This window comes from Vipera ursinii (genome assembly GCF_947247035.1).
Source record: "Vipera ursinii genome assembly, chromosome: 2".
NCBI classification, from domain to species: Eukaryota; Metazoa; Chordata; class Lepidosauria; order Squamata; family Viperidae; genus Vipera; species Vipera ursinii.
The window spans coordinates 201,846,239-201,918,327 of NC_139513.1; positions in this window are offsets into that span (position 1 = coordinate 201,846,239).

Sequence of the window (72,089 nt, forward strand, 5' to 3'; positions counted from 1 at the left end):
ATGGTTTGCACATTTTGCTGCCTCCCCCCACAGTCTATCTGTTAAGCCAGAATCTCTTAACATGGTTCTCATCATGGCTTGTAACGTTTGCCCACGTCTCTCAACAAATGCATTATGTTGAGGCCTATAAGGGGCTGAACGTTTATGCTCAATGCCAGCTGATTCTAGCATATCAACAAAGTGCTTATTTGTAAATTCAGTACCATTATCAGTAATTATGCACTGAACCTTTCTCTTTGTTTTTCTCTCCACAAACTTCAGCCAGTTTGCAAATTGTTGAAAAGTGTCTGCCTTTGACTTAAGCAGATAACAAAAACCATAACGAGAGTAGTGGTCCAATATACTTAAAATATAACATGACCCTCCTAAACTTGGCTTCATGGGTCCAATTAAATCAGCAAACACAACTTCCAAAGGTACAGTTGTTTTGAAGCTGTTTAACCTGTTTGCAGGAGTTGCCTTACTCTTTTCCTGATTACAGGCATTGCAATTCAAATACTTACTACATGGCTTCAGTTTAATTCCGTCTACTAACTCAACTGTTTTACGTAGTGAGTTAAAGTTTACATGCCCTAACCGCCTATGCAATAAATGTATGCATTCATCATGTGGCTTCTTGTTCTCACATATTGAGTTAGCTTTAACTGAACTAACCTGGTTACTTGTGAGAACGAATAAACCATTTTTCAAATTAGCAGTTACACAGGTTCCATTCCTCTCAATAGTGCATTGCTCCCCTCTGAATGTTACCACAAACCCAACCTTAACCAATTCCCTTACAGATAACAGGTTGAATCTTAGTTTAGGTATATATAACATAGGTAACTGTTCATCAATGCATGGACAATAGGAATTACCTTCACCAGAGGCCTTCATCCTCCAACAGTTTGCTAGTGAAACAAGCTGGTTGCTGTTTTTCATATTAATAAACCTCTTTTTCACTTTAGTAATGCATTGTGAAGCCCCACTATCAACAACCCACAATTCATTATTTCTGGATGTTGATTCACCAGAAACAGCCAAACCAATGCCCTTCTTAGCCTTCCCACTGCTATTCACATTCTGTTTTCTACCCTTCCTACAGAATTTGGCTATATGCCCTCTAGCTCCACAAGAATAACATTTCTTGATGTTGTAAGCAGTGGTGAATTGCTGCTCCTCTCGTGGCTGTGTCTCTCTCAGCTGGTCTCTGTCACGCCTCCTTCTGGGCTCTTCCAGCAGTCTCCCAGTAATGTTGGTCAATGTCAGTTCCTCTCTGGTCAGGACTTCCAAAGAAGAAACATACCCATCATAACTCTCATCCAAAGATGACAGAATAATGTAGACCTGATGCAACTCTGAACAAATCAGCTCCTTTTCATGAAGCTCTTGAAAAATTGCCTTCATGTAATTTAAATGGGTCAGCATATCTCCATTCTTCTGCAGACGAGCCCTAAACAGCTTACGTGTAAGGTGTATATGTGCACCCACACTGTCACGAACATAAAGCCTTCGCAAAACATCCCAACACCTTGCAGCAGACTCCTCATCACGAATATGGACAAGCTGCTGGTCATTCAGTGTTAGTCCAATAATGCAAAGAGCTTTCTCGTTGCTACGTTTAAAGTTGTCTAACTTCTTTGCATCCTCTTCGTCATCTGGATCCCAAGCAGTAGTATCTGGTGGGTTATTTACAACAGTCCATAGTCCTTCCTTGCGCAAAAGCAAGCAGCATTTCGTGGACCAGGAAACATAGTTTGTCCCATCCAACCGGGTTATCCAGGAGATGCCTGACAACAGTTCCTGTGCCATTTTACACCAAAAAACTAACACAAACTCAGCTAGAAAAACTGTGTGTACTAACTCTCAGTACAGGTCTGGGCCCATAACCAGTGTTAAGGAATTTGATGTGCAGAGGTCTCCTTGTGCTACCAAAGAGTTGCACTGACAAGGAAGGGTATTGAGAGCAGCAAGAGTCACACACAGAAATACACTGAGTTATAAAAACAAAAAGTAGTTTACTTTTGAGGTGGTGTAAGAACAAAAATGCACAGTCAAAAATAAACAGTCCAGGTCATAAAAAATAGCAACAGTCCAAGCTACAAAGTCTTCTTACCGGTCCAGAGGTCAAATACACAGTTCAGGTTACAACAGTAGTAAACCAACAGCAGAGCAAAAACAGTAATAGTAGAGATCAGTGAAATCAGAGAGAGAGAAGCTACGTTCCTAGCTTCCTCTTATGGCCATGAGAACACTTACACACCCATTGGCCAATTAACTTCTTAAAGACATAGCATTATGGTTAATATATTTTCAACCCAACATTGTAGGCTAACACCATATGCCTAACATTCTCCCCTTTGGGTAGAATAATATATAACTCTTACAATCTTATGCACATTCTTTCACAATTAGCATTGTGTTTCACAGCACTTTGTACCTTCGTAAAATGGTCTGCAATATTTACATCAGATGAACAATACTCTAGCTGTATTAATTTATCCTTGACACATTGTCTGACATTTAAATAACGAAGATCAGTATATTTAGATCTTGTTCTTACTGCAGCATTATTAGCCATCTTTATTGCAGCTTGATTGTCCTCATATACAATGAATGGATCATTTACATTTAAACCCATATCTAACAATAATTGTTTGTACACTAGCAGTTCTGTACATAACACTGATAGACATGAAAATTCAGCCTCCATTGTAGACAAGCTTATGTGTTTTTGTCTAATGGACTTCCATCCAATCAAAGAATCACCCAACATTATAGCCAACCCTGAGGTAGATATACGAGTGCTTGTATCAGAGGCAAAACTCGCATCTGCATATGCTGTGAGGATTAACTCACGATTTGGCTCTAAATATAACGAGTAGTGAATAGTTTGCTTCAAATACCTTAATACTCATTTAGCTGTTTGCCAGTGTCTAACAGTTGGATTATTGTTGTACCTAGCCAATTGGGTTACACAGTAAGAAATATCAGGTCTAGTCTAATTACTAAGATATATAAGACTTCCTATCAAAGTTTAGTACATAGCCTTATCAAATACAGGACTCTCAACATTAGTGTCCTTAAAATCCATAGCCATCGGAGTTTTTGCTGGTTTACACATTTCCATATTGTATCTCTTTAATAACTGAGATATTTTACTGGCTTGCGACACCTTAAAACCCCTATTTGTTTTCACAATATCTAACCCCAAATAGTGGCTTATTTTCCCAAGATTCCTAATTGTGAATTTATTTTCCAATCTTGAAATGATGGTTTGTGCTTCTAACTCAGTTTTTGTTATTATTGCAATATCATCTGTGAATAATAAAAGAAACGATAATGCTCCGTTGTGTTCTCTTCTAAACAAACAAGGATCAGCATTACTGGCTACAAAACCTATTGCACTTAACTCATTAACTATACATTTGTTCCACTCATAGCCTGATTGTTTCAATCCATAGAGGCTTTTCTTTAATTCCCAACAATCATGGTCTCTATCATTGGTCAATCCTGGTGGTATTCTTAAATAAATAGTATGTTGCAATGGAGCATGTAAATATGCAGTTTCAACATCTACATGGTTAACCATATATTGGTTTTTAGCTGCCCATACTAAAGCTGCTCTTAAAGTAGTTGCCCTCAGACTGGGTGCAAACACCTCGTCATAATCCTCAGTAGTTTGGGCAAAACCTTGTGCAACCAAACATGCCTTATGGGTTATAGTCCCATCTACACCCTTCTTTATTTTATATATCCATTTAGCTTGCTCACCAGGTGGCAGTTTTGCTTTCACATAAAGTTTAAGATCCTGCAAAGACTTCAACTCCCTGTTCATTGCAGCTTTCCATGATGCCTGTTCCTTTTCAGGATACATCCTGATCTCATCATAGTTAGATGGCTCTACACTAACTTGACATATACTAGCTTCATAGCGATCAGGTGGATGTCTGATGCCCATTGAACGCCAAGGAATTACAGGGCTTTGAATTTCTGACTCCTTTCCTTCCTCTGATTCATCTTTAATCTCCCCTATCTCCTCTTCATCTTTTATATTTAAAGGAGATGTATTATCATTACTAGTTATGTTATCAGAGGAGTCCTCAAACACTAGAGGATCAGTATTAACAGTTTCTTGCTCTAACCTATCCCAACCAACGTGCTCAAGGAATTTTGCACTCGCACTGTTATATACATTAGTTGTGCCTCGTTCCCAGAAACAATAGGATCTATGGTTAGCTTCATAACCTACGAAGTATAATTGCCTAGCCCTATGTTGGCCTTTACTCCTGAGTTGTGCAGGAATGTGGACCCAAGCTGGGGTGCCAAATGTGTGCAGGTAATCAAGGTTTGGTCTTCTACCATGCCATATAGTATATGGTATTTTACCAGTAGAAGTATTAACAACTATATTCAGAACATGGTTTGCACATTTTGCTGCCTCCCCCCACAGTCTATCTGTTAAGCCAGAATCTCTTAACATGGTTCTCATCATGGCTTGTAACGTTTGCCCACGTCTCTCAACAAATGCATTATGTTGAGGCCTATAAGGGGCTGAACGTTTATGCTCAATGCCAGCTGATTCTAGCATATCAACAAAGTGCTTATTTGTAAATTCAGTACCATTATCAGTAATTATGCACTGAACCTTTCTCTTTGTTTTTCTCTCCACAAACTTCAGCCAGTTTGCAAATTGTTGAAAAGTGTCTGCCTTTGACTTAAGCAGATAACAAAAACCATAACGAGAGTAGTGGTCCAATATACTTAAAATATAACATGACCCTCCTAAACTTGGCTTCATGGGTCCAATTAAATCAGCAAACACAACTTCCAAAGGTACAGTTGTTTTGAAGCTGTTTAACCTGTTTGCAGGAGTTGCCTTACTCTTTTCCTGATTACAGGCATTGCAATTCAAATACTTACTACATGGCTTCAGTTTAATTCCGTCTACTAACTCAACTGTTTTACGTAGTGAGTTAAAGTTTACATGCCCTAACCGCCTATGCAATAAATGTATGCATTCATCATGTGGCTTCTTGTTCTCACATATTGAGTTAGCTTTAACTGAACTAACCTGGTTACTTGTGAGAACGAATAAACCATTTTTCAAATTAGCAGTTACACAGGTTCCATTCCTCTCAATAGTGCATTGCTCCCCTCTGAATGTTACCACAAACCCAACCTTAACCAATTCCCTTACAGATAACAGGTTGAATCTTAGTTTAGGTATATATAACATAGGTAACTGTTCATCAATGCATGGACAATAGGAATTACCTTCACCAGAGGCCTTCATCCTCCAACAGTTTGCTAGTGAAACAAGCTGGTTGCTGTTTTTCATATTAATAAACCTCTTTTTCACTTTAGTAATGCATTGTGAAGCCCCACTATCAACAACCCACAATTCATTATTTCTGGATGTTGATTCACCAGAAACAGCCAAACCAATGCCCTTCTTAGCCTTCCCACTGCTATTCACATTCTGTTTTCTACCCTTCCTACAGAATTTGGCTATATGCCCTCTAGCTCCACAAGAATAACATTTCTTGATGTTGTAAGCAGTGGTGAATTGCTGCTCCTCTCGTGGCTGTGTCTCTCTCAGCTGGTCTCTGTCACGCCTCCTTCTGGGCTCTTCCAGCAGTCTCCCAGTAATGTTGGTCAATGTCAGTTCCTCTCTGGTCAGGACTTCCAAAGAAGAAACATACCCATCATAACTCTCATCCAAAGATGACAGAATAATGTAGACCTGATGCAACTCTGAACAAATCAGCTCCTTTTCATGAAGCTCTTGAAAAATTGCCTTCATGTAATTTAAATGGGTCAGCATATCTCCATTCTTCTGCAGACGAGCCCTAAACAGCTTACGTGTAAGGTGTATATGTGCACCCACACTGTCACGAACATAAAGCCTTCGCAAAACATCCCAACACCTTGCAGCAGACTCCTCATCACGAATATGGACAAGCTGCTGGTCATTCAGTGTTAGTCCAATAATGCAAAGAGCTTTCTCGTTGCTACGTTTAAAGTTGTCTAACTTCTTTGCATCCTCTTCGTCATCTGGATCCCAAGCAGTAGTATCTGGTGGGTTATTTACAACAGTCCATAGTCCTTCCTTGCGCAAAAGCAAGCAGCATTTCGTGGACCAGGAAACATAGTTTGTCCCATCCAACCGGGTTATCCAGGAGATGCCTGACAACAGTTCCTGTGCCATTTTACACCAAAAAACTAACACAAACTCAGCTAGAAAAACTGTGTGTACTAACTCTCAGTACAGGTCTGGGCCCATAACCAGTGTTAAGGAATTTGATGTGCAGAGGTCTCCTTGTGCTACCAAAGAGTTGCACTGACAAGGAAGGGTATTGAGAGCAGCAAGAGTCACACACAGAAATACACTGAGTTATAAAAACAAAAAGTAGTTTACTTTTGAGGTGGTGTAAGAACAAAAATGCACAGTCAAAAATAAACAGTCCAGGTCATAAACAATAGCAACAGTCCAAGCTACAAAGTCTTCTTACCGGTCCAGAGGTCAAATACACAGTTCAGGTTACAACAGTAGTAAACCAACAGCAGAGCAAAAACAGTAATAGTAGAGATCAGTGAAATCAGAGAGAGAGAGAAGCTACGTTCCTAGCTTCCTCTTATGGCCATGAGAACACTTACACACCCATTGGCCAATTAACTTCTTAAAGACATAGCATTATGGTTAATATATTTTCAACCCAACATTGTAGGCTAACACCATATGCCTAACAAAAACCATCTCCCATTCTTATCTTATGTCCAAGGTTTATTATATACTGTAATGGCCCTGTGTTTTCATTAGCTCATAATCTTTTGACCCTAAGGGGTGAATAGGGTTAAAATGTACTTTATGTTCTCTGTTGGTCTATGAGAAATTGCTAATCTTTTAGTAAGAGAAGTTCTTACTAAAGCATATGTTCTTTCAGTTTCCTCTTAGTAAGACGTGGTTAGACAAGTGCTAGGTTTTGCATGTCCCAATAATAATGTATTTCTTGCAAATATTTTTTTCTGTTAAAGTTATAAAACTGCATTGCTATATATTGATCAAGTTGACATATTGCTTTCAAGTTGCTTTCAAGAATTCTAAGATGTACACAGTTCATTTCAATAACTCAACATGGACTCATAAGTAAAAGAATTCCTAAGAACAGGCAAACTAGTCCTCTGCTAAATGCTAGAATTGGTGTCAGCCACGTTTCAAGGCAAAATAGCTTGCCACCAGTATGAAAGAGACCATGTGCATATAGACCTAGCATCTGGAAGCCTCTGGCAGAACAATGCAGTGGTAATATTTGATATATTTATATATTAAAAATTTCATATGTATTGAATATGATACTTTACATTGGACCCTTAGCAAAATCAAATGTTATCAGTAAATCCAGATTTCAAAGAAAGGTCATATTTTACATTAAAAATGAAAGCTTCAATTTCCAATATGAAATTTTAGGTTCAAAATCTGGCTGGCAAAAGAAAGGAGAATTTGCGTTCTTGCAAACATTCAGAGCTTTAGTGGAACTTTAGAGGATAATGCATACTAGCAATCTGCAAGAAAATACCTAAGCTCAGAGAGCACCAAGGACCTCTCATACTTTACAGTCCTTACAGTTTGAAATCCAGGTTTTGCGCATATGGATTTTTGACATATATTCTGTTTATTTTCTATTTCAGTGTTTTTAGCTTACCTCATACTTTAGATTTCCAATCCCTGCCTTCCTTGGGACAGATTTTTCCTTTTCATCCACATAACCTGCAAACATTTTCCTCTCCTGACTGTTTTAACCTTTTGAAAATTAGACTTCCACCTTTCTCACATCATTATCCTTGCTTATTTTCCCTCTTTCCTTTCTATCCTGAGGGGAAAGAATTATAACCCAACATCTTTTCCCTATAGCTATTCATAAAGCATAAAAGCAATGAGGGAAGACATAAATATATTCATGAATTAGTGCTATTAAAATTCTATCTGCATTAGGTGGAAATAAATTGTACTTACTCCCTGCAGCTGCAGGCCATCACAGGCAGCCATGGGTAGCTGACAGAAGGGCAGCAAAAAAGAGGTCATATCAAATGAAGCTGGTATGAGGGGAAAACACTAAAATTAGAATAATCAACATTCGGTAGGTTTGCCATAGTGAAGAAAAAAATCTTCTGTTCTTAATCTCTGGTCATATGCCAGTGCCGTGGATAAAAGCCTCTTTGAATTCAATGGAGATAACTCTCTCTCACACACACACACACAAAACACAAATATGCTCAAAATATAAATCCAGCCCGGCTCTTGACAGATTTTGTGGCTTTAGGCTAAAGGCTGATTGGCCTCTGACTAAAATTTGGACAAAACTATTTCAGTTTTACCAGAATCATTTTTGCTTTGAAGAAACTGTGAAAGGAAAGAAAACAAATAAAAACATGAGAAGCTGACATCCTGATAAGGATCTTGTTGTCTCAAAGGTTCTTGGCAAGTTGTTGGCTTGTGTGTATCTGTGTATGTTTTATTATTTCATTGTCAAGCAAACAGAAAAAAAAGTGAGCAATCAGCAAAGAAAAAGGGGGGGAATGCAAGTAAACAAAGAAAAAATGTAATTACAACTATGTCCCAAGTTCACCTGATTTTATAAATTTTTTGAAGAGAAAACTAAATTTTCAAAGTTCATTACTCATTCCCATTTTTTTTCAAAGTGAGAGATAAGATGACATTTTTTGATTAACCGAATATATAATTTTCTCAAAAATTTTAACTCCAGTCCTTTATATCTGCAATTATAGTATTTTCCTAACTCCTAAGGATTATTCTTTTTGCTGTTGTTGAATCCCTTCAAATTCCTAACCTTTCACCTCAGTGCATCCTAGGGTCTTGATGACAATAGCTTTGTTTTTGTTTTTGTTTGTTTGTTAGCTGCGAAGTCGTGTCCGACCCATCGCGACCCTATGGACAACGTTCCTCCAGGCCTTCCTGTCCTCTACCATCTTCTGGAGTCCATTTAAGCTCACGCCTACTGCTTCAGTAACTCCATCCAGCCACCTAATTCTCTGTCATCCCCTTCTTCTATTGCCCTCGATCTTTCCCAGCATTAGGCTCTTCTCCAGTGAGTCCTTCCTTCTCATTAGGTGGCCAAAGTATTTGAGTTTTAGCTTCAGGATCTGGCCTTCTAAAGAGAGAGTCAGGGTTGATCTCCTCTAGGACTGACTGGTTTGATTGCCTTGCAGTCCAAGGGACTTGCAGGAGTCTTCTCCAGCACCACAGTTCAAAGGCCTCAATTCTTTGGCGCTCAGCCTTTTTTATGGTCCAACTTTCACTGCCATACATTGCAACCGGGAAGACCATAGCCTTGACTATATGCACTTTTGTTGACAGGGTGATGTCTCTGCTTTTTAGTGTGCTGTCTAGATTTGCCATGGCTTTCCTCCCCAGGAGCAAGCGTCTTTTAATTTCTTGGCTACAGTCCCCATTTGCAGTGATCTTGGAGCCTAGGAAAATAAAATCTGTCACTACCTCCATTTTTTCCCCATCTATTTGCCAGGAATTGAGAGGGCCAGATGCCATGATCTTGGTTTTCTTAATGTTAAGTTTCAACCCAAGTTTTGCACTCTCCTTCTTCACCTGCAACAAGAGGCTCTTTAGTTCTTCTTCACTTTCTGTCATTAGAGTGGTATCATCTGCATATCTTAGGTTGTTGATATTTCTTAATTCCAACTTTTGATTCATCTAGCCCCAGCTTTCTCATGCTGTGCTCAGCCTATAAGTTAACTAGGCATGGCGACAGTATACAACCTTGCTGGACTCCTTTCCCAATTTTGAACCAATCAGTGGTTCTGTGTCCAGTTCTCACTGTAGACATTAGCTACATCTTATTAATAACCAATACTTAATGACTTCTAAGGCAAGTGTGACCTGAGAGACATTGTGGTGATCCAGGAAAGAGCAATGCTGGAAAGCTTCATTTGTGTGACTCCTGACGCTCCAACTAGCCTACTAAAATAGAATAGATTCAGTTTTATATTATATTTATAAAGCAAGCCTTTTTTGCATTTCCTCATACTTAATGTGAGATGCATGGGAATCTCTTCATTCTTCCCCAAGGAATGAATTCTATTACAGTTAGCCTTTGACTTATGATCATAGTGGAATCTGGAATTTCCACTGTAAATCATGATGATTATAAATTGAAGGACCCATGTGACTGGGCCAGAGTTTTACCACATTTTTGTGGCAGTTGTTAAGCAAATGAGGTGGTTATTAAGCAAACATGGTGATAGTTAAGCAAATGTGGTGGCAATTAAGTGAGTGTGGTGGTCGTTAAATGAATGTGACAGTCATTAAGTGAATACGTAAATTCTACAGGTACTTTTTGCTGGAAACCAGCCAAAAAGGCTGAGAACTGAAAAAAAGAAACATTGTAAATGACAGTGATGTGATTACAGAACACTTCAACCAGCTGAGCTGGTTATCAAATACTCAAAATGCAATCATGTGACTTTGGCTGTGTGTGTGCAGCCTGTGTAACTTTGGAACCAGGTCATTTATAGTTTTTGGGGGGAGGGTCCATCATAACTTCAAATGGCTGCTAAATGACTAGTCATTAAGTAAGGACTCCCTGTACTATGAAATAGGCTGGGGTAAGAAAGAGTAACAGTGAGCTCCACAGTCAAGTGTGGACCTGCACCTGGATCTCCTCAGCCCAAGTGGAACAGCCACATCTTAATTAACATAGTTTGAAACAAAAAGAAAAATAATCCACGCATGAGCATATGACATTATTTACTTTTGGAATCTCCCTCCCCCTGAAAGCATTCATTGTAGCTCACAATGATCTAAAGGTTTCCTTTCCCCTGTGTTTATAAATGCCAGCAGAACTTGGCACAAGTGAAAACATCATTAGTTATGCAAGGGATGTAATGTTGGTTTTTATGTGCGCTGTGGCACTGTGATTCTGGAACCCCTCCTGCCTCTCCTGCTTATTGTGCTGCTGAGAATTCATCCATGAGTGAAAATATAATGGGCTCCCCTTCTTTTTGACCTTTGCTTAGTAGCAACCACAACTCACTGCTTTTGGCTTCACTCTTGCTCTTAGGTCTCCTTACATGCATACTGCAAGTATACATCACTTTATGAGTGTGTGCAGATGACAGGAATAACCCCGTGCACTGCACTGCTCTGAGAATGTCAAAAGTCTCATGAACCAGTGGCAGATGATCATGGATCATCTAGTAAAATGGGGAGCATCCATCAACTTCTGCAAAGGTGCAGAAGACTGTCTCTTCTATCTCTGTATTGGGGAGGGTTGCCACCTAACCCTATTGTTTCTTAACCACCATTAGAACAGGGGTTTCCAAACTTGCCAACATTAAGACTTGTGGACTTTAGCTCCCCCAACCATGCTAGCTGAGGAATTCTTGGAGTTGAAGTTCACAAGTCTTAATGTTGCCAAGTTTGGAAACCCTTACACTAGAAAGCCAGTAGGGTGAAATTTGCCCACACAAAGAGAGAAAATGTTACTTGAGCAATCCCACCATAGAGGGATTTCCTGAGACTTTAGCTTTATGCCAATTAGAAGGAAGAGAGGGTTAAATGTTTAGGATTTATGGATTTATTAAGTTTATATCCCACCCTTCTCCCTAAGGACTCAGGGCGGCTCACAACAATAAAAATTAAGAGACATAAAATACAAAAATTAAAAAAAGAATTAAACAATGAATATAAGAAATACGGGACAATTTACACAATAAAAACCAAATTAAAAACAATGGTCAGTCCAGGCCTGCTTGTTGTAACAACCATGTCTTCAGGTCACAGCGGAAGGATCGAAGGTCAGGGGCCGTCTGCAGTTCTGGAGGCAGTTCATTCCAGAGGGTCGGCGCACCCACAGAGAAGGCTTTCCCCCTGGGGGTCGCCAGATGGCATTGCCTGGCCGATGGGACCCTGAGGAGGCCGACTCTGTAGGAGCGAACTGGGCGATGGGAGGTTTACATTTGCAGCAGGTGGTCTCGCAAGTACCCCGGGCCTAAGCCATGTAGGGCTTTAAAGATAATTACCAGTACCCTGAATTGCACCCGGAGGGCAACCAGAAGCCAATGCAGCTCGCGCAGGAGAGGTGTAACATGGGAGTATCGAGATACTCCCATAAGCACCCGTGCGGCCGCATTTTGTACCAGCTGAAGCCTCCGGGTGCACTTCAAGGGCAGCCCCATGTAGAAAGCATTGCAGTAATCCAGGCGAGAAGTGACAAGGGCGTGGGTGACTGTGCATAGGGCATCTCAGTCCAAAAAGGGGCGCAACTGGCGCACCAGGTGAACCCTTATTACCCCTTCATCTCAATTTAAGCAAAACAGCTGGCTAAGGGAGGTTAGTTTAGCCCGAAACCATCTCAGGACTGTTCAGGGCTAAAACAAACTCCATCTTAACTGCTGCCAATTAAATTATGTTTTTTTCCATTATACACTGAGCCTCCCCATGAACTAATTAAATATGAATCTCAGCATGGAACACATCAGATGAAAAACATTGCCCGGGACAAGAAATCCTATATATTGTATTTAATCTGTTCTTTCTGTTTTATACACGAAGGCCATGGATTGATTTTGTGTTCATTTAGCTATGAAATGGGCTGTGAATTTTCTTGCGATAAGGACATACTAAACCTGTGTGAGATAACACTGTGATATTTCCTATGATACTCTGCACTAGAGATGGTATGGTTTAGTCTGTAAATGAGTGTGGGTCACAGCATAAAATATTCTGACTCATGACTATTGGGATAACCTAAATGATCTCCTGCTACTTTCTGATTTTGTGGCTGAATGTCTAAAGTTCGAATGAGTGAGAAGAACATATTTGCAATCTCTTACTCATCGCAGGAATCCAAATTAAAACTTCTAAACAGATGGTTTCTAGCCTCTGATCGTATATGTTCAATGAAAGGGAACCATCACTTCTCTGAATGGTTGGTTCTTCTATCAAATTGCTCTTACTGTTTTCAAAGAAATATCTTTTGCCTGCAAGCAAGAACTGGATAAAGTAACAGAGAATGGAGAAGCTACAGGGCTCTGGGACTTTATAATTCAAACAGACCTACAGTATTCACATAACACCCCAGACTTAACAATTGTCGGTGAGAAAGACAAAAGAAGTCTGAATAGTGGACATTGCAATACCTGGAGAAAGCAGAATAGGAGAGAGAGAAAAACTGGAGAAAATCGAAAATTACAAAGACCTGCAAACACAAATAAAACAATTGTGGCAAAAGAAAGCAAAGACAGGCAGTGCCAATAGTAATAGGTGACTTGGGTGCAATCCCAAAGCATCTGGAGCACCATTTGAACCTCACTGATACTGAGGGAACACCATCAGTCAATTGCCAAAAGCAGTTTTATGTGGAAGATCTCACATTGGATGAAGGTACCTTGAACACCCTCAAACAATATCGGTTTATCGCAAGTCCTTGGGAAGAACTTGACAGTTCACTGTGTGACAACCATAGTAATAATAAACCTGTATATTACCCAACTCCCAATGACTCTGTGTGGGTCGCAGCATTAAAACAAAGAAATTTACAATAAAATCAACAAAAGATGCAAAAGTGGCAGACTAGATGGAATGAGGCAAGAGATGTCTTGTGGCTTGAGGAAATATGCTTGTGAGACAGGAGGAGAAGGAGGAGGTGTAGAGCCACAGAGGCAGATTAGGCCACAAAGGGAATGGGGCTGTGGCAACCATTTCAGAAGGGACCCTAGTTTCTTGGATGTAAAGGGGAGAGTTTGTCTTTTCAGACTTGAAACATTCTGTTATTGTAACCTTGCAATAAAGGCAGTGTTAGTCCTCATGATTGGTGCTATTTGTTTGGATTATCTCTAAGGGCTGACAAGGTCTCCTTCTCCAAAGGCCTAGGTAAAGATCTCAGACTTCTCAGCACTTTTGAATAATAGTACAGTGGGCCAGATATTTTTTAAAGACGGGAAACCTTATATGGATTATTTTTTTCTGGAAAAAAGGGAAAAAATGAATTGATGATTAATGGATTTGAAGATTAAGCAAGATGTGAAATAAAAGAGGGAGTGAGGGGATTTGCAAAATGTTTAAGAAAGAGGAGAGCCAATATTATTATTATTATTATTATTATTATTATTATTATTATTATTATTATTATTATTATTATTATTATTATTTATTATTATTATTAATTATTATTATTATTATTATTATTATTATTACTATTATTACTACTATTAACTATTATTAATTGTTAATTATCTTTTTAGAAGAAGTCATCTATATGTTTCTTAATTTCTTTTCTTTTCTTGAAGGTGTTTGGTTTATTTCTTTTTTCTTTTAATATATCTTTTACTATATAAAAAGATAGTCTGCTGTAATCTCTTTCACTTGAGTAAACTGCTAATTTTCATAGCAACCCTGAGTTTGTATTTGAAACTAGAAGCAGGACAAATATTGTGGTGAACAGGTGGTGCCTCAGGTAAATCCAAATGCACGTCTTCCATGCTAAGACAAAAAAGAATAGGTCACGACCTTCTTCTATGCAATGTACTTTCAGTTATTTGAAGGGTGCTTTCATAACTCTCTCAGTTGTCTCTCAAGACAAACATCCCGATCTCCTCCATTTTGTCTTCATAAAGTTAGTCTCCCATCCCCTGAACATTTTTGAACCTGTTTGAATTTCTCTGAACTGTTCTTACACTGTGATGTCCAAAGTCATCTGGCCAAAGCTGATAGAGGTGAAATAATTACTTGCAGTGATTGGGAAATTGTATTCCTGTTCACATAGCCTAAAATTGCATTTGGCTTTTTGCAAACTCATCCTATTTATGGAACATATTTCATTTGCAATCAACTACTATTCCAAGTTCTTTTTTCCTAGTACTAACAATGGAAATAATTATCTACAGATTTGATAAGCACCCCTTCATCCTTTAATGATAGGGAAAATCATGTTTATAACAGCAAAACAAATACCACTGAAGCTCGAAGTTCAGTAGCCTCTATAAATGAGAGCCAGTTTGACATAGTGGAGAGGCTAGAAACTGGGAGACTGTGAGTTCTCTTTCCACCTTTGGGATGAAACCAGCTGGGTGACCTTGGGCCAGTCCTTCTGTCTCATCCCTGGGAAGAAGGCAAGAACGAACCACTTTGAAAAATTGTTGTGAAAACTGCAAGTACTAGTCTAGGTAGTGGGGTGCCCCAAGGTTCCATTTTAGGCCCAGTACTCTTCCACATCTTCATAAATGATTTAGATGAGGGAAAAGGAGGGGAACTCATCAACAAATCAACTCATCATTTGGAATCAACATTGGTTTGAAGGTGCAACAAGCCCATGCATAGCATGGGATCAAGTTACTTGCAGGACCATCTCTCCCCCATTGTAACTACCTACCCTATTAGATCTGACAAGATACACATTATCTGGATCCTTACCATTAGGGAACATCAACTGGCAGGACCTGTGATGGAACGTGCACCTAGAGAAGAAGTGGATCCAGGAAGTCAGGCAAGAGCACCGTAGTTTCCCAAGGAGATGGCAGTACATTCTAGAGAGAAGCCCAAATTAAGAGACTGTATAGTGCCAAGCTGGATGGGAAAGAGAGGAGAAGATTCAGGGTAGCTACAGCCTAGAATCGCCCAGGGTATATCCATTAAATTAGAAGGTTATAGCTTTAGTCTGAGAAGACTCTGTCCATTAAGTGTAAGCAAATAAAGAATTGGACTCCATTGGATTTTACTGTGTTGTCTGGGCTTGGGCTGACATGACCCTGGAAAAGAGCCTTTTCGGTCATGGTGCCCAATCTCTGAAACATAAGAGATCAGACTTATTCCAACTGTGCTGAATATCTGTAAGTCTTGAAGACCTAGTTTTATAACTGAGCTTAGGGCACTGGGAGTGTGTCTGAGCCTGCACCATTGTTGTGTCAATTGTTGTTGCTTGGTATTTATCTTGGCTGCTGTATAAGCTATTTTTTAAAAAATTCTGCTATAATAATAAATATACTTTGTTTTTATTCATTGTTAGACACCCAGAGCTATGTATTTAAGATGGGCAATCATACAAATGGAATGAATGGATGGATGAATTGTTCACAGCTGTAATATGTATTTCTTTTTAAAAAAATATGAAATCTTTTTTACCACTGCAGTATTTGTGGCACCAGACAGAAATTCAGTTTTATCATGGACTGTTAGATTTGTATTTTCTACCCAAGCTGTCAAAACATTAAGTTATCTCTATTGCCCTTTGGCACTGTAAGATGTTGTCGTCCAGCTTGCACTTCCTGTTTAAAAAACAAAAAAGAGCACCAATATTTGTTAAAATCTTGGCAACTAGTTCGTTTATGATAAAGTAGCTACAGATGACCTCATGGCTAAATAGATCAACTGGAATGAATGCATTCCAAATCTTTCTTGGCTATATTTTATGAGATGGAACCAGAAGCCTGATATCGGAGAGCTAAACCACACAATATATCAATTGAACATCATGCTTATTTCCTGGTTTTATTTTCCCCATTTCAGGCCAAGCAAAAGAAATATTGGGAAGGAAGAGCTGTGCTGAAAGGCCAACTATTGTCAGCTCTGTGGTATAGGAAAAATGAATGGGAATCAGGGGCCTATCCCTAAATTGATTAAGAGCCCATTTCTCCCCCTTCTTCCATAACTATTCCCATTCGAGTGGATAACTAGAAGAATTTCTATTAGTTGGTTTGTTTGTGTAAACATTCAGTTCAGTACTGGAGTTCAGTACCCAAACCAAAAATGCCCTTTAAAGGATCTTAGAATCAATCTTTTGAGTTCTTTTGTGGGTTCCCCCCCCCCCTTAGTCTGGAATTTAAATCACTCTTTGATTAGATATGGTTATACAGTAAATTATTCTTTCTTCTAATCGTTAGTGCTCCTGATGTTTATTTTACCATATAGTGGCTTGGGTGTTTTGAGTGTAAGTATAAAATCTATGACTACATTTTACCCTCTTCCTTTCTCACCATATGTATGTATGCGTGCACGCTTGCACGTGTAATTATTATTAAATGGCTAGCCTGAATTCTGAAATTATCTTGCTCATTAATAATTTCATTTGACTTGTCCTGGGAGCCATTTGGATTGAGATACAAGGTTATTTCTACTAGATTTTAATCCACAGCCTTCCCTGCTTATGCCAGGAGATGCTGGTGAAATAATGATGGGAAACTGATCCATTAGGCAAAGTATTTAACAGACCTTACCAAGACTCCTATTAGAAGGCTTTTGGTTTTTTTTAATTATTTAAACTATGTCCTTTGCTGTTGTAGATGAACCTTATCAGGATATTGCATTCAGTTTAAGTTTTGTACTTAAAGCCTACGTAGGATTGGACAGTTTGTACAGTCTTTAGGCTGGACTGCGAAATTAAAAAAAACATTCTAAAAGAAAGGTCAAGTCACTTTCTTTGGGGCCAAAAAAAGAGGAAAAGTATGTGACTACATGATCACGAGGAATTGAGATACTGTATTTGTTCATAATATAATCAACCTTTCCCAACTACAGGTTGTCCTTGATTTATGACCGCAACTGGACCAGAATTTCCATTGACAAGGAAGGTGGTTATTAAGTGCCTAAATTTATAACCTTTCTAACCACAGTTGTTAATGTATCCCTGTAATTGTTAAGTGAATCATGCAGTTATTAAGTGAATTTAGCTTTCCCCCATTGACTTTGCTTATCAGAAGCCAGCTAGGAAGGTCACAGGTGACAATCATGTGACTATGGTGCTACAACTGTTGTAAATACATGCTGGTTACTAAGTGCCCAGATTTGGATCATGTGACTCTAACCATGTAACTACAATGGTTATAAGTGTGATGGTAAGTCACTTTTTTCAGTGCTGTTATAACTTTGAATTGTCATTAAATGAATGGTTGTAAGTCAAGGACCACCTGTGTTGGGTTATACTTCCCAGAATTTCTACTAGAGCAGGGGTGTCAAACTGCTGGCCCATGGGCCGGATGTGTCATGCCAAAACCGCACCGACCCCATTGCTGGCAATGGGAAAAAAGTCGTGATACATTGCGACACGTCACGTGACATTGTGAGTTTGACACCCGTGTACCAGAGGGAGTAGAACAAATCTAGAGGGCACCAGAGTGAGGAAAATTGTGGCAAAACAGTGTTTTTAATCTGTGAGAAATTAAGAGTTATCGAGTAGTTTCTTCCCAAGCCTGGTTTCTTTTTTTTACCAAATTGCCCCAAATACTCGTCAAGTGCAGTTGAAAGAGATTTTTTTTTCAATCAAGCATACAAACAATAACATTTGGTCTTCTGCAATCAGTGTGTTCTTTTAAATATAAAATAACTTCAGAAAATCTGCCTTTTTCTTTTCCTTCCTCTCATCATTGATTCTGAAAAATACTGTAAATACAGATCCTCTTGGACCTAAAGAACTATTTTGCAATTTTATCTTCACCGACAACATAACATATTGAAAAAGGTTCTCTAAAGGAAAGTTAACACTTTTAAAAAAAAACAGTTTTGAATGTTTACAGATCATCTTCTTCCACAGCTATGCTTTTCCTAATGGGTATCTTTAAGACATGAGAGACTTAAATCCCTATTCAGCATGTACCTGTTTTTGGATTGTACCACAACAGATTTATTGTAAGATGGGGCTTAATGCTTCTTTACATCCAAATGAAAAAAATGAATGCTGAAAATTGGAAAGCATAAAGGAAATGCAGGCCTAGTCTTTGTATGATGTATCGCTTGGCCATGTTTAGGATGTTTTCTGTAAGCAGATGTATTTTCTCTGCTACAGGCTGAAGTACAGTATTCAGAAATAGGTTTCTCACCTCAACTGCTGTGAGAAATAAGCCACTGTGAATTAAGCTTCAGCACTTTTAGGAGGGAAAAATTACAAGAATTCCTTGTCCATGTTTGCGCTGAGCTTCTTTTCCTCAGTTTGCTCTGTGGTGTGTGTGTTGTTGATACGTATCTACCCAAGTTGTGAATGTGTGTGATGTATAAACACATTCTGGAGCCATCTGTCTTCCTTTTTTTTTTTTTTTTTTTTGCTTTTCGGTGCCTGAATATTCTGGCCATTTCAACCCATTCGATGAATCTGCTGGTCATTTGAAGCTGTCAGAAAGGCTACCAGTGGGTGGCCTATGAAATTCACTTGTAATTATTGACAAATCATTCAGTTGAGGTTGCATCAATTTTCCAGTGCATTGATTCATGCAGAAATCTGTCTAAAGGTCCATATGACCTTTCTCTGCATGTCAAAACAGGCCAGTCACTGGCTTTACAGTAGATTGACTATTGCTGTTTTGTTAAAGTAGACGTTCAGCAGCCAAAGGAAGGGTCACGCACCTCAATAATTGTCCTCACTCATCCATCTGTGCACTGACAAAATAGATGTTGCATTATAATTACTAAGGGTATGCAAATTAAAAGAATCCTAAAGCAAATTACATGGTTAAAACCACCTCTCTGAAAAACCCTTATTTCTATAGGTAATTAATTTAAAATTGGCATAAACTGAGCAGAGATGAAAGGAACAGCCTCATATCTGTGCCTGATTAGATTCACCTTAGTCCATTTTGTATTTTTCCCCCTAGGACGGAAAACCACTGAAATTATAAAAACTGATCATCGTAATAATTGCATATGCAGAACAATTCAATATTCTCTGTTGGTCATTCCAGCCAAATTAATTTATTTCAATAATCGTTTTGCAAGTATTTTTCTTTCTCCTCCATCCCTGCATTTTATCCACATGGCAACATTAAGATTGAATTGACCTGTGGGTTTCATATTAATATTTTTGTTATTTTTTTTTTACTTTTGGTTATCATATTGGTGTATTCTTGCTATGTTCTTTTTCATTGTTTATTTTATTGTTCTATTATCTTACTTCTATTCTGCTTACCCTCTCTTCATTTCTTCCTTTTTATCATTGCATCTAGGGTAGCCCCACAACGAGATAGGCTGCAAATAAATTTAACAGATAAATAAATAACAAATAAATAGTATCTACTTAGTCCTAATTCAATCCTACTACATCACATCAGTTGCTGAAATATAAGCAATCTCTTCCTGGTGCAAGAATTTAATGTTTTCAACAGCAGATCTCATCCTTGATATTTTGGAAATTACCAAAACCATTTTGCTTCAAAATAAAGTCTTCTTCAAGTCAAACTTGAATCCTAGTTACTACATCCAATCATTCATGTTATTTTCTTGGCAACAATATTAAAATGTCTTGCCATTCCTTCTTCTAGGGCAACTGGTCAATTGATATTTAAGTTTGCAGTTTAGTCTATGGAGTTGCTATTTCCTGGTGTTCTTTCTTCCAGGCAGTGATTAGGTTTTCTGCTTATCTTCTTAAGATTAGCCAAAGACAGGTAGTTACTGACATTTAGATGGCTATTTTACCTACTACCTAGTAGCAACATACATGATTGAAGTCCCAAAGCTAATTCCATATGGTGGACGCGCCTTCAAAATGCATGTGGAAACAGCATTCTCCATGTTTCAGTAACCCTCAGTGGGGAGTCTGCACTTCAGAATAATTGACTGGTTCTGAACACTGACAGGGTGGCAAAAATAATAAATGATTTAGCCCCGGGGGCATGGTTGCCAAACATACTTTGTTTTAAATCAGCTAACCTTGATGAGAACATCCCTGTCTCCTTATTGAATCAATCAGTGCTTCATTTTGTACAGTATTTCTTTGAAGAACAGAACCATGAGTCCTATATGTCCTCAAATAGAAACTGCTCTTTTTCTGTCTCTCTCTTTCCCTGTTCCCTTCTCTCCATCTCTCTATATACTGAAGACTTTATCTTTGTTATGGCAATCATATGCGTATGAAAGTGACAGATTCAGTTAAAAACATTTCTGAACCTGGTCCAAATTTTTGTTCTTTTTACATTTTAGAATGTAAAACATTATACATTTTAAAAATGTATATAAATGCATACCAGGTCAAGGGCCCGGGGGTGTGAGCAAATCTAAAAGGTCAGCCTGTAGCATTATTTGCAAATCAACTAAGGCAAATCATAGCTGAAGGTTATCAGAAGGTTACAGTGAACGTTTTGGTCTAATGATGGGGTTTGATTTTTTTCCTCAAATACTACCATAAAAAAATAGAGATCGCTTCAAAAACACTTAGGAGGCCCTTTTTGTTCATTTGTACATGTGTACTGATTTGTACATATATGCAATAACAATGCAATGCAAATAATAATTGAGTCTGAATGGTTATCCATGTGGTCATAAAATTAAAGTCAGTCAAGTCTGACTCTTAATGACTGCATTCATAAAGATTTCTTAACAACATTATAGATGTGGTTTCTCAATGTCTACTTCCAGATTGTTTTGCTACAACTCAATCTAAGACAACTGCCTTGAAATTGCTCCAGTACTAATACCCTAACTTTTTTAGTTTCCAAGATCTCCCTGAAAAGGTTCTGTGGATGCTTCAGTGTAAGAATCCAGAAGTTACATTGGAGAAGGCATGTTGCAAAGCATTTAGCAAAATATGACTTAAGCTTGGGAAAATAAGATAACTTGGGGGGAAAAATAAATTGTTTCTTTCTTGAAGGAAAGAAGGAAAATGCTGTCATGTCCAAATTCTGTAACTATAGCCTATTTATATCCATAAATTAGAGTTCCAATATTTTTTGTGGAGCTTGTTTTATGCCTAGGCCTTCCTTGAAGGATTGATGTTAAGAGTGTCACCAAGCTCTTTTTTCTTCTTCTTCAAGTTAGCTATGTCAACTGTAATTCAGATACTTAATTTCACTGAAGCTCTTGGTCAAAGAAAATAATGATCAACAATTCCATTGTGATCAATATAATAATCAGTAGATCCACATACATAAAGTAATGTTTTTTTTCTCCTTGGTGATGGTGTGTGTGGTGATAAGATGCAGAGCTGACTCTGGAGAGAAGCATCTTCCCCAGGAGTACCCCTTGTTCCTGCAGGCTCATGTATTTATTCAACTATGTTAATCGCAGCAGGAGATATAGAGCTGGTGAAAGATGTATCATGGGGGAGTTTGCCGAGAAGGATAGACTGCAGAAAGCGAAACGTTTCCCAAAGTATAGCTAGTTTCTTAAGTCCGCAAGATAATAATAATAAAAAAACCTTCTTGAATCAAATGAAAGCTTTTCTGAATTACAATGTTATCTAAAAATCCTTCCTTCACTGTCACAATAGAACTGTTGTTCTTACTTTGCCTTAAAGACCTATAGATGTTTGAGAAGACACATATTGTGCCTCATTCATTTTCAAAGAGACATGGACCTACTGTATGTTGCCTGGCCCAAAGTCATTCAAAGTCTTGGAATCAACCTTGGTTGCTGAGAAATTATTTTGGCTTCAATCCTAATTTTGATGGGAAGAAAAGGCTTGCAACTCTATTCATGGAAAAAACGTAATGGAGGCTTCCGGGAATGTAGAGTTAAAAGTTGCAGCAGTCTTCTTGATTCAACTTCTGCTGCCACCTTTGTAGAATGTCAGCCAAATATATGTTCAAATAAATCTGGGGGAAATCAGAGAGCATTTTTTCCCCTCTTGTAGTAGGAAAGGAACAGCTGCACAGCAGAAAGTAGCAGGGTCAGCTGAGGGGGGTGGGTGAGTGGCAGATAATTTTATTGGCTTATAATTCAGCAATCCTGGTTATATTAAAGAAAGACAAGAGCTTTATTTTATGTATATGACACAGAATAAAAAGCCTTCTACAAAATAATTGCGTTCTGGAAATACTAACACCTATTTTATGGAGATAAATGTTGCAACATTAAAACCCAATTTATACTTTAAATTTAATGGAGGCAGCGAAAATAGGAGTTTTACAATAAAGCTAAAATTATAATCTGATATAACAAAGGATAAAGCTATAAATTAGTAAAACAAAGGCCTCATACTTTAGCGTGATTTTTTTTACTTATCATTTTTCAAAGAATCCACAGTATCTTGGTTTATGCCCTTAATCATTAACAATGGATTACAAAGCCATAATAGTTGGGTTCAGATAAGATCTCTCTCTCTCTCTCCCCACTCTCTGATTTTTTTTCTTCATCCCAACACATGTCCCATGCCTGCTTTCCCACGCAAAACTTTAACCATGATTTTTACTACTAATACAGTATAAAGAAATTGTACTGAGATTAATTGGCCCCCTATCTCTTCTTTGCTTTAGCTGGAAAGCCAGCTTTTGTCCAATTCATTCGTCATCAGCACTAGTTGCAACAATGTCATTCTTACAAGTATAGCATAAGGTCACAAACTGCCTGAAAGCATTTTTACGGCAATTTACTTCAGCACAAAGACCATGATCCTCAGATGTCTACTGTGAAGTAGATCCATCACATATTAGTTAGATGTATATGTTTGAATTCTGAAAGGAATATAAATAACATACAGAAAGTAATCTTGAATTCCCATCTTTTACATGATTCTTAATGACTGTTTTCAGAAACAGTTGCTTTCTGACTCATCATTAGATAAATAAATAAATAAAAATTAAAAAATATTATTTAACTAGGTGCCACAAAGTCTGATAGGCGCCATTTTATTCACTGTATTTCCATTTGTCTCCTAGTCTTGCCAAGCATTTTCCTGGTCTATTGTCTACACCAGGGGTGTTAAACTGCCAGCCCATGGGCCGGATGCGTCATGCAGAAGCCACGCACACCCCATTGCCGGCAATGGCAAAACTCTCCGATACATTGCATGACGTCACATGACGTCATGAGTTTGACATGTCTGGTCTACACAAAGGGCACCCCCTCAAAGTATATGAGTCTCTTCTGAGTCATCATCTCTTCAAGAGAACAGTCAGGACTGATTGCTTCATGTTTTTTGCCGACCATGGTAGTCTTAGTAATGGTCTCTAGATCCATAATTTGAAGGCTATTTTTTTTCCTCTCTCTCTCACCATTTCTAAGTCTTCAGCTTCCAGAATCATGCATTACCACTGAAAAGGCCATTCCTGATCTTGTTTATGTGTCATCACCTTGGGCAAGCTTGCCATTTCCTTTCTCCCTAGGATTGATTTCCTCTTTACTGTTCCAGTCAATGGGAAGATATTTTTTAAAAAATCTATAGATCTACAACAGAGGACTTCAAACTCGGCCCTTTTACGACTCATGGACTTCAAGAATTCCTCAGCCAGCGTGTGAAATAGGTTCTAGAAAAGGAGTCAAGTTTTAAAGATGTCAATATAGTCTTAAACAATGTTGCCCCAACTTGGAGTTTATTCATTCACAAAGAACGTGAGATCTTTCATGTCTAGACAGTTGCATAAAAGAAAGAGAAATTATTGTGTTCCAAGAAAATACTTGTATAACAGGTGCAAACAATTGGCTTATGAAAATGTGTCAGTTTTGAGCTTTTGAAGTGGATCTTCATCGGTTTCAAGAGAGCCCAAACAGTATGATTCTATGTGCTGAAGACTCAGTTGCTGATCTGTATTCAGTTTTACATAAGTCTAAATGGTGTTGTCTTAGTTTATTCATGTGTTTATTTTATTCCCATTCCCCTCTCCTTAATATCTTTTTTCTTTGTTCTCTTTCCATAAGAAATGAAATTAATATTAACATTAAATTAAAAATAATGTTAATATTAAACATTTATTAATACTATAAATATAGTAAATATTCCAATGATTAAATAAAACAACAAATAAGTATAAACCCCAACCATAGCAATCTATGCCTCAAAATCTCAATAATTTTTTAATAATAATAATAATAATAATAATAATAATAATAATAATAATAATAATAATAAAGAGGTGGATAATTTAAACTAGGGTAGGAACAAGATATTCCATAAAGATGAGTCTACTTCCAGACCCAACTCTTCACCTCCCATAGTGGAGGAATCTATAGTATGACTCCTTGGCTTAAACATACCAATGGGCACTTTATTCAGAGAAGATGCTCTTGTAGATAATATTTGCCATCTCATGTGTAGCAATGTTGTTGTTGTTGTTAGTTGCGAAGTCGTGTCCGACCCATCGCGACCCTATGGACAATGTTCCTCCAGGCCTTCCTGTCCTCTACCATCTTCTGGAGTCCATCTAAGCTCACGCCTACTGCTTCAGTGACTCCATCCAGCCACCTCATTCTCTGTCGTCCCCTTCTTCTATTGCCCTCAATCTTTCCCAGCATTAGGCTCTTCTCCAGTGAGTCCTTCCTTCTCATTAGGTGGCCAAAGTATTTGAGTTTTAGCTTCAGGATCTGGCCTTCTAAAGAGCAGTCAGGGTTGATCTCCTCTAGGACTGACCGGTTTGATCGCCTTGCAGTCCAAGGAACTCGCAGGAGTCTTCTCCAGCACCATAGTTCAAAGGCTTCAATTCTTTGGCGCTCAGCCTTTCTTATGGTCCAGCTTTCACTGCCATACATTGCAACTGGGAAGACCATAGCCTTGACTATACGGATTTTTGTTGACAGGGTGATGTCTCTGCTTTTTAGTGTGCTGTCTAGATTTGCCATGGCTTTCCTCCCCAGGAGCAAGCGTCTTTTAATTTCTTGGCTACAGTCCCCATCTGCAGTGATCTTGGAGCCAAGGAAAATAAAATCTGTCACTACCTCCATTTCTTCCCCATCTATTTGCCAGGAATTGAGAGGGCCAGATGCCATGATCTTGGTTTTCTTAATGTTTAGTTTCAACCCAAGTTTTGCACTCTCCTTCTTCACCCGCAACACCAGGCTCTTTAGTTCTTCTTCACTTTCTGCCATTAGAGTGGTATCATCTGCATATCTTAGGTTGTTGATGTTTCTTCCGGCAATCTTAATTCCAACTTTTGATTCATCTAGCCCTGCCTTTCTCATGATGTGCTCTGCATATAAGTTAAATAGGCAAGGCGACAGTATACAGCCTTGCCGGACTCCTTTCCCAATTTTGAACCAATCAGTGGTTCCATGTCCAGTTCTCACTGTTGCTTCTTGGCCCGCATATAGATTTCTCAAGAGACAAATAAGATGGTCTGGTATGCCCATCTCTTTAAGGACTTGCCACAGTTTGTTATGATCTACACAATCAAAGGCTTTAGCATAGTCAATGAAGCAGAAGTAGATGTTTTTCTGGAACTCTCTAGCTTTCTCCATGATCCAGCGTATGTTAGCAATTTGATCTCTAGTTCCTCTGCCTCTTCGAAATCCTGCCTGTACTTCTGGTAGTTCTCGATCCACATACTGCTGGAGTCTAGCTTGTAGAATTTTAAGCATAACTTTACTAGCATGAGAAATGAGTGCAATGGTGCGATAGTTTGAACATTCTTTGGCACTGCCTTTCTTTGGAATTGGAATGTAAACTGATCTTTTCCAATCCTGTGGCCACTGTTGAGTTTTCCAAATTTGCTGGCAAATTGAGTGTAGCACTTTTACTGCATCGTCTTTTAAGATTTTGAATAGCTCAGCTGGAATACTGTCACCTCCACTAGCTTTGTTGTTGCTCAGCTTTTCTAAGGCCCACTTCACTTCACATTCTAGGATGTCTGGCTCGAGGTCAGTGACCACCTCATTGTGATTATCAGGGACGTTAAGCTCATTCTTGTATAATTCTTCTGTGTAATTTTGCCACCTCTTCTTAATCTCTTCTGCCTCTGTTAGGTCCCTGCCATTTTGGTCCTTTATCATGCCCATTTTTGCATGAAACGTTCCTTTCATCTCTCCAATTTTCTTGAAAAGATCTCTGGTCCTCCCTATTCTATTGTTTTCTTCTATTTCTTTGCATTGTTCATTTAAGAAGGCATTCTTATCTCTTCTAGCTATTCTTTGGAATTCTGCATTCAATTGGGCATATCTTTCTTTTTCTCCCTTGCCTTTCGCTTCCCTCCTTTCCTCAGCTATTTGCAAAGCTTCCTCAGACAGCCATTTTGCTTTCTTGCATTTCTTTTTCTTTGGGATGGTTTTGGTTGCTACCTGTTGTACAATGTTGCGAACCTCTGTCCATAGTTCTTCAGGCACTCTGTCTATCAGATCTAATTCCTTAAATCTATTTGTCACCTCTACTGTATATTCAACAGGAATATGATTTAATTCATACCTGACTGGCCTAGCGCTTTTCCCTACTTTCTTTAATTCAAGCCTAAACTTTGCAACAAGAAGCTCATGGTCTGAGCCACAGTCAGCTCCTGGTCTTGTTTTTACTGACTGTATAGAGCTTCTCCATCTTTGGCTGCAGAGCATATAGTCAATCTGATTTCTGTGTTGACCGTCTGGTGATGTCCATGTGTAAAGCCGTCTCTTGGGTTGTTGGAAAAGAGTGTTTGCTATGACCATCGTATTCTGTTGACAAAATTCTATCAGCCTGTGCCCTGCTTCATTTTGTACTCCAAGGCCAAACTTGCCTGTTATTCCAGTTATCTTTTGGCTTCCTACTTTAGCATTCCAATCCCCCATGATGATAAGGACATCATTTCTGGGTGTTAGTTCTATAAGGTGCTGTAGGGCTTCATAGAACCGGTCAATTTCATCCTCTTCAGCACTGGTGGTTGGGGCATAGACTTGGACTACTGTGATATTGAATGGTTTGCCTTGGATTTGAACTGAGATCATTCTGTCATTTTGAGGATTGTATCCCAGTATTGCTTTTCCTATTTTTTTATTGACTATGAAGGCTACTCCATTTCTTCTGAGGGATTCTTGCCCACAGTAGTATACCTGATGGTCATCTGAATTAAATTCACCCATTCCTGTCCATTTTAGTTCGCTGATACCTAAGATGTCAATGTTTAGTCTTGTCATCTCTTGTTTGACCACGTCCAGCTTTCCTTGATTCATGGATCTTACATTCCAGGTTCCTATGGAGAAAAAATCTTTACAGCATCGGACTTTCCTTTCACCACCAGACATATCCACAGCTGAGCGTCCTTTCGGCTTTGGCCCAGTCGCTTCATTCTTTCTGGCGCTACTAGTACTAGCCCTCTGCTCTTCCCCAGTAGCATGTTGGACGCCTTCCGACCTGAGGGGCTCATCTTCCAGCGTCATATCGTTTTGCCTTTTGGTACTGTCCATAGGGTTTTCATGGCAAAGATACTGGAGTGGGTTGCCATTTCCTTCTCCAGTGGATCACGTTTTGTCAGAACTCTCTGCTATGACCTGTCCGTCTTGGGTGGCCCTGCACGGCATAGCCCATAGCTTCATTGAATTACGCAAGCCCCTTCGCCACGACAAGGCAGTAATCCATGAAGGGGGTGTAGCAATGCTCTCTTTCAAAATTACGAGAGCAATTCAGAAATAAACCTCCATTTGCTTATCAATGACAGAGACTCACAGATACAGAACTTTTATTATACACATTAGAAAACTACATTACATCATTCAAATTGAGACACTTGTCATAACTTCTTACAAGGTTTGAAATTCCTTAGTGGTAGTTGCTCGGCACCAAATCTGGGCTATTAGGGGTGGGTTGATCAAAAACATCCCAATGGAACTGCTTCAAAGTTTCTTCAGTGGTGTGCAGGCAAACATTATAGTGAACCAACACCACACCGGAAGTCAGCATGCCCTGAGGCTTGTTATGGATGGCTCGTCTGAGTTTTCATAACATTTTATAGTAGACTTTAGAACTGATGGTCAAATCACACTCCATGAACTTCACTAGCAGTACTCCTTTGGCATCTTCACATTTGACAGGATTTTCTATGGCTTCAAGCTAATTGGGGGATGTGATTTATGACTGTTTATTGGAGGAGGAAATTGTACTTTGTTACTTTGTATCCAGGGAAGGGGAATTTAATTTTTGGGTTCATCTATGTAGTGCCAATACTTTGTTTCTTGAATAAAAGATTCTTTAAGGTAAACAATGCCTCAAAGTTCTTTTGAAGGGTTTTACCTGTTGGAACCATGACAGTGACTACTACTAAGGAATTGCAAACCTCAATGCCTCAATTTGAATGGCAATTATGTCAAAAAGTAATGTAATGTTGTCATTTTTTAATGTGGATAATAAAAGTTCTGTATCTGCAAGTGTCTGTCATTGATAACCAAAAGGAGGTTTATTTCTGAATTTCCCTGGTATTTCTAAGATCATTGTTATCTGTTTCAGGTGCCTTTAGGCTGACCTCATTTGTTTCCTCATCCCCCTCTTCTCCCCCCAATGTATATAACAAATGCATTTCAAGGCTTTTACCTTCGCAAAGGGTATATTTGATTGGCACCAGCTTGTGTTCGCTCTGAGCTCCAGAACTTTTTATATGCCTGATGATGTAACAAGAGACATTACAAGGAGATCGCCTCTTGTTTCCTCATTAGCTTTGCTCGTGCTGGGAAAAGTCTGGAGTTTTTCCTACTTCAGTTCCTCCCCCCCCCCAGGAGTTCTCACTGTCCCATTAGTTTTCTCTCAATCATATCAGGTGACAGTTTGAAGAAAGGCAGTTGATTAGATTGTGGGAGGCTACAGGAGCAATATGCCTGTTACGAAATTTCCTGGCTTCTTCTGTGTCTTTATCAATCTTCCAGAAGCAGTGAAGGATGGTTCCCGCTGTTGCAATGTCCAGGTTGCTGTCAACTTAATTTTTATCAGGGGAGAGTGGGGAAATTGATACAGCAAGTATAGCAGTGAGAATTTGACATAGGGTCAAACTACTTAAGAAGTGAGTCTACAGGCTGAACTACATTCTGTGGATTTGGGTTCATCAGCTGCACTCAATTGTGGTGTTTTTTTTCTTAACCATGTTTATTTACTTAGTGACAATTTTTAGGGTCACGTGCCATGCTAAGTCACAAACGTTTAAGGCCCTAATAACCTGGGTTCATACAGCACATTAAACTAAGCTTGTATAACCAAATATATTAGGGCTTGGGACAGTGTGTGAATTCAGTTGTAGTATGCAATTAACTGGCTGTATAAACAGTTGTGTGTTATCTTGAAGACGACCCCCATAAGTGGGAGGCTTGAACATTTATGTTCAGCTGTTTGCTTCAGAAAAATGCAATGCACCCTGTTACTCTTCTGGCATTTTTTAAAAGAAAAAAAAAGGTTGCTAGAGGATTTATTTTATTTTTAAAATTCCCATTGGAGTGGGGAAAGGCTTAGCCTCCCCTCTCCATCGCCTGATTGGAATTCAGACACTGTGTGCATCTACGACATTAAAAGAGGAAATTGGTTAGGTATTTATATATTTAACGTATAATATAAATTAGTCTACAAGATGGATACCTTGGAACTCAGCCTCCATTTATCCTCCAAGATGGCCAAAATAATTTCCCCAACTTTCTCAATCCTGGCAACACTACTTCAATTTTCTTTTGAAAAATAAGCAAATGACATCTCACTGAAGAAGCAACAAAATGTTAAAATGAGACTGGCATAAAACAGAAGATTCAAGATTTCCCAAAATGTATATTAAGAACCTAGAACTGCAACTCCATCAAACTCTGGACTTATTTAAACTAAATTTGTCCAGGAATGCAAGTTATGTGCAAGATTTTTAAAAGCTTTATACTGAGCCTTACATTAAGCCAGAATTCAGACTGTCTCCCTTGACAAGAATTTTCCAGACTTGGAACAGGATAGGCAAACCTTTGAGGAGATGCAGTTACTGTTTGGAGTTTTTAAAATTCAAAATGAGCAGAGTGATGGTAGTAGTAGTAGTATCCAGGCTTCTAAAATGTTAGTTTGTTTATAATCATAATCATAATCATAATAGTAAAGTTGGAAGGTACCTTGGAGGTCATCTAGTCCAACCCTCTGCTCAGGCAGGAAACCCTATACCATTTCAGACAAATGGCTGTCCAGTCTCTTCTTAAAAACTTCCAGTGTTGGAGCATTCACAGCTTCTGGAGGCAGGTTGTTCCACTGGTTAATTGTTCTAACTGTCCGGACGTTTCTCCTTAGTTCTAGGTTGCTTCTCTCCTTGATTAGTTTCCATCTGTTGCTTCTTGTCCTGACTTTGAGCACTTTGGAGAATAGCTTGCCTCCCTCTTCTTTGTGGCAGCCCCTGAGATCTCAAAATATGTTTTGTTGAAAAAAGAAAATGCCAAAACCCTACTTAAAAAGCTGGAACAGATAACCAATCTCCTGCTGTGGATTTTTTAAAAAAAATCAACATTGTCAGTGTTTATTAGAAAGTTGTCAATGCTTGCTAAAAGTTTTGTGAGGGGAATTGGAAATACATTTTCCTGAGTGTTAAACATTTCACTCATAGTGGTTTTCTCCACCAACTGTAGTCTGATCAAATGGAATTTCTTTCTGAGATTATAAATTATTTTAATGGCCACTTCTATAAGTTTAAAACCAAATTTCAGATTCTGTATTTTCTCATTAAAATGAAATCATGTGAGGGAGAAACATCAGCATTTGTGAGAGCTTCACTCGCCCATTCTGAATGCCCCTTAAAATAATATGATGTCATTGAAAAAGAGTTAATCTGAGCATGTTCACGGACCATTTCCATCCCCATGTGTACACTTATAGAAAAACAGTTTTCAAGGCAGATGTTACTTGTAGAAAAAGCTTCAGTCCAATGCCAGATTTATGAACCACAGTTTAACTTGTGTGACTACAATACATTAATGATGGGTTATGTATTTCTCTTAGCAATCAATAATAGGCAAGAGAAATAGTTTTGAAATATTGCTCCCTTTGGGCTAAAGAAGCAAATGTTAAGTAAGCCTCTTTGTTCAGGGAGACATCTTCTTCCCATCCATACCACATTTTAGAAGACCATCTCTTAGAGTGACTGAGGGTGTCTTTCACTTTAGGGAAAATAGTTTTTATAACAAAAGACTCTGGTGATCAGGCTGTGATCCTGTGAACTGACAACTTCTATCAGGGCAAAACAAAACAAAGACTTAGGCTGGATACAACAGATTAAATCTATCTTAAAGGGGAATGAATGGGAAGACAGCAAAAGGAGTAAAAAGAAAATATTGGGTAAACACTTCCTACAGCTGCCTAGTAAGTTTACTTTGAGACTTCTTTGCTTCTAAAGCAGACATGTCAAACACAAGGCCCGGGGGCCGGATCCGGCCCGCAAAGTGGTTTCATATGGCCCACGAAGCCATCCTGGAAACAGTGAGGGAACGGGCCCCACTGCCTTGGCCCTGGCCCAGAGACCCTCCTTCTGCCAGAGACCCTCAGATCTGTCCCACTCCTGCCCAGACCCCCATAGGCACCCTTGATGCGAACGATGTAGAGCTGGCCACGCCCATCCAGTAGGCCATCCGCACTCTAGCCACGCCCACCCAGTAGGCCACGCCCACCCTGGCCATACACATCTGGCCCCGAGGGCAACCGCAATGCTGATGCAGCCCTCAGTGAAATTGAGTTTGATACCCCTGTTCTAAAGCAACCCTCTGCAATCTGGTACCTCCAGATGGTTTGCATTCAAACTGCCAGACTTCCAAGCCAACCTATACAGTTAAATGGTTGTGCTGGCATTGAGAATACAAAAATTATGTATTTCTAGAGGTCAGCACTGAAATTCAGCTAGGCAAGACTTATTTTTTTCTTTCAAGGGCCACATTCTTTAAGGACAATCCAGAGGTGAAGCAGGCAGTGGATGAAGTCAGAGCCAAAATCTTGAATGCCTTTCTAACAGATCCTTTCTCCCTCTCTTCCCATTGTCCTCTTTTCTATTCTCCCTCTTCCCTTCTGATTCTCTTATCTCACCTCTAAGTAAAATATGGGGAAGGGAGAGACAAGAAGAGAAATTTGGCAAAGGATCTTTTGTTGTTCCAAGGCTACAGGTTGGCTGTCTAATTCTAGTGTATCCATTCTCTTTCTCAATATGTTGTATGCCGGACAGTGTTGTACAATTATTAATGAATAGTCCTTAGCACAGAGCTGCAAGATGGTTTCTTTGGAAGGGTGGGTGGAAAACAGCAATTTCCCACAAGAGAAAATCCAAAGGAAAATTCCAGCTGGAGCAGAATGCGTCACCCCCTTTTCTAGCAAAATCCCAATCCTCATCGGGAAGAAGCCTGAAAGCAGCACAGCTGTTTGGTTCCTCAGTGTGTACGCTGTGCAACACTGTGGTGGAAATCTATCTTTTTTCTCCTATTTTTCTTTGTCTTCTGTATTCCTCCAGGCTTCAAATCTGTCATTGGCACGCTTGCTTATCTATTTATTTAAGGATTTTTTTTCTTCCTAAATGAGCCGGGGTTGAAAACAATTTGAGAAAGGGGAAGAGATTAAAGGTATTTTTTCTAAAAAAAAATTGGTAAGATTTTTCTGTTTACTTGAAGTCTCAGCTTGTCCATGTAGCCAATTCTGCTTACTTGTTAGCGAACTAACAAAAAAAATGTTTGTTAGGGTTTTCATAGAAGCAATTATCAATTCACAGGAAAAGGAAATAAATCACAAACCTCATATGTTTCATCAGGGCTGATTACCTGGTAAGTGTTTATAAAACTGTATCTTTACACCAATTTAAATCTTAAGTTTCCTCCAAGCCAAGTCAACTCCTAGTGATTCAGATCACTATGTGGACCACAGTATGAAAGTATATTGGTACTGCCTCTTTCTGAGGAAATTATGAAGATGATAATGATTGCTATCCCAAACAAGGCTTATCTCTTCCAGAACTTTCTTAATATCCAAGCTAAAACAAACTTGCTTTGGTATTGCCACCCACTGAAACCTTTTAACTTTACGCAGAAGCAACACTCTCTGATTTCAGTGATGTTAATTTCTTTTTTAAAAAAATAACTACAGAATGAAAACTAACAAGAACTAAAATAAAAATAGAGGAAAAATGAAAGAAAGAAGAGAAGAAATAAAACAAAAGAGCAGAAATCAAAGAAAAGGAAAGAAATTGTAAAGAAGTGACTTCTAATTTAATCTGGTGACTATATAGAGATATTTCTTGGCAACCACATGTAGAAATGGTTTGGGGATATTCTGAAGTCTTAGCGCCAGGGGTCTTCAAACTTGGCCCTTTTATGACTTGTGGACTTCAACTTCCAGAATTCCTCAGCCAGCATGCCTGGCTGAGGAATTCTGGGAGTTGAAGTCCAGAAGTCATAAAAGGGCCAAGTTTGAAGAGCCCTGGGCTAGCCTCTCAGTCTAGATTACAGAAATATAGTTTCTCAGTGTCTGCCATCCAAGTGCTGCCAGGCCTGTTGCTCCTTACCTTCTGAGGCAAGCTCAGCAATACACACCATTTGTGTGTGTTTGTGTGTGTGAGAGAGAGAGACAGAGAAGGAAAAAATGGGAAAAGCCCACAACAAACAATAACAACAAGTCATACTTATAGCATATTTGTGTGTATAATACAATTATTAATATGTAAGTTAATTCATTAATAATAAAGGCGGGGGTGAGAATTAAGAATTTTTATCAATGTGCAGTCCAAACCTCAACATTATCCTTTGTCCAGGTCTCCTTGCAGTAAATTGCTCCTTCAGTTTAGACCACCATTAGTTCCTGAAGCACTGACACATTATTCAAAAAACAAACAAACCCATAAACATCTACCAAAATAAATACAAAACAAAATTAATATGAGACGTACCATCCCAACTCAAATGTGGAAATTCTCCGTACATATTTTTGTGTTGGAAATTCTTTATGAATATTCAGGAAAGGTTACATCTACAGTTGTCATGAACCTCGTCTGTGGATTGAAATCCAGCAAGAATAAGGTAAAGATTCTAGTTCTTTATAACTGAACATTTGTAACAGTTTACTTCAATCTTACAAATTTCAGGAATTGTTTAGAATGTAAGAATCTATGCAAATAATTGTCACACTAGTAATGGCTTTACAGAAATCACAGAACTGTGTCAAGCTAACTGGATTTTCATTTACGCAGAGACCTGTCAGAATAACAGATAGTCTGTTTATTTATTTACAAAACTGAAAACTAGATTTAGGTAAAGCCCGCAAGAATACTGTAGTTTTAAGAGCTTTTAGACAATTGGGATATATCCACCTTATAGGCTGCACAGGTCTCAGTTATTTTCTCTTTTTCAGGAAAATAAAAGTAGAGTAGCAGTTCTGTCAGGGGAAATGGGAGTACTAATAGAGCTTAATCAGCAGCTGAAAAAACTTGTTACAGAATTCAAGATGGCTGGCATGTGGAAATAGATATTCGAAACTACAGTTGGTCTGATGGATTTAAAGCAGTAGAATAAATAATTGGTTATTTCCCCAACCATTCATGCATGTAAATTCAACCAACCCAGGTAACATGGGCATTACGCCTCCTGATTTTTGGAGGATGACTGAATCATAAAATCATAGGACTGGAAGAAACTTGGAGGCATTCTAGTCTAACCTGCTGCCCAAGGAAGAAGACCTGATGTATAGGATTCGAACAAGTGATTGCCTAAGTTTTTCTTAAAAACTTCCAGCAGTGGAGTGCCTCCAACTCTGGGAGGAAAGCTGCTCCATTGATTAATTGTTCTCACTGTACTTAATTCCACAATGGATTTCTCTTTAACAAGCTTCTTGTCCTATTCTCAGGTGCTTTGGAGAATAAGATGACCCATCCATCCACCTTCTCTGTGTCAGCCCCTGAAGTACCAGAACATAACTAATCTTCTGGTAATTCCTAATCTTTTTCTTCATTAGGCTAGACATACATAGTTCTCTTAACCATCCATCGTACAATTTAGCCTCCATACGTCTTAGCATATTTGTTCCTCTTCTCTGCACTCTTTCTAGGATTCAAGCATCTATTTTGTATCAGTGATGACCAAAATTAGATGTAGTATTCCTGTCCAGTATGGCTGAGTATTCCAGTCCAATGTGACTGAAGAAATATCAAGTGCTGTGTTGTATTTTTAGGGACTTACCAGTCGTCACATATGACCATGGGCAAATTGGAGTGCAACTTCAAACACATACATCTTCCTTGTATCCCCTCTTATACAATCCAACCTCTTCCCCACAGACAACCATCACTCCCAAATATTACAGCTGTTCATTGGGAAGAAAGAAAATGCCTTTTTCTTCTAGTGAAGGAAGAAAAGAAATCTTAAGTTTTGCTCTTTTTCAGTACCATTTCCCACCATCTATTTGTCAATTCTAAATATGGATGGCAGGGATATCATTAATCTAGAGTCGCTAGGACACGCAGCAGAAGTCTCCTCCTCTTCCCATGTTGTCTGGCAAATTTCTTAACATGACTGTTAGCCAGTCCACTCATAAGAAGCAAGTATGTGAAGTGCTGTACATTTTACAGTGAAAATATTCATTTTATTCATTTTATTGATAAATTTGTTTGCTGCCCATCTTGCTGCGAGACAACTGGACAGCTTACAACAAAATATAGCAGAAAGTTGGACGGATCAGATTTTACCTTAGGAAGACACAGTTAATAACATCAGAACAGCAGAAGATTGTCTTTGTATGTGTGTGTGTTTATGTGTATTTGTGTGTGTGTGTGTGTGTGTGTGTGTGTGTGGGTGGGTGTAGGGAATTTTTTAGAGGGCCTGTTTTTGGGAAGAAAGCAGATGGCAAGAAGTTACGGTAAAAGTTTTAAGTTCCCACTGATAGACGTGGGAAGATATGGGGATATTGTAGAAGACATCTCTATTTCTTGAGGCTCATCTCTTTTAAAGCACCAAATATATCCAGGTCCCTCTTGTCCAAAGACTTATCATGCCCAATTCCTTTGCATCTGATGCAGTAACAATGGATGAGTGTGTATTAAATCTTTAGTGCCTCTTTTGTGATGTGCTTATTGCACCCCTGGGATATCCAGAAGGGATTTGGGAAGTATAATAAAATGTCAGAAATATTGTGTAGCTATACTGAAAATTTATAGTCCAAGGTCTTGTGCTGCCGAGTTCTCCTTTGTGGGTGAGTTTTAAATAATCTGAGAGTTTTCTTATATGCCAGAGTTAAGGTTTTGTTGAGAAAATGGGACAGAGAAGAAAGCAGTATGGCAAACATGTTGTTATAGTTTCATTGGTACATGTTGGCTTTATTTTAATTCTGGAAGGAGAGATTGCTTCTATTCAGTAGTCATTTATTTCAATCTCGCCTTTCAAAAGAAAATTCTTCCCTCCTCATCTGAATAAAATAGGGGTTTTCGGTTTAATTCTTGGTACACTTCATAATCTTCTATTTTATTTTAATATTTTTTTACACTTAAAATATGGAACTAAGGCCAGGGGTAACTCTGAGTACAACTCCAATCAGCAACTTTGCTGAAACAGCAAGGGACTGAATGTACCACTTTCCAGGCATTAAATTTGCCCCTGCAGCAAACCAATCAAAAGTATAAATCTTACCGAGGAAAATAATGGCAAAACAAGAGATTGCACATGCCAAGAATGAGGTAGCGGCAATCTCCGGGGAAATGGTTCAGCTTTGTAACTGGGTTTGATTTATACACTGCTTTTCTTCTTGAACATCGTGTTAGGATAATCGGTGAATAAGCAAATGAAAAAAAAATACCATTTATAAAACAATGTGACTAGGAGGCTATTCCAACTTACTGTTTTCCTAGGTGAGATAAAAATAAAAAGAGATCAACAGCATGGCACAAAAGAGAGCACTGTGGCCATTTATACCCCACAACTTTAAAATAAATGTATTTTCCCAGGGTGGCTTACAAGGGAACAAGTCATTAGGAAAGAACAATAAGAGTAAGGGGGAAAAAACAGATTGCAAGCTAAACAGACAGCTAGGTTATCTACTGTTAATCTGAAGATCTTGGGAAATAAGAAATGCTTTTATCTGGTGGTTGAATGATGATGATGGGAAGGATGGCTGTGATTCCCATGAAGTGATGTGTGAAGTCATTCCAGTGATGAAGAACAATTGAAAAGGATCTTTTTGTTTGTAGCTTGCACACTTCAGGTTTACCCATGTATTATAAATAATTCCTTCATGGAATCTGTATCAATAGGTTTCTCTGAAAAGAATGAAAAGAAGGACTAGGGATGAAATGACAGCAGCCTTCCAATATTTGAGGTGCTGCTATAAAACAGAGGGGGATCGACTTATTCTCCAAAGCACCAGAAGGCAAGACAAGAAGCAATGGATGGAAACTAATCAAGGAGAGAAGCAACCTAGAAGTAGGGAGAAATTCCCTGACAGAACGATCAGTGGAACAGGCTGCCTTCAGAAGTTGTGGGTGCTCCATCTTTGGAGGTTTTTAAGAAGAGACTGGAAAGGCATTTGTCTGAAACAGTATAGGGTCGCCTGATGGAGTAGGGGGTTGGACTGGAAGACCTCCAAGGTCCCCTCCAACTCTGTTATTCTGTTATCTTATTAGACTAGTATATCTTATAGGGGAGATAAATAAATAATTGATGATATGATGATACAATATGATATATATGATATGAGTGGCAGAATGGAGAAAGGTTTACATCTTTTCCACCAAGCTCCCTGACTTGGACTACTTGATTTACTTAACCTTATTTTAAAGAAAATAAATTCAATTAATGGTCCTCCAGTTTTAGGAGGTATTGTTTATCTTAAACAATTGTTGCTTTACTAGCAGATAATTACCCGGTTTTTATATCATATCAACATTTCCCAATGCACAGTTTCAGACAGAATGTATCAATAAAATGAGCAATAAAACATTAGCAGGTGAATAAGGCAAGGCAACAAATCCATTTGTGGCATTGCTTTTTATTTGTCATGCCAGAAATCTCTGAAGCAAATGGATAAAACCTCAATGATTTGTACCAAAGACTAAGTTTATTTACAGCTTTGTGGCTGAGTTTATTTTTTTCTTGTCCAAAATACCTGTACATTTTTCTGATGCAATATTGTTTCCAAAATGTTGGTGTTTGAACAAGTCGCTTTTTCCTTAATCCTTCTCATAAGGATAATAAAAAATGTACTTTCAGATGATTGTGGGGATATTCAGCTTAAATAAACAGAAAGCTTGTTGTGAAAGGTTATTCTACAGGCTGGATATACATAAATTCAGAAGAAAAGAAAGATCAGCTATGGATAGATCCAATCCATAGCTAAGATAGCATGCATAATTGGCTTAAGATTTGTTCTATATATATATACATATATATATGTAGAATATGTATATATATATACATATATATATGTAGAACTAAAGGTGTAGGCGCAACGTTTCGACAGAATCCCATCCGTCATCATCAGGCTGGTGGCTTTAGCTTCCTTCTTCTGGGAGAAGCATGTGGCTGTTTGTTCCTCTTTTTTAAACTGCCAGAGGGGGTGTGTTCTGTGGGTGGAGGTGTGCTCTGATTGGGTGGGGGACCAAGTGTGTTCTGATTGGGTGGGAGTGTGTTTTGAATGGTGGGTGTGTTCTGATTGGGTGGGGGGGTGTTCTGAGTGGATGGGCTGGTCTCAGCTGCCAGCCCCAGACCTGAGCTGGTGAGTTGTGCTGCTTTTGTTCGGCTTCGTGTTTGTGGTGGTGCTATGTTTTTATAGTGGGTGTCAGTTTGTTTATTGTGTGGTTTGGAGGGGTTTAAAGTGGCTGATGTTGCAGCTGTAGTTAGGTTTCTGTTTTGTGGTTGTGCCTCGTTATCATTGTGGGTTCGGATTTGCTTTTTGAATGGTTGTGTGGTGGTGATGTCATGTGATGTTATCATGAGTTTGGGTCTGGTATCATTCTTGGTGGTTGGGCCTCGTCTGTCAATCAAGGCGGGTTTCCAAATGGCTGGTAGGCGAGAGGTATCATCTCGTTTGTTCATGCTGTGGGGGCGTTTTTCTATCTCAATGGCTTCTCTGATTATTCTGTTGTTAAAATGTTCAATTTTGGCGATAGTTTTGGTTTTTTTAAAATCAATTTCATGTCCCGTGGCTTCAAAGTGTTGGACCAGGGATGAAGTTTGTTCTCCCTTTCTGAGTGAGTTTTTGTGCTCTTCAATGCGTGCACTTATTCTTCTGTTGGTCTGTCCGATGTATGTGGTGGGGCAGGTGGTGCATGGGATTTCGTATACTCCTTGGTTTTCTAACCCAATTATGTCCTTGGGGTTTCTTAGGATGGTGGATATTTTTCTGTCTGTGTAGAATGCTGTTTTGATGTTGTGTTTTTGGAGGAGCTTGCTGATTCTGTCTGTGGTCCCTTTTAAGTATGGGAGGAGGGCTTTGCCATTTTCTTGTTCTTTGTCTTGGGTTTTTGTGGGTGTCTCTCTTCGGATTAAGTTGGTAATCGTGTTTCTTTGGAATCCATTGGCTGTTAGTACATTAGTGAGAGTGTGTAGTTCGGTTTTTAGGTGTTGTTCGTCAGCTAGGTGTTTTGTTCTGGAGATGAGTGTCTTGGCTACGGAGTTGATCTGTGCTGGGTGGTGGTGTGAGAGTGTGTTCAGATAGCGGTTTGTGTGTGTTTTTTTATGGTAGATAGTGTGTCCTAGGGAGCCGTTGGATTTCTTGTAGACTAGGACATCAAGGAAGGGAAGTTGATTGTTAGCTTCTGTTTCCATGGTGAATTGTATTTTGGGGTGTAGGCTATTGAGGTGTATGAGGAAGTCATCCAGTTTTTCTTTGCCGTGTGGCCAGATTACGAAGGTGTCATCTACGTATCTGAGCCAGAGTTTGGGTTTGTGGTTGGATTTTTCTAGAGCGAGGGTTTCAAAGTGTTCCATGTAGAGGTTTGCGATGACAGGTGAGAGGGGTGATCCCATGGGTGCTCCTTCCATTTGTTTGTATCTTTGTCCATTGTAGATGAAGTATGTGTTAGATAGGCAGTGGTTGGTCAGATCTAGGATGTGTTTTGGGGGGTTGTATTTATTTAGGATAGCTGTCAAGGCTTCTTTGATTGGCACTTGGGTGAAGAGGGATACGACATCGAAGCTCACAAGTAGGTCACAGGGCTGTAAGTTTAGTTTACTTATGATCTCTATGAATTGGAATGAATTTTGTACGTGTGAGGTGATGGAATTTGTGAAAGGCTGTAGTTGTTTGGCAAGAAATTTGGCTAGATTTTGTAGAGGTGAGCCTATGGAGCTGACTATGGGTCTGAGTGGGGTTCCTTCTTTGTGTATCTTGGGCAGACCATAGAGCTTAGGACATCTGGATGATTTTTCTCTGGGAATGATTGTTTTCTGGATCTCTTCACTGATGGGGGTGGCTTTTATTTTTGATTTTGTGGTTTTTTCCAGGTAGGTGGTGGGATCTGTCTTGAGGAGTTTGTATGTGGAGTCTCGGAGTAGGTTGGATAATTTGGTATGGTAGTCAGATGAGTTCATTACCACCGTGGCGTTGCCTTTTTCTGCTGGCAGAATGATTATGCTGGTGTCATTTTTTAGGTTAAGTAGTGCTGTCTGTTCCTCTTTGGGTAAGTTGCTTTTGGGTGGTTTGCTGGTGCAGAGGTTGTTGGTAACTTCGAGTCTGATTTTGTTGGTGTCATCAGGGTTAATTTTGGTCAGGCTGGATTCGACTCCGCATATAATGGTTTCCGTGGGAATGTGTTTAGGAGCGTCTGCAAAATTAAATCCTTTAGACAGGACGTTGGTTTCGGCTTTGGTGAGAATCCTATCTGAGATGTTGTGCACAGTTTGTTTCATGTGTTGCTGTGAGAGAGGAGGGGTTTGTTTCTGGCGTTCCTTTAGTCTTCGGAGTTTATTGGTGTGTGTGTCTGTTTTGTAGGCAGTCTCTGTTTCAGCTCTCCAGACGGCGATTTGTTTGAATTTGTCCCAAAGTGTGGGGTGGATCTTGTTGCTGAGTTTGAGGTGAAGTGTGAGGAGGTCTCTGTTGATTCGGTCCAGGAGGAATCTTTTTGTGTGGAGTTCATTTCTGATTAGGGCCAGTTCAGTTCTTATCAGGATGCGTTTGATGGCTGCAGAGTTGGAGTGGAATTTCAATTGGAATTAAATTTTGATCTCGGCAGTTGCGTAGGAATGTGAGGTCACACAGAATGGAAGCTCTTTGTACTTCGAGTTTTTCGTAGGTCCTAGTTAGCTGGTGGATTTCCTCCCCGTAGAGGTAAGATATTTGTTTTCTGAGGTTTTCGCGGGTGTTTGTATGTGGATCTTTGGTTATTCGGGTTTTTTCCCGCGTAGAACTAAATGTGTAGGCGCAACGTTTCGACGGAATCCCATCCGTCATCATCAGGCTGGTGGCTTTAGCTTCCTTCTTCTGGGAGAAGCATGTGGCTGTTTGTTCCTCTTTTTTAAACTGCCAGAGGGGGTGTGTTCTGTGGGTGGAGGTGTGCTCTGATTGGGTGGGGGACCAAGTGTGTTCTGATTGGGTGGGAGTGTGTTTTGAATGGTGGGTGTGTTCTGATTGGGTGGGGGTGTGTTCTGAGTGGATGGGCTGGTCTCAGCTGCCAGCCCCAGACCTGAGCTGGTGAGTTGTGCTGCTTTTGTTCGGCTTCGTGTTTGTGGTGGTGCTATGTTTTTATAGTGGGTGTCAGTTTGCTTATTGTGTGGTTTGGAGGGATTTAAAGTGGCTGATGTTGCAGCTGTAGTTAGGTTTCTGTTTTGAAGTTGTGCCTCATTATCATTGTGGGTTCGGATTTGATTTTTGAATGGTTGTGTGGTGGTGATGTCATGTGATGTTATCATGAGTTTGGGTCTGGTATCATTCTTGGTGGTTGGGCCTCGTCTGTCAATCAAGGCGGGTTTCCAAATGGCTGGTAGGCGAGAGGTATCATCTCATTTGTTCATGCTGTGGGGGCGTTTTTCTATCTCAATGGCTTCTCTGATTATTCTGTTGTTAAAATGTTCAATTTTGGCGATAGTTTTGGTTTTTTTAAAATCAATTTCATGTCCCGTGGCTTCAAAGTGTTGGACCAGGGATGAAGTTTGTTCTCCCTTTCTGAGTGAGTTTTTGTGCTCTTCAATGCGTGCACTTATTCTTCTGTTGGTCTGTCCGATGTATGTGGTCCCCGAAGAAGGAAGCTAAAGCCACCAGCCTGATGATGGCGGATGGGATTCCGTCGAAACGTTGCGCCTACACCTTTAGTTCTACGCGTGAAAAAACCCGAATAACCAAAGATCCACATACAAACACCCGCGAAAACCTCAGAAAACACACACACACACACACACACACACACACACACACACACACACACATATATATATATATATATATATATATACACACACACATATATATATATACACACACATATATATATACACATACATATATATATATATACACATACATATATATAAAAATGCATTATGCAAGCAGCATGCCCCATTTGTTTTTAAGTTATATAAGTGCAGCTTGCTGTTTTCAATGAATTATAGATTTGATCTCTCCAATGACTAAATTAACAAGAGACTGTGTCACAGCCTATTTGACAGTTAATCTGAGGCCTCTTAGTATAATCTCAACAGACAGCTGTAACTTAACATTGGTAAATAGGCCTAGTTGGCACACATGTTTTTGTTACTTCCCAAGCTACCTCTAAAAAATCAGACTTAACTATTATGCTGTAAGATGTATTCCTATGAATGGTAAGATGCCAAATGCATTCAGCTCCCAACAGCCAAATATTTTGTCTCATTTTACATGGGAAGCTTCTGAAGATCCAAGATAGAAGTTCTTCTACCAAGGGCATAGTTACATCAGCACATTACTTAAAAGTACTGGTATTCTACTTCCAAATGGGAGCAGAATTAAAGAACTAAAAATGAACAACATAATGACTCATGTATTAGTCATGCAAAAGAATGGACAAAATCCAAAACCCTCTGAGTGATTTACTGCAGCATACCCATACAGAGTGTCTTGTGCCTGAATAAAACGTTATGTTCATAATGTTCATGAAGGATGTTTCCTCCCTTATGCAGTTAGTGTATTAGCAGAGGAGATGGTGACTCTCCATGGTATTATCACCCAGCTTCTCATCGGCACCAATACAAATGCAGGAAGAAATCCCATGGCTCTCCTTTTAAGATCCTCAGTTGCTTGGGGACAAAACATTCCTTTGTTGTTGTTGTTTTTTCCTCCTAACATCCTACATTAATGTATTTTGAGAACAAAACTGATGGTTAAAGTAAACGGTGGGAGAAATGCAAATACTGAATTCTTCCTGGGATTACTAATTTTGTTGACATTAATGACAAATGTCACTCCATAATCATTTGAAATATGTAGAGGATGGAACACCAAATGAGGCCATTAATGTAGTCCCCTCTACAATTAAATTCAGATTAGTACCAACTTGTTGGCACTTTTTCTCTTTCATAGATCTGATAATCTTATGGATCTACAGTCTTGCACCAGTTCAGAATCAACTCAGCACAATGCTGACTGGGAACCAATTTATTTCCGATTGAGCAGTGATGTATTTAACACTGTGGCAAAAGTGAACTTTTTTTTATTGAAAAGTTTTTCAATACATTTTATCTTTAACAAAACAACCCCTCCCCACCCACCCCCCTTCCCAACCCAGCCCTACCCTCCCCCCCTCCCCTTCCCCCCTCCCCGACTTCCCAGAGCTAAATACAAGGTATAAAAGTAAAAACAATCATAAACTACCATATGCTATCAACAATGAACTATTAGGTCTATCGCACTTTAGCTCTTACAAAATGACTACAAGCAATATAAATATCACATCAATACTTATTCAAATGCTAAGTGAAATTTTTTAGTCCCATATTTATTCTGGATGTAATCAATCCATTTTTTCCACTCCACAATATATCGTTGTTGCGAATGGTCTTTCAAATACGCCAAAATCTTTGCCATTTCCGCCAGGTTAGAAACTTTTAAAGTCCATTCTTCTATAGTCGGCAGTTCTTCCTTCTTCCAGTATTGCCCTACTAAAAGCCTTGCTGCCGTAATTAAGTTCAATATCAACTTAGTGTCCACTACAGTAGTATCAGTAATAATACCCAGTAAAAACAATTGCAGACAAAGCTTTATCCTTTTCTTAAATATCTTCTGCATATTCCACCAGATTTTAATCCAAAATGCTTTAACCTTTTTACAGGTCCACCATATATGAAAATACGTTGCATCTTCACCACCACACCTCCAACATTTCAGCTGGTAGTTCGGATACATACTTGCTAACTTTTTGGGATCTAAATGCCACCTATAAAACATTTTATAAAAATTCTCTCTTAAATTTTGGGCTCGCGTAAATTTTACATTTCTCACCCAGATCTTTTCCCAAGTATCCATTGTAATAACTTCTTGAATATTCTGAGCCCACTTTATCACGCAATCTTTAACAAGTTCTGTTTCTGAATCAATTTCTATCAATGCAAGATATATCCGTTTGATATGTGCTTGACCCTGATTTCTAATTTGCTTTACCAAATTTTCATCAGTCATTGAAAAACCAATTTTCTGATCTTTCCACCTGGCCTGTAGTTGCCCATACTGGAACCAGGTTTGAACAATCTTTTCTCCTCGTAAAAGGTTATACGGCTTCAAACGCCATACATTCCTCTCCAAACTTAAAATTTCCTTATATGTAGTCACATCATGTTTAAACCCAACATTTATGTTTTCTATTGCGTGTTTCGGTATTGCCCATAAAGGTATTTTATAGTTTAACTTATATCTATACTTTTTCCAAACTCGCAACAGAGCATGTTTTAAAATATGCACCTTAAACACATTATCTACCCGTATAATAGTAAATAACAGTTTGACCGAAGTATGTAATATTGAAAAGGGCACAAGGCAGGGGTGTCCGTTATCACCTTTATTATTTGTTTTGACATTGGAGATATTATTGATTAAAATACGGAATTCGGAAAAAATTAAGGGAATTCAAATAAGAGATCAGGATTATAGATTGAGGGCATTTGCAGATGATCCCGGCCCTATCTGGACTGGGATGCCTTGCGTACAGTCACTCATGCGCTCGTGACCTCTCGTTTAGACTACTGCAATGCTCTCTACATGGGGCTGCCCTTGAGGACCACTCAGAAGCTTCAGCTGGTGCAGAATGCAGCCGCGCGAGTTCTGTTGGGGATCTCCCGATACTCCCATGTTACACCTCTGCTCCGTGAGCTGCATTGGCTTCCAGTTGCCCTCCGGGTGAGATTCAAGGTGCTGGTGATGACATATAAAGCCCTACATGGCATGGGTCCGGATTACCTACAGGAGCACGTGCTGCCGGCATCAACTTCCCTTCGTCCAGTGCGCTCCCACAGAGAGGGCCTCCTCAGGGTGCTGTCGCTCAGAGTGTTGACCGGCAACCCCCAGGGGGAGGGCGTTCTCTGTGGGTGCGCCAGACCTTTGGAACCGTTTACCGGTTGAGCTCCGGATGGCTCCTGACCTTCGGTCCTTCCGCTGTGATCTAAAAACTTATTTATTTGAATCAGCTGGCCTGGTCTGATGGGTTAGGGAATTTTAATATTAATTTTAATTAATTTTATTGTAATTGGGCTCAATATTTAATTCTATCTTAACTTTTGTACACTGTATTTTTTATTGTATTTATTGCCCTGTACACCACCCTGAGTCCTTCGGGAGAAGGGCGGTATAGAAATTAAATTATTATTATTATTATTATTATTATTATTATTATTATTATTATTATTATTATTATTATTATTATTATTTGATAAGGTCTTTTCTTTGCAATTGAAGAATGATGGTTTGGTAGCTTAGCAGCTTCTCCTTATAGCAATAAACATACATATATACATATACATATACATATACATATACATATATAGGTAAAAGTTCCCCCGCACATGCGTGCTAGTCGTTTCCGACTCTAGGGGCCGGTGCTCATCTCCGTTTCAAAGCCGAAGAGCCAGCGCTTGTCCAAGGACGTCTCCGTGGTCACGTGGCTGGCATGACTAGACGCCAAAGGCGCACGGAACGCTGTTACCTTCCCACCGTAGTGGTCTCTATTTTTCTACTTGCATTTTTATGTGCTTTCAAACTGCTAGGTTGGCAGAAGCTGGGATGAGCAACAGGTGCTCACTCTGTTACACAGCACTCGGGATTCGACCCGCCAAACTGCCGACCTTCTGATCGACAAGCTCAGCATCCTAACCCACTGAGCTACCGCGTCCCTTTTACATACATACATACATATATATATATATATATATATATATATATATATATATATATATATATATATATATATATATACACACACACACACACACACACACATATATATATATATATACTATATATACTCTCTCTGTTTGTGTATATACACAGTGTGTGTTGTGTGCATGTGAATGTATCTTGATCAAGTGCTGTAAATATGAAAAGAGTGAAAATGAGGAGTTTTTTTAAACTATAAGCTGACAATAGCTGGAATGGGGCACTGAATATATATTCTTTGCATTTTTCTACTGGCCAGTTGAAGGAACCATTGATTGATTTCTGCATGTCTTAGTGCTTGGTTGTTGTTGTTTTTTTGTTGTTTTTTTGACTGTTCAGGAAAAAGAGGGATTTCCATGAGAAGGATTAGCATTAGATCCTCCCATGCTGTGTAATATATCAGGCAGCAAGGGATGTCCAGCATTTTTGTTCTTGCGTGATTATTTCAAGGTCTTCCCATATGATGTTTAGAGTCTATAAGTCTTCCATGAACATTCTTCACCATGTATTTTAAGGGTGTCCTCTTGGTTGTTTGGCATTGGGGAGGATCCATCTCATTGCCATTGTCTGCCATTGCTGGTCCCAAAGCTGGATGATGTCTAGTAACCCATCCCTGTAAAAATTATAACTGGTATGGAAATAGCAAGAAGAATCTCAAGAGGCAACCAATATTATTGCTAAAAGTTTATATCCTCTTATTCTTCTCACCCCAGATGACAAATATGCTTCTAGGATTCATTGGGAATCAGAACTAAATTGATTGATTGACAAATTATAACCAAAATATATCTCCAAAACTATTTATCTTGGACTGCTATTAATTATCAATAGAAATCCCAAATGTCAGTTGAGGAAGTATAGCATCCTTATTGGTTCCATAGAGATTAGGATACATTATATTCCACTGGCATAGTATAAAATGCCACTGATTTTTATTTAAAGCTAGAATTACTTAATTGTTTGATATAGTATTAAAAATCAAATTCTAGTCCTTTTTCCATTTGATACCCTCCAAACGTATTAAGTGGGCTGAGAATTCTGGATGACATTTGGAGTCTGTTGGAGAAGACTGCAACTTTGTTAAATAACATGTTTTCTGGTAGTAATAATATACTGTATAATTTATCACAAAATGTAGTCCTTTACAATTTTTGTGTACATAATCACATTTTGTGTCATTTCTAAATGTGAAAACACTGAAAAATTAGAGGTCTGAGAATTTCCGCTTGATTAATTTGATTAATCGGTTGTTCACATGAAATCACATGAATATGTACAATAAGGTTCTGATGCTAATTAAATTTAATAACTGCATTTTGAAACATCTCTCCTATTTCGTATTGAATTGATTGTGTGTTTCTTACTCGCTCTAGATATTAACAAATAAAGCAAAGTGTTTTATTTGAATTGAATGCTTCATTCTGAGGTCTTCCTGTTTTTGAATAGCAACAGTACCATAGAGATATAAACATGGAGACGTTGTCAGCCCCACCAGAAGACAAATTTGCCTTAAACATGCTTGCTGAAGACCATCAATTCTTTTGGCCAGAAGGCATATCTGCAGCTGTTACCTTAATGTTCCTGTTAATTTCAGCACACCAGAAAAGCTATTTTACAATGGTATCGCACTGGCAATACACTTGGCAGTTGGCAAAGGTTCACAGAAGTTCCACTAAGATTACAATATTCCTCTGTATGCATCCTTTCATCTTGTTGCAGTAGACCCTAGTAGACAGTTGCTCAGTTTCCGTTCCACAAACTACGTTTTTTTTTTTTAAAAAAATCTGTTTCTCTGTTGTATCGTTCCACTGAAAAACTGCATATCCTAGTGCTTTTAAGAAATTGAAAAAAACCTACAAATGCAATGCATTTAATTATTGATAAAAAAAAAAAAACCTCAAGTGATTAGCAGCATGTCATTCTGTCCTTGGAACAATATGTGAGGCACTCCCATCTCTTATCCGGGATGAGTTAAACTGATAATGGCTTGAAAATGGCTGAGCTTCAACCCTATTTCAGCAGTGCACAATTCTGAACAAAGCTTTCTATCCTTTCAGTGGGCCCTAATAAATTCTACTGGCTTCACTGAGGCTGGACAATAGAAAAATACCAAATCTGTTAATTTCCATTTCCTTGGTAGGCATTAGCCATAAGGAAGTAGGGAAGGTTGGGTTGCTAAATCTAGGACAGCCAATATATTTTATTAAACTAGTTTTTTTAAAAACAAAATGAATGTTTATTGCCAGTGAAAATATATTAGAACAGTTATCAATTGATCTTTCCTAGAATAATTTTAAATAATTATTTTATATGCAAATTTAAATAATTTACTAGCTGTTTGGGAATGAAAAAATCTATGAAAATAAAACTGCTGTGGAATTGTAAAATATTTTAATTATTCTTAAAATGTAAGAGCCTCAATGTGAGCATTTCCACCTCTCAAAATCCATTAAAAATACTTGAATTTTAGGAGAAAGACATTGTAAGACAGCTGGCAATTTAGCTAACTATGAAAGCTTATTTATAGTAGTTGATCAACTGCAAACATCCATCTGCATCTGAAAGCAGATGTTCATTAGGCCTCTACAAGGCAGTTGTATTTGCTTTGATGAAACACCTTGTCTGTGACACCAGTGTCTTTACTGAGGTGAAAGACAACATGATTTCCTTCAGAGGCCCTTTGTGGCAGTGCCCAGTTTTTCTCTGTCACTCCCAATTGCTGGAAGGTGCTTCTGATATGTAACAAAAGAAAGAGTAATCTCTTTTACCAATTAGAATCACTATAGCAAGGAAGATAAAGATAAAAGGGGCATGATGGCTGAGCGGTTAAAGGCACTGAACTTGTCAACTGGAAAGCTGACAGCCTGGGTTTGAGACCCAAGTGCCATGCAACGGGTGAGCTCCTGTTCCAGCCCTAGCTCCTGCCCTTCTCGCAGTTTGAAAGCATTCAAATGCGAATAGATAGATAGGTACTACTTTGGTGGGAAGGTAACAGCATTCCATGCTCTTTGGCATATACTCATGCCGGCCACATGGTCATGGAAGTTTTCAGACAATGCTGGCTCCCTCAGCTAAGAAATGGATATGAGATCCAAATGGAGATCCCCTAGAACTGGAAATAATTGGACAGAGGAAACCTTTACTTTTAAGAGGAAATGAAGCAGATGAAACAAAACAATCTTCTTCACTTCTAGAAAAAGTCATGATGTTTCTTTCATGAAACAGCTTCAGGGGGGATGCTTTGCTTAAACTGTGACTGCAACTGGGTCTCTTTGAAAATCCACATAGCGTTTATGGTGTATTAATTATTTTGCAAATCAGGCAAAAATTGTATCTTGAGAATAGAGGCTTTTATATACTAGAGGTTAAAGTTAATTTACAGTTTTTTTCCTATGTGTTGCCAAGAAGATAATTAGGCCAAGTTAATTTACATGTAGAACTGCAAAATTTACATTATATTTAAATAAAAATGCATTGCACATCCCACTATTGTAGGAAATACCGAAACTGCACGACCTATGTATCTATTTGATCAGCTCTCCAGCTAATGACTGATGAGCAAGTTCATAATTCTGCATTTTTTTTTAAATGCAAAGAATCTGCAAGCTCTAGCAGTTAAAGTTAAGGGACAAAGTGTAATGTTATGTGGGAAAGACCTTAGGAGACAGGATGAAGAGATGCTGCCTAGGAAATTAGAGACAGCATAGCCCATGGCTGATTATTGGATGGGGCTAGAGACACCAAAGAGACCCTCCCTAGGTTCTCAGGCAGAAAAGGAGACAATAAGAGAATTGTTCTTTCAGACTTACAAGATTCAATTAATGTATCATTACAATAAAGTAGAATACAATAAAGTAGAATCATCTGGTCGTGTTTCCTGACTGGTCTGACCTGTAAGGCTAACACAGAGTGAAAAGTGGGATTAAAATTAAATATTAAAAAGACCAAACTATTTACATGAATGACCAACCTTAGAATTGGTAATGAAAAGTGGAGAGCTTTTAGGCAGTTTGATGCTGGAGCTGGTGTTGAAAAAGACAAATAACATGGAGAGACCCAAGAAAACAAACTCCTGGGTCACTGAACAAATCAATATGGCATTCTAACTGAGAGCACAAATGGCCTGGGCTTAAATTATCATATTTTGGACAAGATCCAATATGGATTGGTATTTTGGACACAATTGTTTGAAGTCCCAGATCCCTGGAAAAAATTGTAATGCTGGGAAAGGTGAAAGGAAAGAGAAGAAGAGCATTGATTTAGTTACAGTGAAGATGGGTGCATTGTTGGAAGACCCAAAGACCAGGTTAGGGATATATTTTTATTTATTTTTTTATTTTAATCCCATTTATATCCCGCCCTTCTCCGAAGACTCAGGGCGGCTTACAAGCTTAGCAGTAGCCTTCATTCTATGTATATGCCTGCTTGTTAGGGCTTTCACACCCCCCCCCCCCAAGCGGCATTATTACAAAGTCAGCTTAATTGCCCCCAACAATCTTGGTCCTTATTTTACCTACCTCGGAAGGATGGAAGGCTGAGTCAACCTTGAGCCTGGTGGGATGCGAACCTGCACTAATTGCAGGCAGCTGGTGTTACTTAAGGAGGCATCAGCCCACTGCTCCACCAAGGCTTTATCAGCACAAAGAAGATCTATTGTGGTTGCTAGGAGTTGAAAATGACTTCCTTGCACAAATCAAATCAATCAGTCCGATGTTTAGACTGTGGAACAGCTTTTAAAATATGAAACATTTTCCAACAGAGGACTATAAAGTAGAACATAAAGCATCCCATGATTGTGAAATGCTCTCGATCACCCTGTTTCATGAGATTAGATAAGGATGGCATTACACTTGCCTATATAGTTCACGTGGAGTATGGCAAAAAATAATTGATTTAGTACTGAAGTGAAATTTCACTGTATCTCATCTCCATCATTGTTATTCTTCCTGGTTTGATGTGGTCACTAGCTAAATTTCCTCAGCAGGAAGATTTGACCTAGTACAGGGGTCGGCAACCTCGGCTCTTTTATGACTCGTGGACTTCAACCCCCAGAATTCCTGAGCCAGCATAGCATAGCTGGCTCAGGAATTCTGGGAGTTGAAGTCCACGAGTCATAAAAGAGCCGAGGTTGCCGACCCCTGACCTAGTATATTGAATTGCAGATCTCCTGCCTGCAGCATTTCAGATGTGGGGTGGGGACAGTGATAAAACAGTAGCTACCGGTTAAACTGAATAAACAGATGAATTTAGGTGTCCTGTGTAAAAAGCTTGGCTCGTGAATACAAATCAATAGGCCTGGATTTTGAGAACATAAGAGTGAAAAGAACCTTAATAATATATGACGTGACACATCTGCTGCTTGCTGCAAATTATAGTGTCTTCTAATGGAAAACATTTCTCATTAGTGCAGATTCATTTACTGTAAATATATTTCAAGGAAAGGAAAGCACAAATTGCAAACACCATTTTCTTGTTGAGGCACATTTTTTAGCATTGTTAAACAGAATGCTTTGCCTATGGAGCGTTTACTCTTCATTGCTTTGCAACTAATAAGGAAACAAGCTTGATATTCATGACAATAAATTGAAATCCTTATTCCCCTAGTGTGTTTTTAATAGTGTTTTGGAAACATATCTGGTTTTTAATTAGAGTCGGAGGAATTTATAATTGCTTTGTGGTCTGTGAAGCCAAGCATTTGTCTCTTTCCAGAGAGAGGGAGAAAGGCTCCAGTGACAAACATCCTAAGAGTCTCCCTATATATGGAAACAAAAATATAGGTAATATTATATTTTAATGTTTCCAGGACCCACCATAGCAACCATTTTCAAAGCTATGAGGTAAACTGTATATTTACAAGATGCTTGTGCCTCAAGGAATTTCAAGACAATTAAAGTACTTTGGTAAGTGGCAGGAAGCTAAAATTCAAAACATAAATGGGCCAAGATAAATTTTCTTACCAGCCAAAGGACTCTTGTGAGTCCTATCAAGCAAAATTTTTCACTTGATTTTTTACCTTACTAATTTTCCAGTAAAGCTAAACAACATCTGAAATGACGAGAAAATATCTGCAGTTGAACGTGGGAAGCTTTTCTCATTTTGTATCCTTCCACCAGTGGTGGGATTCAAATATGTGAACAACCGGTTCTCTGTGTGGATGCCGCTTCCAGAAGTTCATTCTGGGCCTGGGCAACAAAAAATTAGCTACTGGTTCTGCCGAAGTGGTGCGAACCAGCTGAATCCCACCACTGTCTTCCACCAGTTAAACATTAAAGCAGTTGGTATAACATTCTTGGTCTTTTTGTCTAGGATAGTAGCATTTTCATTTAACAAACTATGCTTGTCTTTTTTCCCCTTTGTTACTTAGATCGTTTTGGGAAGATGGGGTCCACAGCCTTTTTGGCTACTAAGCCAATTGCAATTGTAAGATCATGTTAGGGATGCTATGATGACCACAGGTAAACTGCCATGGTGAAAGTGGTCCATCACAAAATAAAACAAGGTGTACGACTCCTTCTTTCAGGAATAGTAGCGTCCATGGACCCATGTTGGGAAACTCAATAGAGCCAATATCCAGTAACATGAGCAGGAATAATTTGCCTCATCAGTTGTTTTTTTTTTTTTAGTAAAACAGCCAGAAGGATAGTCAGAGATTTCCATGTTATGGCCCAATCCGTAACTGTATGGAAATGGATTTAGTTCAATGTACTATTGGGAGATTTATGTCAGGTGTGAGAGACCAGGCCCAATGAAACTGATTTATTGCTAAAATGGCTATGCACAGAAATCTTCTCAACTAACAGTTAGCACCTGCTAAATTTAGATAAAGGTGAACGTATTTTGAGGGGGGTTGGACTTACGTCACTACTTAGGGATTCTAGGCTGATCCCTTTTTAAATTCTACCCCCAGGTTCTGCCTCTTCTTTTCCTACAACTTGGAAGCACAAGTTAGGGACAGACCATCTGAGTAAAAAAAACATCTATGTGGTTGCGAGGAGTCAAAAACAGCTTGACGGCACATGATCAATATAACAATCTTACGCTTTGCAGCTGGAATCAAAATCCAGAATTTCTAATAATGAAATCTGTAATTTGGCATCATCCTCTCTGTGACTTTCTGTTTCGTAATGAAAACCTGCCAATGGGAGATTTCTGCCCATCATTCAGAAGCAAATTACCAAGCGTGTTTTTCAACGTGCCAAAGCCAGACCTGTATCAAGCTGTGCCACAGACTGAAAGAGGAAGGCAAGTGTGATTTCTCTCCCCATGCCCCAGACCAAGAAAGAGAAGGTTTGCGGTGCCAACTGAGAGAAAACTGCTGAACTGTGTTATCAAATATTTATTCTATATTAGAGAGAGTATGTGTTTGGAACTATAGTTTTCTCTTAGGGGCAGTTTTTGAGAAACAGTGACAGCATTACCATTTTGATGATGTATAGCTGTTATGCTTTCTGGTGCTGATCCCTGAGGAAGGCAGAGATTTTGAAACGGGCACGGCATCCAATCATTAGAATTAATATTTTATACATCCCATAGAATAAATACTTTATATTAAATAATGGAATTCTTTTCTTCTCTTGGTTGTTAGATTCCTGTGATTGTACTGAACTGGTTTTTTTTTTTTTAAAAAAAAACCTTTTAGCTCAGGTTATCTCACAGGATTGTTATGAAGTTAACATGTGGATGAGATAAGTGGGTGATATTCACCAATCTTTCTAACCTGGTTATTTCACGGCATGTTAGACTACAAATTACATCTGAGCGTGTTGTCTGAGGGTTACCGTGATTGTGATTAAAGCCATTGGGAAGAAAAAGTTGGGCTGGGAGACTTGTGATCATCATCCCAAATTGCTCAGAGCAAGGATGAGTAAATTAGGACTATACAGAAAGCAAGCTCTGAAGTTACCTAACGAAGCCTCTGTATTTGATAAAGTTCTGTTAAAGTGGTGGATTGGTTTGAAGCAAGGTGGAACATAATTATGAAATAAATCTGGTTCAAAGTGGGGTTCAAGGCAGCTACATATTTACACATATTTTCAAAGAAAAATGCTGCAATGTTCTACGAGCTGAAATAAAATTAATAATCATAATTTTATATCTGAAATATAATTAGTCTTTAGAGGAAGAGGAGTCATTAGCTGGCAATGAAATAATTATGTTTGGAAGTCAGCTATGATTGACTGCTGGCTGCTTAATATCCTTGGTTAACATATTTAATAAAACAATGCAAAGAGGCAGAAAAAGAGAAAACTTGCTTAAAATGTAATTCTAGTGCTCCCTCCTGTGGGGAGAAGAGTGCATGTGCAATACTCCACTCCATAAAGCCTGACTGAAGACATAGTTTTTAAATAACTTGATTTAGGTAATAATATATTTTATAATGTTAAATTATGCTGCTGATTATCACAATCCTTTATAAACTTACCTGGGAGTTGATGTAGTTCCACGATTAACAAAGTCATCTGCTCAACACAATATAATAATCTGATGATTTTATCCTTAGCCAGATCAAATAATAATGAATCTACTTGAGAAATAGATGACCTGAGAACAGTTGAATGCATTTGAGAAATTGATATATTTTCTTTTTTTTCTTTTTGTTAGCTTGCTTGCTTGCATGTATCATATAACAGTATAACATTAAACTACCAAGAAAGTCATCCCATCTATGTTATAACGAATATGTTCATTTCTCAAAAGACTAGCACAATTCATTGTAGATGGTTCACGCTCTCCATATAGATCAGTCTCCTACTGGAACTGTAAGTGGAGAGTCTTTGCTTCATTTCATCATGTCAAGAACTGTAGTGCTTACCAGTAAACTACCTTTAAAATCTTATACAGGTGGTTCTTGGTTAACAATACTCATTCAATGACTTTTCAAACTTACAGTGGCATTGAACAACCAGTCCTTGAGGTCCTGGCTATTGCAGCACCGCTGATGTCACATGGTCACAATCTAGCTATTTGGCAACTGGCTCATAATTCTGATAGTCATCCTGTGGTCATGTGATCATGATTTGTTACCTTCCCCTGCTGACTTCTCACAAGCAAAGTAGATAGGGAAGCTAATGGGAACTCAGAAGATGCAATTACATGAGGTCCTCACTTAATGACTTGTGGGGATGGTACCCTGGGATTACCAGAACTGCTGTTGCAAAGTGGCATGTTTATGTCACATCACAACCAGGGAACTTAGTGATTGAAATGTTGACTCTAATTAATTTTGTTAAGCAAGGACTACCTATATAGATTTAGACTTGGTTATCTCTGACAGCCTCTACTCCAAGAAGAATGTCTATGGAAACTGAGGCTCATCAGGGAACATGTGGGGAAGTCTTCTCCATGGCCACTCCGTTTTCCTGGAGCAGCATATCCTGGGAGATAAATGTAGACCCATCTTTGCTAATCTCCAGAAAACTATTAAGATCTGGCTATTCCCAAAGAACTTTGGGAATGATATAAATGTTGATTATTTATGAAAGAGGTGGCATCTTCTGATTAGTTGGATTATCACACAAATCTATGGTTGCTGTGTTACACTGTATTAATAGTGCTGTATTCATACTCTTATTGACATATGTCATTTTCAATTAGAGGGCAATATAAATCTTAGCAAATAAACAGAAAAATATGATTGATATTTCATTTTCATTTTCAAAATGATTAAAAAAATATCTCTTCCTAGCTCACTAGGATTGTAAATCTATAGTTTATAAATTGCAATGGTTGGTTTCATGCCACAGACTAAACCAGAAACTCACAAAATAGCTTGTCAAAATGTGTGAATCAAGTATTTGTGTATCTTTTTACAATGGCCATTTTTATAGGCCAGCATAGATGTCCTTGACTTTATTTCAGACCAAGTAAAGACTTACTAAACAAATCACATTTTCAGACTATTATCTTTTCCTTCAGCACATTAAGATAAGAACAAATGGACAAGAAGTTTGTAACAGCTTTGATTTCTTTTCAAATAGATGCTTTCTTCTTGTTTAATTTTTCTATTGTTCTTAAGAAGGATGAATGGATGAACAGCAAAATGGCCACATATAAAGATTTTAGTTGTGTGGGTGAAAATGAGCAATACTTTGAATCTTCTTCAAAATAAGGCTTGTTGTAATGAAGTAAATCTACAGTACTAAATATCACTTCTATTGCTGTTTACTGTTAAAAGCATGACATTTCTAGCTGGTAGTTTGTGGTTGGTAAAAGTGGCGACGAGGACAATGATGTTCAAAATATTTAAAGGTTTTGTTGGAATATTCACCTATATTTTACTTTGGGTGGAATTTTTGTAATGAACTTAAAATGCAAACTGACTATGATAAAATGATTGTCTTATAGCTTAGCATATTGGATAATAGATCATCCAAATAAATGGATAAAAACATACAGTATGGTGGGGAGGATAAATTTTCATGACTCCAATTTATTGAATCAGCAAAAATTCCTCTCTGACTACCTGTGGTAAAAGAAAGATTGTTGCTATTACCTCAAGGCACTGCAAAATCATTTCTATCTTTTTTTTCTTTTACAATATCTTGATTCTAGCTAGTAGAGAAATAAATCACCCAATGAGAATGTCTTTTCCTGTTCTATTCTACAAGAGCAGGGGTTGTGTTTATGAATGTGTGGGTGTAGACGTAAACTGAAATAATTCAGTTTGTAACTAGTTGGGGTTTTTAAAGCTAATCCCAAACATATGAGCACAGATCAGTTTATCTAATCTGTAAATGATCATTCTATTGGATTAATCATTCTGAGAAACACAAGGATTAAGATGGATAGCATTGTGCTAAGTTATCACATTACCCTAGGAATATACACTATATTCCTCCCCTGCCATTAACAACTCTGGATTCAAAATGAAATTATTGGTTCATTAGCCAGACATAAGGAATTGAACAAGTGTTGAAACATTTTGCTTTGAAATACCTGGTGGAATTAAGTTTCTCAACGGCAAAACACTGGAATACCAGTTTTGAAGAGCAGAGTTGATTTGATTAATTAAACAAGTAGTGCACGTTGCATTTCCTGCAGATTAATGGCCAGATGGGGAATCTAATGCTTGGATTTTTCTCCCTTCATTCTGAACTGTCATAGCCAGCTGGCTGCTGGACAATCCTTTACTAGGACTATTGCTATTCAATCATTATGTTTAAACAAACAAACAAGATTAAGAGCTCCTTTTTAGTACTCCTGCAGCATCCTTTGCTAAAATGAAATAATTTTATAGATTTGGCTCTCTTTATGAAAACAAAACCCAAACCGCTAATAATTCAGTTGTTACCCTTGTTAGCTTCCCATGTTTTTCCAGCATTATTTTGTTGGCAGTTAATAGAGAAAAGAAAACTTCTGTTGAAAATAATGTAGATCTGCAACACAATGAAATGGAACTCTTTTCCTGCAATTCATTTATATATATATATACAGAATTGGCTTCGCCTCATCATATCAGCCCATCCCACTAGTTCAGGCAGGGAAGGCATGCTACAGACCCCATCAGTCAAAGAATTTCAACTGGTGGGGTGAGCCCCTGCATTGTGAAACTCCTTGCCCTCAGAGGTAAGGAAAGCCGCCCCAAATCGCTTGGCCTTCCTCAAAGGGGTCACAGTTCTGGCTGTGTAGCCTTGCATAAGGGACACAGAGACTCACAGAACTATGGGGCTGGCTGCCCCCTCCCAACTCCTCCCCATCTTGGAATGCTCCATTTTTTTGTAATTTTATAATGTTGCTTTACATTTTTTTAAAAAAATAATGCTAAATTATTCAGTTTTTAACGTTTGACACACAGATTAATTTTGTGTGTGTGTGTGTGTGTTTGTGTGTGTGTGTGTGTGTGTGTGTGTGTATATACCCTATAATGAACCTTTGAACTCTGGTTTAGACTTTACTTTCTCCATAAGCCTGTCTCTTACAGCAAGGCTATCCAAACTTTCTTCGTTGGCCACCCGGTGCAGGGGGCTGTGTGGAGACAGATACGCGCACATGCATGCTTGCAGAGGGGGCTGCAAGCATGCACACAAATGGGGCCATGATTGTGTGTGTGACACAAATGGGGCCACGCGCACCCACGAATGCTCAGAAGACACTAGTGCCCGCACGTCGCCGCAATGCTAAGTGCAAGAAGGGGTTGCACTTGTGATGCTCGCTAGCGCCTGTATGATGCTCACGGTATTAGTAACACCCGCCCAACACCAACACCATGAAGCTAACACGAGTGCAGGGTTCACACATGCACACGCGCATTCACTGGCCAGCCACTCAGGCGGCCCAGTGGCCAACAGCCAATGGCCAGGTAGTGGGACGCGGCCCACAGGTTGGGGACCTCTGCCTTAGAGCTACCAGAGCAAGATTGTAAAAATGTAAATTATCATTAGATGGCAGCAAAGAGTCTACTTTTTGTTTTGTATCTGTTTGCTGGTATCTACTGTTTCTCTTGATTGGCACAAGCCAATCTAGGTACTCTTATTTTTCCTTCCACCAGAATTGCCATTGAAGTGATGTTTCCCTGGAGTTATTTAATTTAGGTTTAAGAAGTAGTGTGAGCAGCTCCTGTAGAGTCATCACTCAAGGACCTCCCCACTCGGAGCTAGCCAGCTTTTTCCTTTTGAAAAAAAAATGTGCCAGATAAAGAGTCAGTTAAAACATCTATCATCTATCTATCTATCTATCTATCTATCTATCTATCTATCTATCTATCTATCTATCTATCTATCTATCTAATTTTCAGTTGCCATCCATCCAGAGTGCAACAGTGCCAGTAGAAACATCTTCAACAGCCAATGTTTATCAATTGCCCAGCATTTCCAACCCAAACAATCTTTAGTGGTCCCTACCTGCCTTTTAACAGCCACTCCTTGCTGATGTTCTCAGTGAACCTCTGTGAAACATGTAATTTTTGATAGATAATTAACTAGTACCGATCATGGTGCTAAATGTATATTCCAATATGTATCAAGAATTTTTGCTTAGAAAGTCAATCTTTCTGGTCTATTCTTCTCTCACAGGTGATGCACTGAGTCCTTAAAATACTGGAACATTAAAATGGTTATTCCCCAGGAACCACAGAACAACTGTGCAAAAGGCATGGAGGGGGTTGGATACCTCTGCCACTAATTACATATCTGGCGCTTTCCAAATGTTATAGGAATGGATATAGATATGACCTTATGTTATTCTCCTTTATTATCCATAAAGTTTAAAGGCTCCAAGATATGAGATACTATTCTGACTTTTATTCCACCTGTTATGAACATATTTGGAAAGCTAAGTTTATATTGTATGCCACTGATAGATGTAGAAGTATCCTAAAATTTGGAGCATTTTTCTAAAAATAGAAAACACCCAAAGCTTTTAGATATCCCTGAAGTTAGATTTATAGCCTCTCAGGAGATTTTTCTCTAGAAAACAGAATGAAGAAAATTAATGATCCACACCATGTCAACGATCAAGAATTGTCCTTTCTCCCAAATGTTTCTTAGTGTGTTTGTGTGTGTTAATCTTAGTGCATTGTTTTAAAATATTTTTAATACAGCACATAGCTTAGTCCTAAATCTTAAATGTGTTTGGCTGGGGAAGATTAATAAGTTTCAGTGGAAATCTACAACCTCATTGAAGCTTGTAACTGGTCATAGAGAATTAACTAGTAGCCATCATGGTACTTGATGTTTATCCCAATCTGTATCAGGAGACACCCTGAATCTGTTTAATGGTCCTGAATAAGCATTGAGATGCAAATATACAGTATATCTACATATCTCTGCATTATTTATTAAAGATGAAGGAGATTTTGTCCCTTTGCCCTTCTTTTTGAATTAAGGATTGCAATAAATTTGATTGCAAGAGATCATCCATACCCAGTCCAATGACTTAGAACAGCATGAGCTGGGAACCCAAATACTTTGGGATGTACCTGCTTATCGAAAACTCCTGAAAATTATTTCTAGAAATCTTCACCTCACTATTGAAAGTGTACATGTATTCATATTAAAATTCAGATTGCCCTCTTATTTGATTCATATCAGGAGGTGAATTTGATTCACATCAGGTTGGAAGTGGGAAAGAGCCATCAAAATATAAAGTACTCTTGCAAACTTTCATACAGGTTGTCCTCGACTTATGACCACAATTGAGCCCAAAAATTCTGTTGTTAAGTGAGACATTTGTTAAGTGAGTATTGCCTCATTTTACAACCTTTGTTGCCACAATGGTTAAGTGAATCACTGCAGTAGATAAGTTAGTAACCTGGTTGTTAAGTGAATCTGGCTTCCCATTGACTTTGCTTGTCAGAAGGTTGCAAAAGATTTAACACATGTCCTTGGAACACAGCGATGGTCATAAGTAAGAACCAGTTGCCAAGCTTCTAATTTTTGATCACATGATCATGGGGATGCTACAAAGGCCGTAACTGTGAAAAATGGTCATAAGTCACTTTTTTCAGTGCTGTGGTAACTTTGAACAGTCTCAAAATGAACTGTTGTAAGTCAAGGACTAGCTGTATATGATCTTGAGATCTGTAAGTGTCATTGAAACTGTTGTGAAGATAATGGCACAGACTAGGTTAATAATGAATTATTAAATGGACATTCCCAGATATTTGCTGGGAGAAAAAACAAGGATCTGCTTCCATGGACCATCTGTGTAATGTGGCAGCAGACTCTGATCATTTTTCTCCCCTCAGAGATACAAATCTGTGACAGAAATATGAGACTTCTGCGTCAGACACCGATGTGTCTTTTCACCGAAGTAAAGAATTGTTGTGATGTTGTTGCTGATGCCAGGATGAAAAAAATATCTTCTTGCCTAGACGAATAGTGGTTACATAATAATAGTATTCGAGAAGTTTCATGAGAAAGACCTTACTGAATTCTAAATATCAGTGACTTGAAAATGTAAAAATGTCCTGCTTCCACATTTCTTGGCACGAATGAAAATTGCTACCTCTTCTATTTAGTACACAGAAACTCACAGAGAACATCTTTGCCTTTCCTGATTGAACTTTACCCTGGCAAAGTTGCCCTGCAAAGTTGCCGAATTCATATTCATCTAGAAATTAACTGGGTTCCTTCCAGGGGTGGGATTCAGCTGGTTTGCACCACTTCGGCAGAACCGGTAGCTAATTTTTTTGTTTCCCAGGCCCAGAGTGGAGTTCCAGAAGTGACATTCACACAGAGAACTGGTTGCTCACATATTTGAATCCCACCACTGGTTCCTTCCCATATTCAGACCCCTCCAGAGATATTGTTGCTCAACTCAGCAGCAATAAGGACTGAGATGGCAATGTGTAGGAATGCCCAGAGATACAGTCTAGTTATGTTTGTGCAACAGCTTAAACCAGGTTAACCAAACACAATTCCTGTATTCAAATAAGGTATTATACCCAAACAATTGAATGATATTATCATTTATCATGATGGCCTGGTTCACTTGCCTGCTAAGACAATGCTGGGCTCCCAGCAATATAGAGTAATGAATTAATAAGCGTATAATGAAGGTAAATTGAGTTTGTTGGCAGCAGTTTGGAAATACTTTGTTATTACCAGGATAGTTTCCTGATTTTCCCATCCATCCTGGTGGCTTCCCATCCAGTTATTAACCCCTCAAATCTTCTTAGCTTCCAGATCTCATCACGTCAGTTAGGTATAGCCATCTTCTGAGTTGCTGATTCCTATTTAATCCTATTTAAATCTAAGTTAGAATATTATACAGTAAAATCAGTTGCATGATTTTTCATACCATGGTTGGGCTTACTGCTATTTTTAGACTAACTGAATGTTATTCTTAATTCTACTGTAATGTTTAATGTTAGTTAGAGAAACTTATAATGTTATTTTTAAAAACATGTATGTAACAGACAAGAGATTAGGAACATTCTTGAAAAGGCCATGATTTCTCACTGTCTATTCCCCCAGTGGCCATATAAATAATTAAGAAAAAAAATCTTTAAAAAGTCTTTTTAAAAAACTCTTCTAAAAGAAATCACAAATCAGCATTGTACCGAGGGGTGGCAAATGTGAATCAGAAAAGCAGATGTTCAGTTAAACATCCACCATCCTTTTGAGTTTCAGTCACATAATTAAATTGATTTCCCCTTTTTTTGTTAACATAGATTTTGCTTTACAACAAATCAATGATAATTAGAAATGTCAATTATCAATGACTCTTGGCCACATCTGGCTTTTAACCAGCCAATACTCCTTTCTTGTTTCAATAGTAAGCCTTTTTTTAAAAAAAAAACTCAGTATGCTGCTCCTTATTCACAGTGATTTCCCAAATGCATCCAAACCATGCAATCATTTAACCAAATGAATAGGGTAGAGTATCTGTAATTTCACTGAACTCATATAGAATGTTTTGATTTCCCAAATAAGGGGTTGGGGACTGTAAATTGCCAGGGATTAGGTGGGTAGTATTTTCTGAATACCTATACCTATACCTACACTTTATATGTTTTTTTGTTCTTTAGATATTCTCTATTGCTTCCAAATTAAAGCTCAGTAGTGAATATGCATAGAATAGCAGTTTTACATTTGTCTTAGTATCAAAGACAATTTTCCTTAGTCATTATAGGACTAGAACTATTGTTTTATTATTTTTTTAATTGTGGTTTTGGAGGAATATATTTAAGGACATTGCCTTGTCTGGCTGACATAAACCACAGGTCCTGAAGTTGCCTCTGAGAAAATGTGGAAATGGAAAGTAGCCATAATATAAACAGTTTGCAGATGATACTACCGTAGTGGGTCTTATTACAGATGGAGATGAAACAGGGTACAGGGGGGAGGTAATTTTTGTTGGCAAGACAAAGGAGATGGTGCTAGATTTCCGGAGGAAAAGAGAGGAACCTGCCCCACTTTACATCGGGGGCAGGGGGGGCTGTGTGGAAAGAGTTTCCTCCTTTAAATTCCTGGGAGTCTACCTATGTGAAGATCTTACCTGGAAAGTCAATACAACCCAGGTGGCCAGAAAGGCCCCAAAGAGATTCCACTTCCTCAGGGTCTTGTGGAAGAACAGGGTAGAACAACGGCTAATGACCTTCTTTTACCAGTCTACTATAGAGAGTGTCCTCTTGCACTGTATTGTGGTTTGGTATGCTGGCCTGACAGCTGCGGATAGGAAAATATTGCAGAGGCTGATGAGCACAGCACAAAACATTGTGGGCTGTCTCCTGACACCACTGGATGACATCACCAGGGCTCGCTGCCTTGGAAGAGTGAGGAAAATTCTCAGGGATGACTCACACCCTGGTCAGTACCTCTTTACTCTCCGACCATTAGGTAGGAGATACAGGAGTATAGCCAGCTGTACCAACAGGCTGAAGGACAACTTCTATCCATGGGCTGTCAGGCTCTTGAACGGGAAAAAACTTTATGTATTACTGACTTGCAAGGCAGGTGTGTTGTGTAATTAGCTCACATGGTGTAACAAGATGGTGGGTTTGTTGTCACTGTGAGTTGGGGGGGCAGGAAGGGAGGCTCAGCCAATCTCAATGCATACATGGTTGTACTTTGACAATGAAGGTTCATTCTGGTTCCTCATCTTTTCTTGTTCTGCTGTACAGATATTTGCACTCAGGCATACAAAATAATAATGGCTACGGTAAGGAGGGTAGTGGCAATTTGAAATTTCTATCTAGCACACTGTTTCTCATCCTTAGCAACTTTTAAGATACAGGAATTTTAATTCTCAGAGTTTTCCAGCTAGTGTGTATCGGCGCCATAAGTCCTGGATGGAGGTGATAGAGGTTGAGTCATCTTTAGTGTGTTAATGGATCTGCTGGGAAGGAATGTGGAAAAGATCTTTTATATTTGATTTACTTATTTACAGAAGCATTACATACTGCAGCACACCATAGAATACATACATACATACATACATATACACCCATCCCGTTGTTCCTTTTCAGGATAAACAGTCTTGTGTAGAGTGCAGGAGTAAGAATTAACAAATCAAATAAATTAAATCACAAGGAGAAGAAAAGAAAATGTAGTTTATACCAAATTAGTTATACCAGCAGCAGTTTCTATACCTCCCCATATCTTTCCATTCTTGGAAACCATCCTTGCTTCTGCATTGTCCATAACTACTACTTGCATTGGTTTTATTCCTTAAATCTCTTTTCTTTTCTTAATCTTTCTTCCTGAGAACCGGTATTATTACTCTTTTGAATTGGTCATTCACTTGTGAATTCAATTCACATTAATTCAGCATCTTTTTCTTTTTATCTCTTCTTGTTTTATCATATACACTCCTTCCTAAGTGCACAATATATTCGATTAACTGTTCCCCCCCCAATATAACCAAATCTTACTTTCAAATGCAGTAGAGGTAAACCTCAGGTTATGTCCATTTTTTTCAGTGACTGTTCAAAGTTATGATGAGGGGAGATTTACAATTGGTCCTTAGTGTTCTGGTTGTTACAGCATCCTTATGGTTATCTGATTGCAATTTCTGACATTCCTGCTGGCTTCTCACAAGCAATGTCAATGGGAAAGCCAGCAGGAAGTTGGAAGTCGCAGTCATGTGAAGTTTCTGCTTAATGACTTGTGTGATCCTTGCTGAATCACAGCACCTAGAGTTGTTGAAACTGCCACTGTAGTCACATGTTATCATGTTTTTTTATCTGTGTTACTTAGTGATGACAATTCCAGTCACAATTGCCCTTGTAAGCTGTATTAACATAGGCAGAAATATTTTCTTATACTGTACATGACATTTTTATACATTTTTTGGTGTCAAGAAACATTCTTGCAACAGACCATCCATTACCTTTCTATCAGCAGTTGCCTATTTTAGTTTTCTCACCCATTTCCCCATTTTAGTAAGTATTCACCCAGGACACAGGTCTGCAAACCGCGGCTCCGGAGCCGCATGCGGCTCTTTCAGCCGTCTCCTGCGGCTCCCAGTCCTCTGCCATGTGCAGTCCAAAAAACAAAAACTGGGACTAAAAACCAATCAATTCAAATATGCAGGGTAGGTGCATATCTCACCTTGGCTCCACTCTTCAATCAAACTCTGTTGTGCGCATGCGCGCATGTACGTGCATGCGCACACATTTTTTGCGGCTCCCAGTTTTTCCTTTTGTGAGGGAACCGGTTCCGAGTGTCTCTTTCACTGTTTCAGGTTGCTGACCCCTGACCCAGGATATACAGTTTAATCTACCATTTTTGTATAATCTGTGACCATTGAGTCCATTTTCACCACCACACACCACCTACCTCGGTCTTTCATACTTTAATTTTAGATCCATGCATAGAATCCTCATTGGATTCTAAAGTTTACCACTTGCCACAAATAATTTGGATTCTCAGCCAACAATATGGCCTCTCTTACATACAAGAGTAGACACAAATTCATTTCTCCAGGCAATACCAATCCAACACCACTGCAACATCCATAAATATATATAACTATAACATTAAATATAACATTTAGCTGTATGTACATACTTAACCAGTGTTTATTCTGTTTATGCTCACTCATCCTTTACTTTGAGCATATAATGCTCTTACCCCATTCAGGAACTATCCTTCAACTCCTTTTTCAGACAAGACACTCCACATTTTAACCCTTTTCACTTTATCATATGCTTTCTCTAAAGCTATAGATGCACAATCAACTTTCTCGCATTCATACATTTTTAATGACTTACTGAAAAGCAAAAGTGCACTTCCTGCCTAACATGTAACTGTGCTAGACTTTGCAAATGTTGCCCATTTTTACTTCTTATACCCTTTCAAACAACTTTCCAGGCACCATCAACACATTAACTCCTATAGTTTTTGTTTTTACTCTTTCTACCTATTATTTTATATAAAGGAACAACAGCATGTTTCTTCCAATTGTCAAACACAGGTGACATCCTCACACATGTCAAACAAGTTGTGCACAAACTGATATCCATATTTTAATGTTCACAATTATACCATCTATACCTGCAGCTTTACTATATATTTAACATTCTCGGAGCACTGATGGGTTTTATTTTCCATTCAATTCTGCTCCGTTAACCATTTTTCAACATTGTCACATCATTGATAAACTTGTTTTCATTTATTTCTCTTGGACATTAACATTCACAGCATTTGTTTAAATTCTGTGTTGCATTCTCTTTATTTTTTTCATTCATCACTTTATATTTTCTCCTTTTAATGTAAGTTGAAGATGGAAGAAAGGATCCAGGGCAGTGAAAAAAATACCCTCCAAATTAAAAAAAAATCAAGAATGTGATTTGGACAAACCTGAAATTTGGGCAGAGAAGAGGGTGCTGACAAGTCGACTAGATATTGTCCTATATTCCTATGTTCTGCCTTTCTTAAGCTTCTGACCATAGTGCAATCATACCTGTGTAGAATAGTAACTGGAAATTAGTGGTTGCCATCAGTGTCCAAATTAACATCTTCCCCCATTGTCTGTTTATATTTGTGGACTTGCTGGGTCAGCTGGTTGGGAAACTGTCATAGGCATGGGTGTGCAATAGGAACAGTGTGGCCATGCACACACACAACTTCGAGGGAATATAGGCTGTGACTGAATTCTCTGTGACATATAGTTGCTTGAAGAACAAGTGGTTGAAGATGTCCTCTGTGTTTGAATTTAGCAGGTGCCATTGTGCAGCAGCCATTTATTTTATTTTATTTTATTTTATTTATTTTATTTTATTTTATTTTATTTTATTTATTTTATTTTATTTTATTTATTTATTTATTTTATTTATTTTATTTTATTTTATTTTATTATTTTATTATTTTATTTTATTTTATTTTATTTTATTTTATTTTATTTTATTTTATTTTATTTTATTTTATTTTATTATTTATTATTATTTTTAATCCCATTTATATCCCGCCCTTCTCCGAAGACTCAGGGTGGCTTACAATGTAAAGCACAAATCAATGTGCTTAGCAATAGCATTCATTCTATGTATATGCCTGCTTATTAGGGCTTTCGGGGGGCCCCAAGCGGCATTATTACAAAGTCAGCTTATTGCCCCCAACAATCTGGGTCCTCATTTTACCTACCTCGGAAGGATGGAAGGCTGAGTCAAATTTTATTATTTTATTTTATTTTATTTTATTTTATTTTATTTTATTATTTTTATTTTTATTTTTATTTTTATTTTATTTTATTTTATTTTATTTTATTTTATTTTATTTTATTTTATTTTATTTTATTTTATTTTATTTTATTTATTTTATTTTATTTTATTTTATTATTTTATTTTATTTATTTATTTTATTTTATTTTATTATTTTATTTTATTTTATTTTATTTTATTATTTTTATTTTATTTTATTTTATTTTTTTATTTTATTTTATTTTATTTTATTTTATTTATTATTTTATTTTATTTTATTTTATTTTATTATTTTATTTTATTTTATTTTATTTTATTATTTTATTTTATTTTATTTTATTATTTTATTTTATTTTATTATTTTATTTTATTTTATTATTTTATTTTATTTTATTTTATTTTATTTTATTTTATTTTATTTTATTTTATTTTATTATTTTATTTTATTTTATTTTATTTTATTTTATTTTATTTTATTTTATTTATTATTTTATTTTATTTTATTTTATTATTTTATTTTATTTTATTTTATTTTATTATTTTATTTTATTTTATTTTATTATTTTATTTTATTTTATTTTATTTTATTATTTTATTTTATTTTATTTTATTATTTTATTTTATTTTATTTTATTTTATTTTATTTTATTTTATTTTATTATTTTATTATTTTATTTATTTTTCTATACCGCCCTATTCCCGAAGGACTCAGGGCGGTTTACAGGGCAGCATATAAAAGACAATATAAAAAGATAATATAAAATTAAAATGAATTAAATTAATTAAAGCCCAACAATTAAAAACAATATTAAAAAGCTAAAACCCCTTCAGTCCAGGCCTGACAGATCGAAAAGCCAGGTTTTCAGGCGAAATGAACGCAGATCGGGGGCGGTCCGGAGTTCCACAGGTAAATCATTCCCAAGGGCAGGCGCGCCCACAGAAAATGCCCTCCCTCTGGGGATCACCCGCCGGTACTCCCTAACCGGCGGCACCCTAAGGAGGCCCTCTCTATGGGAGTGCACAGGACGATGGGAATCCATGACACCTAGTTTACTTGCGGAATTAAGAAATCTGAACAAATGTGTCAGTACTTTGCAATGCTCTAATCCATTCCATAGAGAAACAATCACTCTTTCCTTGACATTGTCTTCATTCTCATTTGCTTTCATAGGAGCCTCTTTTTTTTGTCTTCAACTGCTTGGCAAGAAGCACTGAAATCATAGTAAGGCATATGTATTCTTATAAAGAAGTGGTAGCACCAACAATAGTAAAGGGAAGCAAAAGAAATGGATAAAGATGAAACCTTCACTCAATTTTAAGCATTTGAATGGTCCTGGAATTGTTCCCTCAGAGTTGCTGGATTTGTTTCCTTTGCAAAGCTATGGCCCTTCTCACGAGCATTTTGCTCTAAGGAAATAAACAAGAGCAATCAAGGTAATTAGCTCTCTATAGAGAAGATTTGGTGAAGAAACTAAACCAGGAAATTAAACTGACAGAAGATGTTGAGACAACAGTGCATTTGTCATCCAAGCACCACCTGGTACATCTTAGCACCATCTGGTGGATTCTGGAAGTATCTATATATCACAAACTGTGAGCAAGTAAGCAACTCATTGCACCACCCTCCCAAGTTAGCTAAGAAGCACTTTGGAATTTTACTGCAGGCAGATGAAGTAGTGCTCCTATAACAAACACCAGCTAGATAAAAAATCAGCTCTGGGTCCACTAATTGTTCTGAGAAATATTTGAGTTCCAATTGTATCGAAACCAAGAGCCTCACTCTTTGCAAGGATATTCCAGCAACTGGAATCCATATCCTTGCAAAGGATATTCAACTGGATATTCCAGTTATGTCTGGTTAAAGGAGATTTTAAAAACATTGTTTTGAGCTCAGTTGGGATCATGTTCCTCTTTTGCCCCTCTGGAAAAATGTTCAGTCTGAATCTTTAAGGACCATGTTTAAAGTGGGCCCACATTTACCTAAGGTACTAAAGAGGGAAATTGGCCTGAGCAATACAGAGATTGGATGATCTGTATTATTGCTCGCTGGCTAAAATTACTGCTTTATTTTCCAAAAGGTCTTTATTCTTTGGATACGGCAGACAAATACGAATCAATACAGGCAAGATTGTCCTTGCTGAAACTGCACCGCCATGGCTCCTCAAAAGAGGTCATTTTGATAACAACATATGATCAAGAGCTTCCTGCAATTAGGCAAGGTGACAGACTTTTAGAAGATCAAATATATCAATGTACCCTACCCAGAAATGCAAGCTTCTTTTCAGGCTAACGCATTAGCATTTTATTGCCCTGTCAACAGCTCTTCTCAAGGGCAAATACAACAATTTCATGAACTAAAAGTGTGTCCTTGTGGAGAAGGACCCATCAAATCTACTGTATAGCCAAGGTTTTATTATGTTGCATTTTCTATACAAGGTTAATAGTATCAATCCCTATCTGGTTATGTCTTAGATAATTCCAATTTATTTTATATTCAACTGACAGGTCAGAATCAGCAGAGTTCCATTTTCTTGAATGTGGCTAACATTTGCTATCCTCTTTGTAAAATTCAACAGTTTGAATATCTTGATGATCTAATTAGAATTGTATGTTTGTGTTTTAATTAACTTGAGGCAGAAACTGATTAATTACTTATTACCTTGTAGAACTGTGGTTAGTAAACCTAATAAAAAACAGAGAGGGGATTTTTAAAGGCATATGATTTTTATTTTTATTAGAATTTGGTTTTTAAATATATCTTTTTAAAGATATGTTAAGATATCTTTATGTGTTAGGATTTTAATGTTTTAATGTTGGAAGCCACCCAGAGTAATTCACTATGAGATGGGTGGCAAATAAATTCAATAAATAAATAAGAAAATAAAATACCTGACTTGAAACCCTAGGTTGTCAGCTATCCTATTCTTAGGTCAAAAGTATTAGTATTCTTCCTATCTGGCTACTTCAAAGTTCAGCTTGTGTTTCCATAGGAAATACTATGCCTTGCCTCATTCTAATCTTTATAGGCAGAGATGCGTTATAATATTTGATCTTATCTTTTCTAAGGCCTTTAGAGCCCCTCTACCAAGTGCTAGTCTATGGCATATTTCTTGACTGCTTGTTCCTTTATTGTTGTTAATAGATCCTAAAAGGTAGAAGCATTCCATCTGTTTAATTTTAGCATTTAATGGGCAGCCTGCCTTTGCTTTTCGTATTTATTTAAAATATGAAAAAATGGAATGTTAATACACTTGAGATCTAAAAGGTAATGTTACAGGTATGCTATTTTTTTTCCTCATTAGTGTGCATCTCAGAAGATGTATTTGTTATTTGGGTGCAATCTTTTCTACAAAACATACTCTGCATACTCTGCATACTTAAGCATACTCTGGTTTTCTCATAAAAACTTCTCTAAATCTGATTTTAAATGACTCCTTTGTTTCTTGTGCAAACATAAGTTGAAATTCACATTTATTTATTAAATTTCAAGGTACTAGTAATGGTGTTTAAGGCCCTACATGGCAGGGGTCCGGAGTACCTTAGGGAACACCTGCTGCCGGCATCAACTTCCCTTCGCCCTGTATGTTCCCACAGAGAGGGCCTCCTCAGGGTGCCACCGATCAGAGAATGTCGATTGGTGGCCCCCAGGGGGAGATCCTTCTCTGTGGGCGCCCCAGAGCTATGGAATCAGTTACCGGTTGAGCTCCGGATGGCGCCCGATCTTCGCTCCTTTCGTCGCGATCTAAAGACATTCTTATTCGAACAAGCCGGCCTGGCCTGATGGGGGATTGGTGGGGGTTTTTATTGTTATTTTAATACTTGCATTTACTGTTTTTAGTGGGCATATATTTAATTCTTTTTTAACTTTTGTAACTTTGTATTTTTTATTCTTGCCCTGTTCACCGCCCTGAGTCCTTCGGGAGAAGGGCGGTATATAAATATTATTAAATAAATAAAATAAATAAATAAATTTCCCTATTTTTAAAAATTACATCTTTAATTGCAGGAAAAATAATATGGATCACAGGCATATGGAATGAATAATAACTAAACATAATAAGCCTTCATCATTTGAATCCAGCTAACTGTATGAATGAACTGTATGAATCCAGCTAAACACAGTTGTAAAA